Source organism: Pygocentrus nattereri, chromosome 3 (assembly GCF_015220715.1).
Source record: "Pygocentrus nattereri isolate fPygNat1 chromosome 3, fPygNat1.pri, whole genome shotgun sequence".
NCBI classification, from domain to species: domain Eukaryota; kingdom Metazoa; phylum Chordata; class Actinopteri; order Characiformes; family Serrasalmidae; genus Pygocentrus; species Pygocentrus nattereri.
In genome coordinates this window covers 23,249,490-23,321,383 of record NC_051213.1, presented here as the reverse complement: position 1 = coordinate 23,321,383, position 71,894 = coordinate 23,249,490, and the positions used below count along the sequence as shown (strand labels likewise).

At 41.0% G+C, this 71,894-nt stretch overlaps 3 protein-coding genes across 5 annotated transcripts; 2 read left to right on the top strand and 1 right to left on the bottom strand.

Moving 5' to 3' along the window:
• Window positions 1-5,494: 5,494 nt before the first annotated feature.
• Window positions 5,495-8,997, top strand: cited4b (Cbp/p300-interacting transactivator, with Glu/Asp-rich carboxy-terminal domain, 4b). Its single transcript, XM_017708278.2, has 2 exons — window positions 5,495-5,667; window positions 6,506-8,997. The coding sequence occupies exon 2, from the start codon at window positions 6,519-6,521 to the stop codon at window positions 7,242-7,244; it is 726 nt and encodes a 241-aa protein (XP_017563767.2). The 5' UTR covers window positions 5,495-5,667; window positions 6,506-6,518; the 3' UTR covers window positions 7,245-8,997.
• Window positions 8,998-16,994: 7,997 nt separating this feature from the next.
• On the bottom strand, window positions 16,995-29,982 carry LOC108433597 (Scm polycomb group protein homolog 1). Of its 3 annotated transcripts, none has more exons than XM_017708276.2 (16): window positions 29,899-29,982; window positions 28,479-28,526; window positions 28,292-28,369; window positions 27,866-27,936; window positions 27,443-27,677; window positions 26,547-26,635; window positions 25,820-26,066; window positions 22,683-22,936; window positions 22,362-22,520; window positions 22,026-22,152; window positions 21,594-21,794; window positions 20,847-21,014; window positions 20,470-20,598; window positions 20,162-20,296; window positions 19,514-19,656; window positions 16,995-19,351 (listed from the first exon to the last, which is right to left on the bottom strand). In XM_017708276.2, exons 2-16 carry the CDS (start codon window positions 28,501-28,503, stop codon window positions 19,229-19,231), a joined length of 2,184 nt encoding a protein of 727 aa, XP_017563765.1. In that variant the 5' UTR covers window positions 28,504-28,526; window positions 29,899-29,982; the 3' UTR covers window positions 16,995-19,228. The 3 variants fall into 3 exon arrangements, with proteins under 3 accessions (XP_017563765.1, XP_017563764.1, XP_017563766.1); XM_017708275.2 differs by lacking the exon at window positions 29,899-29,982 and adding an exon at window positions 29,147-29,630; XM_017708277.2 differs by lacking the exon at window positions 29,899-29,982 and adding an exon at window positions 29,147-29,630 and having other exon boundaries at window positions 25,820-26,063.
• A 4,166-nt stretch (window positions 29,983-34,148) lies between these two features.
• Window positions 34,149-57,572, top strand: si:ch211-1i11.3 (mitogen-activated protein kinase kinase kinase 5). Its single transcript, XM_017708274.2, has 28 exons — window positions 34,149-36,214; window positions 36,329-36,468; window positions 36,707-36,894; window positions 38,895-39,063; window positions 39,837-39,943; window positions 40,160-40,330; window positions 41,155-41,267; window positions 41,609-41,768; window positions 42,687-42,837; window positions 43,091-43,195; window positions 44,982-45,031; window positions 45,934-46,029; window positions 46,538-46,622; window positions 46,826-46,959; window positions 47,979-48,106; window positions 48,352-48,488; window positions 48,573-48,678; window positions 49,508-49,665; window positions 49,850-50,051; window positions 50,320-50,482; window positions 50,607-50,772; window positions 52,007-52,189; window positions 53,033-53,138; window positions 53,237-53,471; window positions 53,814-53,932; window positions 54,724-54,812; window positions 54,925-55,001; window positions 56,777-57,572. Exons 1-28 carry the CDS (start codon window positions 35,884-35,886, stop codon window positions 56,871-56,873), a joined length of 3,966 nt encoding a protein of 1,321 aa, XP_017563763.2. The 5' UTR covers window positions 34,149-35,883; the 3' UTR covers window positions 56,874-57,572.
• Window positions 57,573-71,894: the final 14,322 nt, after the last annotated feature.

Here is a 71,894-nt window from a genome sequence, read left to right as displayed (position 1 = left end):
GATTATAACAGTGATTGCTCTCCAGAGTTGAGCAGCAGTGGCCACTCTCTGTCTCCACTGAGAAATCCCCATACGCAGCTCGAAAATTCTTCTCCTCCCACTCAGCCCCCCCTCGGCCTTCACTCGAACATCCAGCAGCCTCCACTTCCCTGTCACTGGGCCTTCGCTTTGCTAAGAGGAAGCCTTCAGTGTATTTATAGAAACTCTCATTTGCCTGAACAATAACACCAACCCCCACCCTGACAAAAAAAGAGTAGTGTGTAGGTCAGACTTTCGTTTCACTGCTGTGACAACAAGAAAACCCGATTGACTGTATGTGACTGAGTGATGAGTTACAGTATTACATGGTAAAGTTTACTGTGTGGTTTTAACAGCTAACGTGGAATAGGGTGATTTCTGTATGACATTCGTTTGGGGAAAACGGCCAGTTAAAGCAGAAAGGTGCTTCTGCTGAATCCACTGAGCACGTTTCAGATAATCCCAGACACCAACAATGTGAAAAGATATTATCTGTGTCTAGGCTGCTCATGGTTTTGTTTGTACCATATATATAGCGTCTTAGAAATCAGGGTCGCACCCTGCTCAAGGTAAAATTCACAAACACGCTTCTTATGACTTCACACTGACAGCTGATTTTCCATAACACTTTTCAGACTCATTCACACCCCCACACCTCATGTAAGTGCTAGCTGCATGGTGACCCTGACTAAGTGTGGATGAATATGGGATTGGCTCACAGTGAGGGTCATGGGCACCCAGCAGGCTTCCTGTTTAATCTGCCCTCACTGTAAACACAGGCCGAGCCTTATAGACTGAGCTCGACAACAAAAACACACAGCTTTGCACGAACGGCCTGATTCACATGGGCCGCACAGCTGTGCCTGTCATCTGCACCGTAAGAGGGTAAAGATCATGCAAAATTGGTGCACATGCTGCAGATGAAACACATCAGTTTGATAGAACAAAAACAGGAGGAGCAGGTGTTGAAACATCAAACTTGTGGTGTAGAAATTTGTCCTGATGTCTGTTTATTTGATACTGTGACATGTGCAGCATAGGTTTACAGTGGAACACAGGGAGAACAACATATTAGACTAACAAGAGAACGTGTTTATCCCCACCAGCTGTATTTTTAGACTAATGACTGGGCCACGTAGACTGTATATTCACTCAACTGTTAAGAGACATACAATCTCCTTATATGAAAAAATATTCCTAATGAGTGAAGTGATCTTGGATCATCCACAGCCTACTCTTGTCACATGTGCTTTTAAGCAGTTTTCTAGACTAAAATGAAACTTTTCGAAATGCTATTTCATCTTCCTTAGAGAAAAAGAATGTATGCAAGTGTGCTAATGTTACAGTTAAGGAAATCAAGGTACTGCAAAACATTCAAGCTCTGAAAGGAAACATTACTGGAATTGATGACGTTTGCATGAGGTTTATTAAATTATTTAGTCTTTTATGCAATAAAGAGGGCCTGTGGGCTTTATCTCTGGAAAGGAACACCAAAGAATAACAAAAGGCATCATCAGGCCGCATGTGTGTAAAGTTTCGGCCTGATCATGAGGGGGAGTGAAACTTCGCTGACACTCAGCAGGTGTGCTGCTGTTTCAGTGAAGGGCCAGAACACTCTGTTCCCACAATTATGATAACATTGTTTATGTTCGTACACTGCAAAAAATATATGATGATATACTGGCAAGGCAAATCATTATAAATCTACTCAAATGTTTTTTCTCTCTTAGACTGTTGTAAGAATATTATAATTTACTCGTAAGAATAATATAAATGAACTTGTTTCCAGATTTCTACTGGCAGATAATTTTACTCCTGTCAAGCATTGTTTTTTGAACAATGAACAATCTGCCAATTGAAGAAGACAAAATTAGTTTAAACAAGGCAATAAATACACTCTTTAAAGTAAAAATGCCAGAAAGTTTTTTGTGCAATGCCATAGAAGAACCACTTTTTGTCCCCTAAAGAACCTTTCTATGGATAGAACTTTAGAGAACCACTTTGTAAATGAGATGTGTGAGTGTGAGGAATCTTTTAAAAGTTTAAAGAACATTCACAATTTTTAACCGCTGGTTAAATAATCTTATAACATCACTACACCATTTTAGAGTTTTAGAAATAATGACTAGATTTTGGATTATTTATTTTGCCAAAATGTCTTATTTTGCTATTTATTTCAAAATGCATTAATTCAAAACATTAACAAAGATGGCAGTTTGAAAATATGTTGACTTAGTTGCAATTGCAATTTTGTGTTGCGGTAACATTGGGGTATTTGAATGTAAATGTGTGGCATAACTAAATTAAGCTTGACAATATTTTCTTAGTGTCTACAATGTTTTTTTGTGTTTTGAGTCTACCAAAAGATGACAAAAATTCAAGGGAGAGTTCCTGGAGTTTGAAACAAATGGACATTTTTAGTGATGTGTGGTGTTGGGGGATAGGCGGTAGCATGAGCTCGTTTACACCAGTGAATGTTTGCACTTAACAGAAAGGGAAGAGTTGTGGAGGGGAGGAGGGTGGAGTTACCAGGGTGGTTTCCACTCCTTGGCAGAAGTGCCTTGCTCCTTTACTCCTCAAGCAAGTCCCATAGAGGAAGATTTCAGAGAAACTGGGTCACACAGGATTATAAGAATGACCGATACTCTTTTCAACCTATATGTCAAATGACAATTATTTCAAATTAAATAGACTGTTCAAACTAAATCGTATATTCATAAAAGGACAGTAAATAAAAGCCAATCCTAGTCAGGTTCAAGACGGCTTAACCAATGTGACCGTGGTGCCTCTTCTTTTCTTTCCATGCTCCTCCTGTTTGCTAAAGGCCAGCTGGGTAGAGTGCATGCCAAAGGCATGCTTGCATTCCAAACACAGAAAGGAACACAAATACGGGCCATTACTCCTAGCTCTACCATAAACATGGGCACAGAGGCCAACAGCATTCCAGCGCTCTCCTGCTGAGCCATCCCGCTTCTCAGTAACACACCAGAGCGGGAGACAACAGAGAGCGAGCGAGCAGAAGAGAGGTCATGCAGGAGGTAAATAAACGGAGTAGGTGGACACACCAAAGTAATAAGCTCAGTAAGTGGGGGATGGGAGGGGGGAAGTAGTCCTCCTGTGAATCAAACCAATCAGTGATTGAGTGAAAACACTTACATTTAATGTGCCAATGGATGACAGAGATGGTTTTGAGAACACATCTGTACATCTAGGGCAATTAAAGGCCTTACATGTTTATGAAAGGACCATTCCTATAATCCAGTCATCTACTTAAGGCCTACATCAGGCTTTCCCCCCTTAAAAGCCTCATACATGTGTGTTTGGTTCCTCTGAATTATTTCAGATTTTGCACTAAATCCATATTTGTTTAATAAATGTAAGTAATAAAGCTTTCATAAAACATGTCACCAAGCAAAGGTTAATTCCATGAATTAATTAAAGAATTAATAGAGGAGCAAAAGAAAGAGACAAAAAAATAAAAAATGCAAAGAGAAAGACAGATACAACAGACTGAAATAAAGACAGAAAGGAGAGAGAGAAGAAGGAAAAGACAGACAGACAGAGAGAGAGAAAGAGAAGATAGAGAGAGAGAGAGACAGAAGGAAAAGGACAGATAGAGAGAGAGAGAGACAGAGAGAGAGAGAGAGAGAGAGAGAGAGAGAGACCATCCCTGGCTGCTGTGTGGAGCAGCTCCTGATGGCAGTTGGCCGGCCCCTCCTCCACCCTTTGGTATCTTTGTTAATCAGGTGTGGGGGAGGAAAGCGCCCTGGAAAAGAGCAAGCGCTGCTCTGCCCAACTGCACATAAAGAAAGGGTTAAAGAAGAGCCTACGGCAGAGTAGACAGATACAGCACAAACACATGTGCTATCTCAGTGACTGGAGGCTACAATAGCAGGGTGTGGTAGATGTGCCTGTTTGATTAGACAATCATATGTTGAAATTATTTATAACAATACTCACTGGGCCTGTTCTCCCTTATATGTATGCCTATATTCCTCTAGGGGATTTAAATGGTAACCAAATAAAGACCTTTTATTGTTTAGTTTCCCATGGAGTAGACCTGGTAGTACTGTGAAAGATTAAACACTTGATCTAGCAATGTTGTACTGTGTGTCCTGGGATGATACTGGTTACAACTAAACAGAGATCTACTTGCTGAACACAAACATGGTGTTGTTGCTGTTGTTGGAAAGTATATGACTACATTGGCTTCTGAATATAACTGTTGAGTTCAGCAGAACTGTACAGCCACATTTCTACAAGTTGTTGTGCAAAGCCATCACGCTTTAGCTTGCCTCAGCATGGTTTGAATAAGCGCTAGGGGTTAGCTTGATCTGTTTGATAATAAACCAGTGACTTCTGTTTGAGAATCTACCACATGATAAGATGAGATTACAAAAACCAAGTGGTGACTATGTTGGAACATGATTCTACATCAGGAGACTTGCTGTATAGCATGGCTTTAACCAAGAACTGAACAGACTGTCATGCAAATTAGGGCACAGGCCTGTAGAATACAGATGCTAATTTGTGTGAGACATAATGCACTATGGAGGTGGGCAGCACTCATTTAACTAATGCTGAGCTTAGAGTAAAGACTGAGCCATCAGGCCCACACAGAGGATGTTGATTCCTTGCTGTCCCAAACAGACAGGCTGAGAAACTTGCAAAATACTGCTGTGATGGGGCCATTTCACTATAATATACCAACACACTCAAGAGCACTGGTGGGAAAGTTTATTCACTAATCTGTATTGTCTAAATGATTGCTGGTAGATTCACTTTATTTTATGTTTTACAGTCAAGGTTGGAGTACTAGTTTCAAAGTTGCTGCTGAATTGCACGTGCAGCCGTTGCCTACACAGTTAGTCCTACCACTGCAGCCGGTGGCCCAGAATAGCACCAGCACTCCACCCCCCTTACTCCCCATCCCTTCCCCACATCACACACACACACACACACACACACACACACACACACAGCAGAGCAGTGGGTCACATGGACTTCCACTGAGCTGCCAAATTTCTCTCTCTCTCTCAAACACACACAAATACATACAGTCATACCTGCTAAATGAAAAACAAAAAGGCAGAAATACAAACTGCTAAGCATAGTGATTACATGTTGTAGACTGTCACTCAGCGATAATGCAACAGCAATGTTGGCAAGTTGCCTTTTTGTTCATTTAGTCATGCATATTTACTTTAGCCTTAACATGTTGAAAGTTAGACCACAGTTTCTTTATCTATCTATCCATGGGTCTGTCTGTCTGTATGTCTGTCTGTCTGTCTGTCTACCTACCTATACATATACCAATCTATGATCACCAACTGTTCCTGATCCCCATTGGCGCGTTCTCGGCACATAAACATTAAGATGGGCCAATCATAATCCGCGTTGGTGAGCTCTGGTCCCGCCCCTTCCCCCTCCCCCGCCCTCGGCTTTCTCCTTTATAAAACCCTCCACACTGATCCACTCTACACTCTCTCAGTCAGAAGGTCTCTTAGGGCGCCGCGGATTCAGCATGCAGTTCAGCTTTCTGGAATATAAACTGTAATCTTGCCGAGGCTCGTCCCTGCACTGCTGAAATAAACTGCTTCTGTCCTGCCACGGAGAAGTTGTTGAGTTTGGAGAGCCACGGGACTCAGGGTAAGGAGGATTATGGTTGTGAAATGCTGTGAAGCCCTGAGCTGCTGGCTCCATTGTTCCTCTCATTGCTACTTTCTTATTGTTAAATCCTATCATAACATTAGCGACGGGTGAGGGGCGTAATATGGGTATTTTTTGGGGTGGTAAACCTTTTATTTCGCTGCTCGCAGTTCAGGTCTGCTAACTCTGTTGTTCTCTTTGTTGCCTGGACCCTTATGGACACAGACCATGCCTAAAGCAGAGAGAGACTCTCCGCGTACTAAGACTCGTTATTATAGGCTAGTGTTTTAATCAGTGCTGCTGCGAGCGGTTTGGATTTGCATCACTGATATTTTGATGGGTTGTACTTCACTGGCAGTCATGGGTAGCCAGTTGGATAAGGAGAAAGACACCTTGGCGATCCTGCAGCGGTAAAAGTCAGGGCTAACTGATGAGGAACCTTGCAGATCTTTGTGTTGCCACAAGCAGGCGTCTCAGAGGATTGAGTTTGTTTAACCGCAGCCCTGACTGTTAAGGCAACTGAGCAATATCCGTCTGTCCACACTATAGTCTTGAATCATCCATGTTCACAAGCCTGGCAGGAGTACTGTGTCAACTGTTTTATTTTTGTTTGTTGGTTTATGAGTAGATGCCACACTGTCATATAATTCTAGTGCTTTGTTGTTGTCCTTCTTGTACACGCATGGTCTCTTGAGTACTTGTTATGGTCACTTAATTGTGGTATCGGATGCCGTTTTGGTAGCAATGAGACGTCACCCACTGGCCCATTTCCACTCTTGCTCATTTTCAAAATAACTCCAGCTCTGAAATCTAATGCTATGTACCTTTTTTTTTAAAGAAAGGGAGAAGCCATGGCAGAACACATGATGATGCCCATGAGCCACGGCCAGGCTAACGGTGGACTGCACGGGTACCGGATGGGCATGAACGGCCAGCAACACGCACCCCAGCCTGGCCTTAGAGCCATGCCAAATGGACAAATGATGCATTATGGGCCTCAGGGAGCTATGGAAGCCAGCATGAGGCAGCGGCCCAATATGGTGGGTCCCATGAACGGGCAGATGAATGGCGCACCAATGGGCCACCACCAAATGCAGTCAGCCAACATGATGTACGGTAACCAGGGCCAGCAGCAGCAGCAGCAGCAGCAGCAGCATCATCATCATCACATGCACCAGCAGCAGCAGGGACAGCACCAGCATCCAGGGCAGCAGCAGCAGTACATGGCTGGAAGCCTCACCTCTCAGCAGCTGATGGCCAGCATGCACCTGCAGAAACTCAACACCCAATACCATGGACACCCACTCGGGGCCATGAACGGGAACCACATGGGGAACGGAGGGCAGTTCCGCATGGGTCCCGCTCAGCTGGCCAACATGCAGCACATGGCCGGCCCTGCTCTCGGCCTCAACGGCATGGACACTGACATGATTGATGAGGATTTTCTTACGTCATTGGCCATGGAGTTGGGGCTGGATAGAGTGCAGGAGCTTCCTGAACTGTTTTTGGGACAGAATGAGTTTGATTTTATATCAGACTTTGTCAGCAAACAGCAACCCAGCACTGTCAGTTGCTGAGACAAGGACAGTTTGACACACTGAAAGAGTGGACATGTGGCAAGAGAAGGTGATTACCCTGTTCTTAGTCTTGGAGCACAGAGAAGAATAGCCAGATGTACCTCTGGTTCACTGCTGAAAAGAGGGGTGGCGCTCCAGCCAGACTTGTGTCTCTGTATGAAGATGGAGTGCTAAATAATGCTCCTGGGCCCTCCAGACATGAATGTAATAACATTGCAGAACTATGAGCTTTGGTGCAATGTGAAGCACTCTTGGTCCTTCAAACAGTTTTACATTCACATGCAACTTACCAATGTAGATCACAGAAACAATGTAAAAGCTTTGGTGGGAAAGCTCTGTGTTGGAGTTCTCATAGGGGGGAGTGGGTTTATGAAATGTTTAACTTTAATCTGAGGGTTTGGTCTTAACTTGGGAAATATCCATTTATAATGGGTTTGTCAGTGACAGTTTCCCTGGATCCTTTGGCTTTGTTGTGCTGGTCTACATAAACCAAGCAAACTCATTTAGATATCTTCCAGTATCTACTGTGGAATATGCCATCACAACTGTTCTATTTGAGCTGTAGAACTGCCTTAAATCACAACTTTATTTATTGCTTTCTATTTGTCACCCTTTTGGGGTTAAGGAGGGTTAAAAATGTGACAAGTCTTTTGTTAATAAAGATGGCCGGTTTTAACTGTGGCCTAATTTAACATTCATCTCTGAATTTACTGGACCAACAGAGAATGCTGCTCAAAACAACAAGTGGGTCACAGGTTACCATTTTGCATCATTTTGGTAGAGACCTTCAACGGTGATCTTATCGTTCTTGCCCATAATTTTTTTTTCAGACCAGATTTTAAAAGTGATTGAGAACACAAGTCACCTAGGGTGAAAACAGCTCTCTCATTGTAGTGGGTGATAACAAGCCAACACCAGCAAACTGAGTGGCAGCCACTTCAATATCCAATGATCCTATTCCATGTTAGTCTAATTTTAAAAGCTTAAACCTAAAGGGTTGGCATTGCCAACTTGTCTTTGCTATGGTACGTTGTTCTTCGTGAAATAGGGGTTCATTTGGTGGCTGTCTTCACTCTGCCCAAAACCCAAACAGCTCTCTACAAATGTAAAAATACCTTTTAACTGTTAAACAAATTGTGAGCGTGTTTGCTGGGTGGGGGTGGGGTCAGCGGAAACAGTCCAGGTTAATCTGTGCTTACCTTGACAACGTAGGCTCTTCAAGCCTGCAGGTTTTGCTCCTGAGAACAGAAAGCTTGGGCTCCATTTATGGACACAGCTTGCTTAGACTTCTGAAGGGAGTTGCAATGATGAGCAGTTAACGCTTCATTGTCATTTCCTGTTTCTCAGAGGCGGGAGGAAGGGCAGAGGGAACAGCAGGACAGAAGTAATGTAGATGGCTACCAAGAACATGGTTCTATAAGGAGAACATAAGCTGAAAATGGTGCATCTGAAAACCTCTGTTTCTATTACTCTGCCCTGGACCTGTAGGTCAGGGTCAGCTGAGCTTCAAGATTTAACTGTAGTCCTGTCGTCCTGCACATGTACATACAGTAATTTTACCAATCTATACTTTGCTTTCCTGTCTTGATAATTTTATTTTCTGCTTTGATGGCTAATAGAAGTTGAGCTGACCCTCTTGGCTGCCCAAATGTCAGGGTGGACACAACTGTTTTCTCACCTTATCTCTCGCTTCTGTTTGAAGAAAATGTATTTATTTTAAGCAATAATAAACTATTTTATTTATGGAGCAAAACTTAATGGGTAATGTTTTTATTTGTTGGATGGAAAGCTTTGCAGTGATTTTTTTTTTTTTTTTATTATTATTTTTTTTGTGGTTTTTGTTAACCACTTGAAAATGTAGAAGGTGAAAACTGTTGTTGAGCACACACTTTCATTAATTAGGCTCTGGAGTTCTGCATCAGTCTCTCGAATTGAATGGTGAGGGGTTTTCTAAAAAAACCTACAAAGCTGCATCACCAATTTCAGCACCCTCTGGGGAATTCAGCTGGCTGTTTTGCCTAGCTCTGCAATTTGAAACTCACGGATAGCAGGCACGCAGATTGTCTAGGGTGAAATGTGCAGCAAGGGTGTGTGAGGAGACGACTGCTGGGCTGGGCTTTGTAACGGCTCTTGTGTTTCTACTCAGATCTAAGACTCCCCCCCCCCACAAAAACACACAAATTGTCTGCTAGATAGGAAACGGGTGTCAACGATTACTACCCTTTGCACTAGTCTCAGCACAGTGTAATGCTTAGATAACACAGCATAAACAACTATGAATGCAGTGACTATAATCATCGTCTATCATGGTTCATGCTCCAGAGATGTTGTCTTTGACTGCACAAACTGAAAGGGTTCTATTGCGATCGCTCCTTTTAAATGTGTAATTTTTCCTCACAGGAGCCAGACTAGACGTACGCTAAGCAGGGTGGGACGGGAGATATTTACACTTAACCAGTGTCTGTTTTTCTCTTTCTCCTCTCTTAGGCCACCCACAACAACCACTACACACATGCACAGCTCTTCCTGTGTGTGCTTTCAGTATTCTCAGTCTAAATCAACAAGCTTAAACCCACCACACCACAGAGAATGAGCCCATGACAGGCGTACAGACTAGTGAGAAAATTCACACTAGTGAAACAATTAAAAAAAAAAAAAGTGAAAATACAAATGACTTAATGACACTGAGAAGGACTCTTCTTTTTTGTTGTTGTTCTTTAGGGGTTTCTTCATGGGGTTTACCCAGGAGTTTCAGCAGATTCCAGAGAGACCACCCCTTAAAGGCCACTGTAGTTTTACAGGCAGACAGCAGTCACTTCCTCTCACTGCACTTCCAGGCAGTACAGCTGCTGCTAGTGGCAACATACTAGCTGTGCTCTGTGTCTGGTAAGTGAGGTCAGCCGGCTTTCCCATTCGCCCACTCTTCTCTACGAATAAAGGAAGCTAACCCACTATCATTGCACAAACACAAAATATCCACAGCGTAATGTACATAACAGTTTCATGTAAAAATCCAGCTATAGTAATACACTCACATTACAGTCACATTTAGAAATTGATTAAGCCACTGTATAATCTTGGTAAAATAATATTTGAGTGAAAGTAGAGATCCTCTGTGTACAGTTCTATGCAAAACCTAGAGATCACCCTTGTATTCATTCAAATGGTTACAAATTCAAATTAATACTAGTCAAAGTCAGGTACTAGTCATGTTGTTCATCTCTCAGCAACAGAAAAAAAGCAGAAAGCAGAACATTACATACAAGCATTAACAAATCTATATATTTTTTTTCAGTATTTATTTCTTGTTTATTACATATCCCCCCTGCTGGAGGAGGAGGGGGGGTTGTTTTTTAGCTTTTCAAAGAAATCTGCACGTATATTTTTTTCAGTCTTAGAAGTTGGTTGTATTTCTGCTTCATGTAATCCCCAAAATACTCAATGATCCTGAGGTCGGGACGCTAGGGTGGTCAGTCCATTATTCTGAGAACACCAGCTGGATCTTTGTTTGATTTGCAACTTTTCTTCTTTTTTTGTGCATTTGATTTTTTTCAGTAAGGGCATCTTGACAGCTTCACATCCTTTCTGGCTTATCGTGTTGAGCTCTCATAGCGGAAGTGTAGACAGAAAAACCAGTGGATTTTTCAGATCTGAAGCAACAGTGGAGCTTGATTTTCTCCTCTCTGTCAAAGATAAAAGCTTTAAGTGCTGTTTATCTGATGGTGACAGTTTTGGTGGTCTACCAGGTCTTGAGTCCCATCTTCTCTGCACCTTTTAATAAACTGCTGTTTTTTTTCACATATTTTCCTTTGATTTTCCCGTTTCTAATACCAGTCAATTATCTCATATCTACTCCAATCAGAAATATCTCCTGAAAACAGAATAACTTACTGGTTCTTAGACTGCAAATTAAATAACTGAAAGGTGGTCAATGTACAATTCCCTATTCCAAAAACACTGGGACAGTAGGTGAAATCCATCCATCCACCCTTCCATTTTCTAAGCCGCTTCTCCGTCAGGGTCGCGGGAGGTAAAATTCAAATAAAAACAGAAAACAGAAAAAATGTACTTTGACCTGTATTTGAGTGGAACAGTATAAAGATAAGTAGCTTTTACTTTAGCAAATTATTTTTTTGTTTGTTTTTTGTAAATATACTTTCATTCATACTCTCACACAATTGTTACCTGCAACACATTGCAAAATGTCCTGACAGGAGCCATTTAAGACCAGGAACATTGTAAAATGTTAAAAAAAACTCCTTAAACAGGTGATGCTATTATGCTTGGTTATAAAAGGAGCTTTCAGGAAAGGTCTAATCCTAGATGTTGTGTTTTCCAGGCTGAAGAAGATAAAGGACCATCCAGAAGTTACCAGCATAAGATTCAAAAGTCAGGGTCTGTCATGGCTTGGAGGGGGTATTAGTGGGTAACCTGCACATTTATGTAAGCACCATTAACCCTGAACACATTTCAGAGAAACATATCCTGCCATCTAGACAATGTCATTCCCAGAGACAACCATGCTTATTTCAACACCAAGCCACATTCCGGATGTGTTACAACACCATGGCTGCGTAGTCAGAGAGTGCGGGTGCTACATAACAGTCACAGATGTGACAGTCCTAAATTCACTGAACACCTCACTGGGATATTTGAAGCCTAAACATACTAAATGCAATGTTATGTATTCAGAAGAATTTCCCATTTCTCCTGACTGGGAGGATTTAGGCATATTCTGGTCTCTGTCTTGTTTAGACGCAACAAGAGTTTTTAAATGTAATTCCAATGCCAACACTAAAAGTCGTGTGAGTTGTCCTTAGAGCTTTGCATTGACATAATGGATAAGTGTTTGCTGTAAATGCATGTTTAGGCATGAACTGGGTACATGCATCAACATGCTCTTCCTTTTGGCTGTGTTCAGCACTGGGAAATGATGGTGACTTCTGTGCCCCTTTCTCTGTTCATGCGTAGATATGAGAAATTGATTTAGAATGATCCGCACTTCCTGATCTTTTTGCCTGAGTGCAACAGTGCATCTTTAGTCATACGGATCACTGGCCTGCTGATGGCTGACGTACATGTTCAGGTCCTGATATTGGCAAAACATCCTTTCCATCAGGGCAGTGTAGGTTTTGTGAACTGGTAAAAGTAATAGGAGCAATAACATAATCAATATAAATGAGGGTCACTGTGGGCTTGTAATAAAAATGTATTTTATATCTGGCGTATAATGCGTTGCTCACCAAATGTCTGAGGAGATCTTGCCATGCTTTTGAAATGTGAAATTTCTCATGATTACTTTTTTATTAAGTAGAAAAGAATATCTTCAAAGGTTTGTTCATCATAAAATCTCCTAATACATTCCGTATGCTTTCCAACACTATGTTCATCAAAGCAGTGTGTGAGCGACTGTGTCTGTCTGCCTTGCGATGGACTGGCTACCTGTCCAGGGTTGGTCCTGTCTTCCACCCGATGACCGCTGGGATAGGCTTCAGCACCCGCCACGACCCAGAAGGAGATGCGGCTTTGAAGATTTAAAGCACATATTGAAAATCTTTTACTCCAGGGGCACTTCGAACAAGCTGATGAGCGCCAACATCACAAGGGTGTAGGTATGGCATTATTACCAAGAACTGTCACAAGTACACTACTATCGTTTTCCTCAGAATAATTCTGGTCAGGCATCCGGGAAGTGGGGGTGCTGAGGGGGCTGCAGCACTCCCACGTTTCAGTATTATTGACTTCAACTGCTAAAAGCAGAAACAGAAATATTACAAAAGAGCAGAACTTTAAAATATTTGAGCACAGCAAGGATCCATATGTGCTCTTCTCTAGAGCGGCGTTTGTATTTTGTTATTGTAAGCATCTCCCACTGGATGTGTGTGTGCAGGTTGACTATGAGTCTTCAACAATCTGGTTGGTTGGCGGTCACCTCTTTTGCATAAAGTTCATCCATGACACAGAAGAGAGACAACAGTGTGTCAGTGGTCACTCTGTTGGTCAATTGTGCATATCTGTTTTATGATACGTTCTGTTTCATGTCATCCAAACAATTCAAACAAACAAACAAAAAAACTATCTCTGATACTAAAGGTTTAAGGTTTTTCTTTACTATGTTAAAATAGTCCATATCTTTAAAAACATTCTTTCCCCCATGTTTTTGAAATAAGAGTTTGACGCAATATATAAGCACTGTTTGTTTCAAAAGCCATTCACTTTCCAGTCCATACAGTCCATATATGTGGAAACTAAGCAGCAAAAACAGCCTGTTTTGAAGGGATCATTTTTGTGATGTCACAAACACATTTACACATATCTTCCTATTTAGCCTGCAGCAGTTTAGCCATCCTTTTTATGCTGAAGTTATAAAGAGTGTTTCAGCCCGCATTGTTTTTTACATAAGGGCAGCCAATTAGAACAGAGCTTGGTTATTATTCTTAAAGGTACAGTAACAGCCTGTTTAATGCTAAGGAATGAATAGAGTTTGGAAATTGTCATGTAAAAAGAATTATATTAAATAATTATGATTAAATAATTATACCATAAATATATTATGGTTTTGCTGCAGAAAACTACACAAAGGTTTTGGAGGGAAGATAAGATAGGAGAAAAATGATGGGTATGGATATATGGCTAAAACCATGAAATAGAGTACATCTGCTTTTCAAAGAGAAACATGTATGCCCCAAATAGTAAACGTTATAGCAGAAGGCAAAAATATTCTTTACTTTCAGTGTGACTGCAACAAGAATTCATTAAAAGTGATTTTGGGACATTTCTATTGGTCCATTCATCATGAAATTTTACACAGTGTAAAGGACAGTTGCTGACCTCAAACGATTTAGAAAGATAAAAATCTACAAAAATTAATATGCATGTTTTTTATGGACAACAATGATGTACTAATTTACATTAAAAATGTTTTATTAACCCCACATAACTTGTGGAGAAAGGTGATGACAGAGGCTGCATGTGGGGACATCACTAGCAGTCCCCCTTCACGCATTTATTGCTGCAGGCCTTTGATGTTATAAGGGCAAAGTGTAAATTATTTATTTCCCTGTGTGAAGAATAGCCCTTGGCCTGGCCAGCTAGAACAGGTGGAGGTAGGAGTGTCTGTGTTTGTTGTTGTTTTTGTGTGCGCGTCATTCCACTGTGTCTTTGTGAGGTTGGCTCTAAGCTCCTATGTGGCTTAATCTGACCAGCACATGGCTGCAGAGAGCCAGCTCTGAGTGCGGTCAGCTCTTGGCCTCTGAGCTGTGTTCTCAGAGACATTTACTGTATGTCTTGCACGCAGGAGAAATTCAAGCTAGGTCAGCAGAGAAGCACACACTCCAAATGTCTCCCAAGCACAACTTTGGCAGTCTAAGGCAGAGCAGATTGAATGGGTTTGAGATCACCTGTCGGAGATAACTATCATGCTGACATATGACGTGCAGCTCCATCATCATTTCTGCAACGTCATGGCAACCTCTCTCCAGCATTCACAGGGCCATCTGTGGAAGTTGAGATGAGATATGTATCAGGGCTTGTATGTGTGGAACGGGGCTGTCAGAGCTTATGGAAGAGGCTCTACACAGCAGAAATGAGCCCCATTCCTTTCTGCATGGTGAACCTGCTGACAGTCAGTGCAGGCAGAGTTTTTCTAATAAACAGCTCAAATTGGTTGATTGACACTGTGTCTAGTTGCTCTCTGCTGGACTCCACGGAGCACTGAGTTAATCAGAAATGGAGCTGACAATGGAAATGGTGGTATCATTAAAATAAATACACTTTGGAGTATTGCTGCCAGGTAAAGGCAAAAAAAAAAAAACCTGTTTTTTTCTCTTTCTAATGCAGCAGATATTGACTTAATGTATCTAAATAATGACCAAATACCTCACAATAATTACTTATTGTCTCAAAATAATGACAATTATTACGTTATTGTTACACAATATCTCAATGTAGTAAGCCAATATTTTGAGAAAATAAGTCATTATTGCAACATGTTTCGATAAAATAAGACAAGTATTTTGAGTCAATGTTGGGAGATATTATTTTAACATATGTTAAGTCAGAATTTTTAGAAAAACTCAATACATTTTATTGCTTATTTATTCATTATTTTAATTTAATTTCACACAGTATGTTATTATCCCATGTTTTAAGAATATGTTTTAAGAACTTTACATGTTTAAGAATTTTAATGTTTTAAGAACATATGTCATTATTTTGACATATTAAGGCCTACCTGGCAAAAATTTGCTTCCATACCTTTGAATACAAGTCTGTCTACTCATTGTTTTGATGCTTTTAAAGATTCCAAAATACTATATTGTAAAATCCATCCATCCATCCATCCATCCATCCATCCTCTAAGCCACTTCTCCGTCAGGGTCGCAGGGGGGGGGTGGAGCCTATCCCAGCAGTCTTCTGGCGGAAGGCAGGATACACCCTGGACAGGTCGCCAGTCCATCGCATGGCAGACAGACAGACAGACAGTCACTCACACACTAGGGGCAATGTAGCATGTCCAATTGGCATGACTGCATGCAAACCCACGCAGACACAGTCAGAACATGCAAACTCCACACAGAGAGGATCCTGGTCGCCCGGCCGGGGAATCGAACCCAGGCCCTCCTCAGCGCTACCCACCACGCCACCGTGCCGCCCTATTTAAATACACTACTGGACTACACAAACAGTACAAGAAGAACTGGGACAGTTTTGACTTAGATGTCTGCATGTTACTAGATGATGATATGTATTCAGATGACCCATTGCTCTTGATTATTTTCACTGGAAGATTTTAAATGACTCCCACTAGTCTCGATTTTGGCTCAGGCTTGACTTGAAGTGATAGTCTTCATCATGTGCTAATCACATCCAAAAAAAAAAAAACAAAAACATGACGGTAATACAATATGGCCTTGTACCAATATGGCCAAGATTCAAAGCTGGGATACTGTAAAACATTTCTGGTCAGAGGGCTTTCCCAATACATCCACTACTGAAAGATGAAAGTGAATCATGTGACTTTCATGCACATAAACTACTACAAGGCGCACACAAGCACAAGCTTTGTGGGTTAGGTCAGTTAACTGATCTCTTGGAGGTTCCTTCCTGTTTGCTGCGAGGATGTGGTAAGATTTACAGTATGTTGCATCTCTCTTTGCAGTTTACATGTGCGTATGCCAGCAAGTGAGGGCCATGTGCCCTATCTTGTCAACACCAACACCTATTCACATGAAAAGTCTATCAAAACATCAATCTAGAAATACATATATATTGAAATGTTATCAGGCTAGCATTATGCACTGTAATGATATGTATGGAGGACAGTCTAGCCACATGCAGTTCTTGCAGAGGAAGGTCCAATGATTAAAACAGAATATTTTGTTTTGCAGCTACTGTGAAGCTTTAATGATGTTACACAATGTGTATTTGGTAAAAGACTGTGGAGCCATACAGCTAAGGTGATCATTATGCCTACAGGAGCAAAAAAATTCTCTATTAAGGTATTTACCATGCTGTATTCAAACTGTAGAGAATGAGAGTTAAAACGTGCATGATTACCGCAGCACATTTCTAAACAGGCTCCCACACGCAGGCCCTGAAAGACTATAAAAATAATTTGCTGCCCCCTTGTGTTGATTTGCTGGTAGAAACAGTGTGGGTGACATTTTCGGCAGTAAATTCAATGCACGTTCATCATACTCTGTTCTAATTCTATTCAGTCAGTTTTTCAATGACACACAAAACAAAAAGTTTTACAAGTTTTAGAAGACTTTATATTTTTTGTTTTTACCCTTACTGAGTAGAACACTCTAACAATATAGTATAAAAAATTAAAAAAGTACAAATAACAGACACCATGTAAACATCAAGACAATACAAAAGACACATCAACATAGCAGTAACTGCAAGTTAGGTGTTATGTATAAAGTACAGTATTAAGCATGAAAAAGCGTCTCTGAAGGAGACATCAGTCAGAACCAATCCCAAAGTCCGGTGGGAGAGATCTAGTGTTTAAGTTTATTAAAGAAAATTGATTTTTATAGAAAAAATCCTTGTTGACTGGAGCTGTAAAATACACGATAAAAATAAAGATATGTCTTAAAAATGAAGGCCCAAAAAAGGCCTAGATACTGTCCACACAGATCTGATCCTGCATAACTCGATACCTTGGCAGAAACAAGAACACATATAACTTTCAGGATGGAACAGCATAATGAGAAATGTGCGTGGGACAGCTGACCCTAGCATGGAACCAGGGAGAAGGGCGCTACATGTGGCACCAACACGGACAAGAACAAAGAGGAACAAGTACATATATATGCAAATGTTTGAGCACCCTAGGCCAAATGACATATTTTTTATTTTAGAAATGAAAAGTAAACATAACCTCTGCAGCAAAACATCTTATTTTTCTTCTTTCAATTGTTAAGGCACATTTACTTTATATAATGTGCTCTGCCATGTTCAAAACTTTGGACAACCTGTCAGTTGTAAACTCTCAGAACCTAATTAAGAAGCTTAATACACTTTTTAAACAATGTAATTCCATGACTTCTTCATGACTTTTCCATGACATTAAAAAAAATGTTAATGCCAAACATTTAGCACGCTGGACGCTATATCATCTATACCAAAATACTATGACACTGACATATAAAGTCCTGTTTCAGTAATAATGTTAGCAATATATTTATCAGGTAAGAACCATTTAATTTTGTGCACGTTACCCATGGTATGTTTTTTGCAATCTAGATTCTTCAGTGCACAAAATGTGATGACAAAAAAGTTTTCTAGCACTTACTATATTCCATGACTTTTCCAAGATTTCTGTATGAGCCTTGTATAAACTTATGAGTCCTTCTTGCCAGATGATTGCAGTGCAAATTAATTCTCTGACTCCTCAAACTTTGTTAACACTCAACAACCTTGGGCTCATCTAAACAGCTGGCTGAGGATCTGAAAAGCACTGTCCAACAAATCTTAAAAACTGGCAGTTCAGGGGGGAATGACCTGCATGGAAGAGACATTAGAAGGAAATCTCACCTGTGACTTCATGTCTGAAATATGCAAGACAGCATTTAGAGACGTCATTTTGGAAACGTGAGAAAGAGAGGTGCAGCACTTAATCTAAAGAACACCTTAAAAGCTGTTAAGCATGCGGCTGTGTCTATTTATGCTTTGCTGTTGTGTGTCAGGCAGTGGCCCTGGTAATGCTGCATGGATAGATGGAAGAATGGATTTCAGAAAATTCTAGAAGCAACTGTGACAGTCAGTCAAGGAACTGAAGCTGAAACGAGACTGGCTTCTACAACAGGACAATGATCCAAAACATACCTCAAAATCCACAAAGACCAATTTCAAGAAATACAAGTTGAAGCCTTTGGAATGGTCCTCCTAGTCTCCTGACTTAAACACCATTGAGAATCTGCAGGTAGATCATTAACATGCTTTGCATGCAAGACAGATCAAGATGGCACAAGACTGGAAAAGTTCAGCAAAGAACAGTGGGTAAAATACCTAAAATGGGAACATAAAGACTCCTAGCTACCTAAAAAAGGTGTGTGCAAGCTGTGATATCTGCAAAATGGGGTGCTACTTAGTATTGACTTTTAGTAACTTTTGCACATGCCACAATTACTATTTTTTTACAGTTTTAAAAGTTTTTTTAGATAATGAAATATATGAAAAAACCTGCACATTAATATTTTTAATAATTTGCTTCATAGGTTGCGCTTATTACTTTTCCCTTCAAAATTCAACAAAATATGTAATTTGGTCCGAGGTGCCCAAATATTTGCAACGGCTGTAGGTAACAACAGACGAATGGACACAAATTCAGAAATGATCAGGCTGAAAGCCTGGCGACCACTGCTACAGTATGCTTCAGTATGCTTCATTGGGCATATGTTGCCAGTATGCCATGTGCTTGAAAAGGGTAGATAGGGGGGTTGGGATTTGGGAAATGGCCCTGGAGCCTTTCGAGATCAGCGACCCTGTTTTAGTCTGTCAATATGAAAGGTGAGCTTGAGGGCAGGACCAAGCTTCAGGCCCATGTACTTCATCATCATGTCACTGCGTAGCAAGAGCAGAGCCTTCCCGTCAATCTCCTAAAACATGCCAATGACAATAATTAGAGACCATCACAAAGTCAGAATCCACCATAATCAAACTGTAATGAAGTACACACTGAGAGAGCTCTGGGCTTTTCCTAACTGTTTCACACTTCTCAAATGTCTTTGGGTTAGGTGCAGGATTATCCTTGTACATACATGTTTGCGAAATAGGTCTGCATGTGGGCCAAGCTGAGGGTCTACATCTCTGATGAACTGCATGACATCCTCCACTGTCCACAGGTTTGGGTTCTGGCCACTAGGTCGAGGACTCTCTCTAGTGTTCAGGAAACGCTCTGAACCTGCACAGTGTATGGACAACAGTTAGTCCCAAACACTTATTTGTGCAAAAAAACCATCTACATATTTATGTTTAGTAGCAAAATAAACAAAAAACAACACACTCAACCACAAAACATTTACTGGAAGGAGAGCATCTTCAGTGGAAAGTATTTTATACATTACAAGACGGCATTAAACATACAATATTGTAATTGTATGCAAAAGCCACACTAAAAATATGCAAAATGCATAGCTCTTGTAAGCCTACATAATTGTGTGACATCAAAAGAAACAGAGGAAAGCAACAGTTAATTCATTTTTTATCTATAAACAAAAACAAAGGAAAATAAAAAACACTTTATAAACCTGAGAAATCAGAATGTGACATTAATGCCCAGCTGAGAGAGGCTTGTGTTTCTAAACCAATGGTGGTGGTGTTATAATACGTGAATTATGTGGTTTGAAATTAAAACAAATATTTATGATAATTACTAAAAGTCTGTGCCAGTATGTGTGTATACACACTTGCAGAGCCCAGGCGGTGTAGTTGGCTGGGGGAGCTACTACTCTGAGAGTGAGGGTGCAGTCCCAAATTCTTAGTGGGGGAGAGTGGAGTTTTCTCCAAGTGATCTGCTCCTCCATTCTCCACCAGAAAAGGCTCTGTTTACATACAGAAATACAGCATATATATATATATCTCATGATAAAACAGACATTTTATACAGTATACACTGGATTGAAAAGTGAAGAATAACAGCAGGCATATACATATGCTACTAGAGACTGACAAACCAAGCTTCAGTAGCAATCACACAAACTAATTAGTAGAGTACCTTCAGAGGAGAGGCGGTGGCTTTTTGACATTTTATGGGGCATGTGACTGTTGTTGTATGAGTCCTGAAAAAATCTTTTAGTACCTCGACCCAGTCCTGAACTGAGACACTCTGCAAAACCCCTCCTCTCTGACAAACAGGGGAGAGGCAAACACATATAAATATACAATTATACAAGTGCAACAGCCATCATCCACTATGCTCTATCATCATCAGAAAGCCATCAAATGAGTTCAGTAGAGTGGTTGGGTGGAACATGTGTTAATGGAGTTAGAGTATTAACTTTTTGTACAAGACTGGAGAGTGTTTAAGTGAAGATATTATGTGTGTGTAAAAGTGAATGTTGCAAGTGTATATGAGTGTATATGACAGCAGACCTGTGTAGGTGTGGCTGTCATAGTGTATCCCTCCCAGAGGCACAGGTTGGCTGCCAAACAAAGGGTCACAGTGCAGGTTGTGGCAGAGCTTCTCCAGGAAGCGTAGTACGTACGTCACACTGTTCACTGCTGGCAAAGTCAGTGTGTGTTGCTGCTGGTCAAAGTGGGCTGCAGGGAAAAAGGGGAGAATTTAGGGTCAAACAGCAATGCTATCCAGCACAGGGGTGTCCAGTCTTATCTGCAAAGGGCCAGTGTGGCTGCAGAGTTTCATTGCAAATAAGCAGAAGCACAGAACTGATAAAATGTGCTCTTGCTTTGTTGGAATGAATATCTGCAATTACACAAGTCCTTTATGTATAAGATTACAAACCCCTGTTCTAGTGACTACAGAATTAGACGCTGAATAAAAAATGAAAGGGCACAAGAACCTAGAGACGATGTTTGCAGACGGTTTTGAATTACAATAAATAAATGTAATGTAAATAAATATTATACATAATTACATAAATCAACTGCATAGTTACTTTTGATTTACAATCTGTTTCAACTGGTTTTTATTTTTGCATTTCAGCAGCATGGCAAACAGAAAGACAAAAGATTTACTCTTCTACATACACAAATGTGGTATCACTTGAAGGTTCAGAACCCACATATCTTTAGCATTTCTCCGTTTAGAGCAATATAGGCATACACACAACGGAGGACCTAATATGCTAAGGTGGAGACCAAGTGTATGCACATGCTGACCTGAGATGAGCTCTCCCCCGTGGCCTGCTTTGAGACAGTTGAAAACAGAACTCTGGTTAAGTGCACAGTCCACACAGGCCTGCACACACTGCTGCAGCACTGAGGATGCCCGGCCAGGGCCAAAGTGATCGGGCAGAGCCTGCACCCGCCGTGCGTCCAAGTGAGGACCAACCTTCCCATGCTTATTCAGATAAACACACACTGGAATGCACATAGACAGCCAGCGTTCAGCACCATGTCACCACACACATATAGAACAACTAGAGAGGTGTCTGCTTAAATACTAAGACTCACTAAAGGCAAAGAAATTTAAATGATGATGTGTGACATACTAAAGTAATAAAAGAGTACCAACCCAATATTAATATCAATAAAATTCAAATGATACCCATCCCTAGACTTAATAGGTGAGACTAAAACTGCCTTCAGTACCCGTTGGAGCTTGCAAAGCGGCACTGGGGATGGTGGCATTATCCAGTGGCACAGAGCTGGTGTCTGGCTCTGGAGTGCTGCTAGTGGGAGAGATGGGTACTGGGTCAGGCACCACCCGTGGCTTCCTCTGTTTTATGAAAAGGATCACACACACACACACACACACACACACACACACACACACACACACACACACACATATATATATTTCTGTCAATTTACATTAAACAAGTATTCAATCCCATAATTATACATCCACAACACAAATAATGAAAGACACAGGATGAAGTGACATCATTAAGTGCTGCATTAAAGCCAAAGCTAAAAGTCAAAAACCTTGCTGCCAGGTTTAGGGCCTCTCTTTTTTGGGACCTTCAGGAGCTCTGTCTCATCCTGCTGTAGTCTTTGAGCCCAGCTGGCTGGTAGTCGGCTTCGGGGTCTACCAGGACCTGTCATTGCTCCTTCCAACCACACAGCCCGCTTAGCCCAGCTCAGCTACAGCAGAAACACACACATAAATACAAATACAAAAAGAGATTGCTCAGACATAACAGGCAGATAGTGAGAGAAACAATGAAGATTAAAACTTAAAACATGCAAGCTTTTGTAGGAGGCCACTAAAAGTCTATCCCCTGAATATTCTTGTCTATGGTGTACCTTGTTCCCAGGCTTAGGGCCTCTCTTCTTGGGGATTTTGACTGGTCCCAGTAATTTTCCAGACTGGTCTGCCTGGAGCTCGACAGTCACTGTTGTGCCTTTCTGGTTCCAGAGGCTGGTCAACTTGCTTTTCCTGCGCCCAGGCTTCCGTCCCTTCTGGGCTGGAGGCCTGGCGGGCATGGGGTGCATGCCTGTGCCCTCCACACCACTGTCAGGCAGGGCGCTTAGAGTACCCAGCTGTTTCGGTAACCCCACTGACAAGAGAGATGAAGAGAAGAACTAGAGTGAGACGACTGGAATGATTAGATGTTAGAAATCTCTGCAACCTGATGCAATGTTATTAATGCAATGTTATTAAAGTGATCTTATTCAGATCTGTTAGATGGGTCTTCCTCATTTGGCTGCTGCACAGTGTAAACTCCAGCATACTTCAAAGGCATAGCTTTTTAGAAAAAAGAATATCAAGTTGATACAGACCCCCTTAAATGTGTCCAGTGCTTTAAAAAAAAGGTAAATCAAAAAGCTGGTATGGGCAGGATCTTAGGGTTCAGTAATTTAAACAGTGCTGGCTTTGAAAAATGGATGCATCCTTATTTATATTGTACCTTGACTGCTGAGGCAATAGTGAGACACTTCAGAATCAAACTCAGTAATAAGAAAAACATCACAGTCATGGCCATAACAAACATGTGGTAGACAACAGCACTGCAAGGCTTTTGTTTTCAGGGCCATGGTGACCCATTTTGCTTTGAGCCGGTGAACAAAGACACGAGTTGTGTTACACATTCCTGCTACCAGTGGCTCCTTTAGCTCAGGGTGAATGAGTTTGAGAGAGAGAGAGAGAGAGAGAGAGAGAGAGAGAGAGAGAGAGAGAGAGAGAGAGAAAGAGAGAAAGAGAGACAGAGAGAGAAGAGGAAGAACTATTTACAAAGCAAGGCTACTAGGCCTAAACAAAATAATGTAGAAGAGCTTAATAATGAATACTAAACAGGAAAGAACTGAATAGTGAGCTTTTGTGCAAAATGGATAAAAACCTGGCAAATTCAGAAATACAAGTAACAGCAAAAAGAAAAACACCTAGGTCTAAAACACAGCTTTTTAGAGAGCTCTCTCATCCTGTCTGTTTCAAACAAACGCATGCAGGCACACCTTTCAGAGCAGGAGTTTTACGCACCTGTACAGGCAGCCAGTTCTGCAGTTCACAACAAGCTAAGGAGCACCAGAGAGTTTCACACACAGCCCGGCTCAAGAGCCAAAGAGACACACACACACACACAGAGACTGTCTGCAAGACGGCCTGACCTAAAGCTGGTGTGTATGTGCAAGTGTAAGTGCATGATTGGGGTGTTACAGGCTCTACACACTTCCTTCCTGCCCTTAGTTTCGATGTACTCATTAAAACCTGGCAAAACAAAGCCAGGAGAAGGTGATGTCCTGCATGTTTTTGATTTTGGCCTGTAGTCCTGAGAGAGATTAACACACACCAGCAGTGTGGCAGCTATGTTCCAATGCAGGGACACAAAGCAATAAAAGCATAGCTTTTCCCACAGCTTATAAAATACAGGTTCTTTCAACTTCTTATTTTCTTACTCTACTACCTATCCCTCATAAGGGGCCCCTTCACTCATATGCACAATTTGCATATGTTGCTCATGCTGAGCACACAAGTGTGAAGTTTTGAGGTCTGTGTCATCATCCAGAACACAGACAATACACAGAGCAGTGTCTGATTAACCACTAGTCAGTTTTATCACTGGAGGATTTACTACACAATCCAGCATAATTATTAAACTCAGCATAATTATTTAAATCTGACCACAGCTTAACAACAAAAGAGCTAACTTGTTATAGCTCTAACATGTTTAGCAGTGAGCAATGTCTGTTTATTTGAGCTTGACCTGTTTCTGTCTTCATTTGGAAGCTAAGTATTGAGAGTTAGAAAGCAAGATAGTTAGTTAACCAACCAATCTGCCCACTTTAGGCTGTACTTTAAAAAGGACAATGAAATAGTTAATCACAGTATTTATGTGTCAGTTAATTGTAAGCTAAAATTTCACGATTGTGACAGGATTCCAAAATACATCACTGGAAAAGACAAACAACATTTTCTCTGAAGACTTAAAAAACATAAAGCACTGTGATAGAAAATGCGTATTAAGCTGTTTCTGTTCCAAGCTGCTTTAATTGAACCTACACTACTGCACTGTTGGATTTGTCTCTTCCATATAATAAAATCAGCACACAGCTTACCACAACTAGGTCCACAGCTTTCCAGATTTGTGTGAGGTCCTAGTCTCACTGTTAACTTTACATGAGCCTATTAAAGTCTCTCCCCTCCTTTCTTCCTCGCTCCTTGATGAAACTTGATGGCCCCATGGCCTCTCTTTCACCCTCTCATCCACAGTCCCACCCTTAGAGTTGTGCCACTCCTTTTCTTTCTCTTTTCCTCCCTCCTCTTACATGACTGTAACCCTCTGACTCACTTTCTTTCGTTCCCTTCACTCTCTCAGTGTCTGGGAAGCCCCTGGGAACAGGTGCCAATGCGAGGCCACTGTTGGGTGCTTAGCGTTAAATAAGGGCTTCAGTGCCAGCTGGACAAGTGCCAAGAGCTTGTAAAGCAAACACGCCTGCAAAAATCACTCTCTTTCACTTCTTCTGTGACTCTACTCACTGGAAACTCAGACACACGTGTTCCTGATCCTGTATCCCTTTTACTCATCTTTCATATTTACTAAAGTTTACTCCTGTAACTGGGTCAGTTTTTTTACAGCATCCATCTCCGGCTAAATATTTTTACCTTGTGTTAACTCATCCAATCAAATTAACATTTGGCTCTTGTGCCTGACCAGTAAACCACTACTACATACAAAAAACTAATTTCTTTAGTAATTATTACTTTATAGACACATCTTCCAGTAGCAGAAAATAATCTGCCTTGCTGTTGTTTACTCACAAGGCCCAATCAACCTTATACTTTGACATCAACCAGCTTTACTTCAACATCGTGTATTTTTACCGCCACTTTTGTTTGGTTGCCCATTTCAGCATTATGCAGCTCTGTGTCCAAATGCCAACAAAACCACCTTGAGATCTTATGGTGGGAATTTACATAAAAACAGACCAGAGGAGACAGACACCTTTAGTGCCAGGCGGCTGCAGATTGTCTCCAGTAAGTGCGCACCAGCCCACAGGAAAGATATCTCTCGAGTCATAGCGGCAGTAGTAGTCGAACGCGCCCCTCCAGCCGTCAAAGGTGACCAGCACCTCTACGCCTCGGAGCGCCCCTACGGTGGCAGGGCAGATGAAGTGTGGGTTCTTCCTGTCTACTGCCTCCAGCTTCATACCCACCTGGAAACAATTCTGCTCTGGAGAGGGAGGCTCCTGCTGAGTAATCAGAGAGAGAGAGAGAGAGAGAGAGAGAGTGAGAGAGAGAATGAGAAAATCATCATACGAAAGAAATTGTGGATTAGTCAATCAGAATTTAACTGGTAAATAAGCAATTTGTTTAAGTGGTAAATGACTCATTGGACTCAAGCTTGCTTTTTGAATAAAAATACATCAATAGTACATGAAGGCTGTTACACTGCACTGATAGACATACCAATATCAGTATCAGCCCTGACAACTTACACTGATTTCACATTTTAATATTTATTTAGCACATTTTATCAGAATGGTACCACTGAATATAGTTATTTTAAACAAACACAAACAAGACAAAGCAAAAAATGCCTGGCTAAAAAGTAAAATATACTGATTATGCATATAACTGGTAAGTGAAAATGGTGAAATAGAGAAATTATATATAGGAGAAAGAATAAGAATGTCAGAAATGTGTGAATGTTTGGAATCACAGACAAGTACCTTGTGAAAGATGCGTGATGGTGCCATCTCAGCACCGTTGAGTGTTTTCAGGAGGAACATAGGCCAAGATGATGCATTCAGTCTGAACCCTACAGAACATTCACAGTCAGAAATCAACTTAATAAATCTGTCAAAGGAAACAGTTCATCTCTCAGGTGCTGAAGTTTAAAAGGTGCCAATATACTGAAATACTAACACAAGTTCAGTACTATATAATAATTGTATGCAACTTCTGACTGACTGAATCAAATTGCCATATGCTGCAAGATATGGACAAAATTATATATTACAATTACATTGTTTCATGGCACTGTGCGTTGTAATACATTAATAACACATTCAGCTTGCTTTATGAATGTTACTGTTATATATTTTCACATTTTTGTAGGATTTTTTACACAATGCAGTCTTCTGCAATACCGGTACTCTGTTAATGACCGGTACTGTGAGTCCCTATATTACCCCATGCAACAAGAACACAAAATAATAATCATGTTCGCTTGGTCAGCAGTGACATCTAGGGGACAGTAAAGGTTTTACTAAAGACTTTGTAAACAGACAAAAACAAAAAACTATTCCTACCATTACCAGCATCCACAAAATTCCAGCAAAAGCAGAGATACAGTGATACAGTGCCACAGTGAAGTCTGAATGGCCTTATTCCAGTATTTCTTAAATGTGACTGCCAGTAATAACAGCATGGGTGCACCACATTCATTGGATAAAACTGTGCTCAATAATGTGTGTCAAACAGATTTTGAATAGCAGGAACCTCACAAGCAATGTAAACATAATTATTTGCTGGTTAATAAACAAATACTTTAAGAAAAAAAATCTAAAACGCTAACTTGGAACTCTTTGATATAACTGTGTGCAACTATGAGTGTAGTCCTCACCCAGGGGCGGCTGCAACATGCCTCCACTCTTCTCGCAGCTGCCGATGGGCTGGATCTCAGCAGAGTCCACCAGGCGCCAGAAGTCGTTCTTGTTGTCGCTGCCATCCAGGCGCAGCCGGAGGCGTGAGCCAGTCATCCCCACCACTGTGGCAATGCAGGTGGACGTGGTGTTCCTGGGGTCCTGGGCCTCCAGCTTCATTCCTGCCTTGAACTCATTTACTGGGGGTGTAGTGCTCTGCGGAGCATTAACGTGCAGCATCAGTAGCCTTACAGATCTACAACAGTACTAAAATCACTTTCAACTGATGATGAGAAATCCTCTTACAAGACCTATGATTATATGGATGTTCAAGATACATTGAGGATGCTACTCAGCTTAGCTGCTGAACTAACCATGTTTCTAACCAACAGAAGAAAACTCACCTGTTTAAAGCAATTTGCAGGGGCAGCTAAAGCACCTGTCTCTTTCAGATACTTCTCCCAACTGAAGTGCCCTGAGGAGAAACAGGAACAAAAATATTTTAACCCTGTAGGCCTATCTATGCGCTAAAGGGCAGTAATATACATGCATGGGTACTATTTTTGTCCTTCAGCTGACAGCCTGCTTGTGAAGACAGCACTCTATAGCTCGCACATGGCTAATACTGTTTAAAATAGAAAATCTGAGGGTCTGAACCAAATGAGAATCAGCTTTCACTCTCTTGCAGTAATTCTGAAACCAAGCATGCTTTCAGATGCCCTTCGTAAGTCTTCTCACTGGGTACATTGAAGTTCTCTGTGCTAATTTTGAAAACCAGATAACGCTGATGGAGTCACAATTCAAATATGAACTTGTGGTGGTATACGTGCCTTGATACTGTGATGGAACTCGTGAGGGTCGCCCACTGCGAGGGTGCTTGATCTGCTTGGCATCTTTCCACTCAATAGCTGAAGGAAGGTAGAAGGACATCACATACTGTATTGTGAAAATGAAAAGGCTTTGGGAAAATAAACAGCATACACAGTAGAAGTTGCATGCAGCTCTAAACGCATTTACCTTTCTGTGGCACAGGTTTTCTCATGATCCTGCAATATTTTGATCTTTCTGTTAAATAAATAAAAAAAAAACTTTGACACAGCAGCAGAATTCAAGCAGCTACACATCTTTTCACATTATGATACAAGCAGCTAGGGCAATGTACATGTACTGGCCTTCTTCTATATTTTTTCTGTTGCCCAGAAGGGTGGTAAGGGTGGTAAGGGAGGTAAGGGAACGCAGAGACACCAACCCAAAAAACAAGGGAGCAAAAAAAAAAAAAAAATGCTGTCAGACCGTTAGCCATGATCTAGAAACATCTTCCTCTTTACTTTCCTCAACCACACTGCGATGTGACCACAAACGTCGTAGACGGTCAGACGTTGGGCAAGACGAGGTCAGTGAAGTGAAATGGAAGGGTTACCGTTTCTCACCAGGGCTTAGGTGCGCACTTAGAGAAGTAAAAAGGCCACTTCAGATAACGCAGTTCCTGTACCACCATGCTCACTTTCACTAGCCGAAGCAATTCAAACATGAAAAATACGCACCTAAAATAACGTCTACGGTTACAACGTGTGCCGCGTAGCTGTACGATACAGTCCTGAGTATTTCAGTATCCGTTAGTCCGACAAGTATGTGAATACCCTAATCCCAGAAAAACAGTAATAACGTACACAACGACGAGTTACCTTAGTTCTGCATTAGTGTATTGAAAAACGGTTCCTTCTGTTGGACTGTCGTTTTCTTCTTTCTTTCAAAAGAAGAGCGCCTTTTTGCGCCAAGAGGATGGCGTGCAAAAGCAGGCGACCGGTCCCTCCTCCTTCTTCTGCCCTCCTCGCAAAATGACAGCAGCAGCAACGTTATTTTCCTGGGACAAACAGCGAGTTCGCTAGCTAACTAACAGTACCACACACCCGGGGAGAGAACTGGGAGAACTGATAAAGCTGCCAAAAAAGGCTTTTCTAGCAACACACAACGAGATCCTCGACAACGACACATTACATAAAAACCGACCACAAAGCCAGCATTTGGACAGAACAAGGACCAAAGCGAAAAACGGCAATAAATAAACCAGCTCTGTCAGAGCGGCCAGCTAACATGAACATCACCGTCGTCTATCGTCTCACAGTTGTTTTCAAGACTCGCTGTGCGTATCTAGCTAAAGTGACCCAACTTGGAGCATTAATAGTGAAGCGTGGTGACAGAAATAATCAGTAGAGTTCACTGCTGATGTGAGTGTGTCAGTGAGTCTTCTGGTCCACGGGATGCTAGGCTAGTCAGGCTAACAACAACAGCAGCGTCTATCAGCTTATCTTAGCAACGTGGAGCCACTTCACTCAGTTTACTTTCCAAGCGTTTACTAAAGCCATGTTCATAACAGAGCACCTGTTGTAAAATAACGATATGGTCGGGGCGTATGCGTGTAAACATGGCCGGTTACCTTGTTCGGAAAGGTTTGTGTTAATTTCTCTAACGTGATGCTAGTCCGCCATGTTTTGTAGTGCGCTTGTAACGTTAGTCTGCTTGTTTTTTAGTGAGGGGAGGGAGAGAGTGGAGCTCTGCTCTAGACGGAGGGACCCTAACTTACACACAGTACCACAGCAGGAACTCTGCTTTTCCAAAAAGTTGGGCAGGAGTACTATGTGAAACTATAACATTTCTATAGTGCTGTATAATATTACCATAGCAGTGTGTTTTATGTGTAACTCACATTATTCCTGTAGTAGTCTGTAATGCTTCTGTAGTATCTTGTAGTGAAGCAACTGTCTGAATTTATTCTAAGATTCTTATAGTAATTCCTTTTTCTTAACGGTCCAGAGCCCAAGCGAGACCTTGTGTGCTGCAAATTAGAAAAATATCAGACCATGAAAACTAAACCCACTGACTGTCACTTTCCTGCTGCGTTCTTCTTCTTCTTCTTTCGGCTGCTCCCTTTAGGGGTCGCCACAGTGGATCATCTGCCTCCATCTTGCCCTATCTACTGCCTTCTCTACTTTCACACCAAGCATCTCCATGTCCACCTTCACTACATCCATAAACCTTCTCTGAGGTCTACCTCTTCTCCTTCTACCCGGCAGCTCCATCTCCAACATTCTTTGCCCAATATATCCACTATTCCTCCTCAACACATGTCCAAACCATCTCAACCTGGCCTCTCTGGCTTTATCTCCAAACTGCTCCACCTTCACTGTCCCTCTGATCTGCTCATTTCTAATCTTGTCCATCCTTGTCACTCCCAACGAAAATCTCAGCATCTTCATCTCCACCACCTCCAGCTCAGCCTCCTGTCTTTTAGACAGAGCCACAGTCTCCAAACCGTACATCATAGCAGGACACACTACTGTCTTGTAAACCTTCCCTTTCACTCTTGCTGCTATCCTTCTGTCACACATCAGCCCTGACACCCGTCTCTACCCACTCCATCCTGCCTGCACCCTCTTCTTCACCTCTTTTCTACACTGTCCATTGCTCTGGATGGTTGACCCAAGATATTTGAAGTCATCCACCTTTACGACATCTACTCCTTGTATCTTCACCTTTACACCTGCCTCCCTCTCATTCACACACATGTATTCCGTCTTGTCTCTACTGACCTTCATTCCTCTCCTCTCCAGTGCAAACCTCCTCCTCTCCAGATTCTCTTCCACCTGCTCTCTACTCTCACCACAAATTACAATGTCATCTGCAAACATCATGGTCCATGGAGCCTCCTGCCTGACCTCATCTGTCAACCTATCCATCACCATTGCAAACAAGAAGGGGCTCAAAGCTGATCCCTGATGTAACCCTACCTTCACCTTGAAACCATTTGTCACTCCAACTGCACACCTCACCACTGTCTCACTATCCTCATACATGTCCTGCACCACCCAAACATACTTTTCAGCTACACCCGACTTCCTCATACAGTACCACAGTTCTTCTCTTGATCCACAAAGACACAATGTAGCTCCTTCTGACCTTCTCTGTACTTCTCTACCAACACCCTCAACGCAAAAATTGCATCTGTGGTACTCTTTCTGGGCATGAAACCAAACTGCTGCTCACTGATTTGAACCTCTTGCCTTAGCCTTGCTTCAACAACTCTTTCCCATACCTTCTTGGTGTGGCTCATCAACTTTATACATCTGTAGTTACTGCACCCTTGTTCTTAAAAATGGGGACCAGTATACTACTTCTCCACTCATCAGGCATCCTCTCACTCTAAAGCATTCTGAATGTCCCAGTATATTCTGAAAAAAAGCAAGCTAGCCCTTACTAACTAATCCCATACATCCCACGTGTGATTGATCACATGTGGTAACACATTATGCTGTGAAATTGCACGTGATCATTGTTTTCACATGTGATCAAAAGTACACCTGTGCTATGTACATTTTATGTTATCATAACATGAAATCCAATTGAACAAATGACACTATGAAATTGCACTGTGAAAGCCATATGTTGTTATTTATGCATCTTATCTTTTATTATTCAGATTTTTTGTTACTAGATCGGTTAACAATCACACTGTGAGTAAAGTTAATTATATACATTTTCTCTATTTTAAATAATGTTACAGCTGACCCCAGAGTCTATTTAAAATCAGCAAGATAGCATTGGCAAAACGGACTGACAGACGAGTGAGTAAAAACATAACCTGGTGGTTACATATAATATTCCCAAATTAATTTCCGCACTTTTCTACATTCACAGAATTCAAAACATGTCAGGAAGAACAGTCTATCTATATAGTTTCATTATTTCTCTGTGATTGTTCTATTGCCCTGTCACCCACTATTTTTACTTGTGATGGAGCAAATTGCCTGTTCCACAGTTGCTTACATTGGGTTAAGTTAGTTAAGTTCAGGTGCAAAAGACAGCAAAGGTTCTTGCCACTAATTTTCACTGAGGACTAACTTTATGACTCTGATTGGGCTACTCAAGATAATGCACAGAGGTGGTCTGATTGGTATTACAGTAAAAAGATTTCAAACACTACTCATTTGGCATTGAGCAATTGATTAAAAAAGGAAGTATCAGTTACAAAAGCTGTTTTGTGCATGTGCGCTAAAACCTATACTTTAAAGTGACTGACAGTGATTGTCACAGCTAGATTTCTCTATATGCTTCTGCACAGTCCTTCTTTTGCTTAATATCTGTATCAAAAAAATACTATTGAAACATGTAATGCAAATTCATATTTACACACAACTACATGCAGGTGATAAATGGTAAAAAAAAAAATTAGCATAACTAATTGAGCACAGTGTTAGTAAGGTTTTAGGCCACAGAACAGCATCAATGCAGCTTAGCATATATTCTGTAGATCTCTGGAACTGTCCTGGGGGACTTGAACACCAGTCGTCTAAAAATATTCCCTCCATTGATGTTTTGATGATGCTGGTGGAGAGCACTGTCTAACACGTTGGTCCAAAATGTCGCATTGGTGTTCAGCTGGGTTGAGATATGATGACTGCAAATGGAATCACATATGATGTACATGAGTTTCAAACTCATCAAACTCTTTAATGATCTCTGTGGTAGGGGGTGTTGTCATCCTGAAATACAAACAGCTGCAATAGAAACCTTCTACTGATTTGCAGTAACCCAAACCAGTTCTCATAGTTGTGTATATAACTATTAAAACATCATATCTCCAAAATGGTAACTTTACACGAGACAAAAAACCTTCCTAGGTTTCAATGAATGTTAATTTAATTGGATTTTTTTTCCAAGTAATCCATTTCTATCTCTGTTTCTGATCATAATAATAACTAGAAATGTGCCTTTCTTGAAGGTAACGCAGGATAGTTGTGCAGCGGATACTATGGAAGTCGATACAAAGAATGAGAGATGATAAAACTACATATGGATGAGTGTGGATTGCTGTTGGGTTAAGAAGTAATAGTTTGAGTGGTGGCGAAAATGAATTGGAGTCTGAATTCGTGTTTTGGGGCCTGCCCTGAAGTAGTGTATGTGAAACGGTGTCGTTCGGGCAAGCAGAAATACTGTAGATTATCATGCAATTTTTCACCCAATTCATTGTCAGTGTAAACTCAGCGCTACCTTAAAAGAGGTTCAACCTTAAAATTCAATGCTACCTAAGTGCAGTTCCATCTTAAGTTCTGTGCCTCCTTAAAAAAGTTCCACCTTAAAATCTGTGCCACCTTAAATTTTGTACTATTTATATTGAAGTCCCACCTTAAATTCTGTGCCTCCTTTAATTTTGTGCTATGTTAACTGAAATTCCCCCTTACATTTTGTGCTACCTTAAAGAGAGTTCCATCCTAAATTCTGTGCCACCTTAAAAGAAGTTCCACTGTAAGATCTGTGCCACCTTAATTTTATTGCTATGTTAATTAAAGTTCCACCTTAAATTCTGTGCATACTTTAATTTCGTGCTATGTGAACTGAAATTCCACCTTAAGTTCTGTGCCTCCTTAAAAAGGTTCCACCTTAAACACTGTGCCACCTTAAATTTAGTGCAATGTTATTTCAACTTCCACCTTAAGTTCTCTGCAACCTCACAAGAAGTTCCATTTTAAAATCTGAGCCACCTAAAATGTATTAAAATGTATATATATGTTTATATTTATAATATATATAATATAAATGTATCATTTATACAATTAATTGAATTAATTAAATTTGCTGTGTTAATTGTTAACTTTCACCTTAAAGTTAATGATATGTTAACAGCCGTTCCACCTTAAACATAGCACCATGTTAATTGAAGTTCCACTAAAAATATTTTATTATGCTAGTTCCACCTTAAATTGAAGTCCCACCTTAAAATACAGTGCTATCTTGGTGCAGTTCCACCTTAAAAGCAGTTAAACCTTAACAGAACTGCTGAGCATTAGGCTGGGAGTTGGTGAGACATTGAGCTCCTTGCTTGGTTTGGAGGTGTTGTGTGAGAGAACCAGGCATTGTGACATCATGTCTGGCAGCCTGCCAACAGCCTCCCCATTCATTTTCAATGGGACAAAAATTCCCACATTTTGGGCCGCTGTTCAGAATCCGTGCATCCATCCGATCAAAAAGCTGTATACAAGCAGCATCACACAACCGGGCCGGACAATCTGGAGTTGGAACGGCGTTGATATCTCGAAAACTGCGGGACTAGTTAAAAAATCTGGCAGAAAAATAAAGAAGAAGAAAATATAAATCGGATAACATTATAGTAGCGCATTGCTTTGCAACAGCGTCATCTGACAGCGTTACTGTAGCACTATAGATCTCTATCTCTAGTTAGCAAGTACCTTTATGAGTCCGGCGGGAGATTTTCACATCTTCACATGAAGTAAAGGGCAGCAGACATTTTCAACTCGTGAAAAAATAAACAAAAACAAATAGAGGTAGGTTTTTTTTCTGACAGTGACTATGGAAGAGAACAGAACTAGTCCATCTCCACAGTTCTGTCAGGAAACCACACCAAGGATGACATTTACACAGCAGGTAAAAGTGGCCCAAATCCGATCTTTTTCCTCATATGTGACATCTGTGTGGAAGTGTGAACAGAAAAAAAACGCACTGAGGCATTTTCAATTCCGATCTGATCTTTCATACCTGGTACTGAAATCGGATCCGTATCCGATCTGCGGAGATGTGACTCAGTCTGAGCAGCCAGATCGGAATTCATCTGACTTTTACGTCAGTTCAACTCGACATTCGCCATCATCTTGCGCTGCTGAGACTCAGAAACATTTATGCTGATGTTTCTGTACCAAAAAAATGGAAGAGACTCATCGCAGCCGCTCCGGGTTTAAAACGGGTTCGAAAGAAACGGCCGGAGGAGCCCGATAACAGTTTAAAGAGGACACGAACCAAAGACGTGGCCGAATAACGCGCCCTTTTTACGGCAAACTCGAACACACTGTGTTCCTGTCAGTCACTGGAACTTCAGTCGCTCCTGTGATCCTGACGAAGATGAAACTGAAGCGCCGGGAGCGACTGGCGTTCTCTGGCCGTCCTGACTGTTCACCTCCGGACGAGCACGACGGTTTGGGAGCGTGATCTGTTCAGACTGACGTCACATGCAGATCACATTTAAAAGATAGTGTGAACAGCCAAAGAAAAAAATAGGATTTGGGCCACTTTAACCTGCCGTGTAAACGTAGCTTTAGAGGACTGTTGGCTCAGCCCGTAGCGAAAGTTGGCGTGACCGTGGCGCAGCCAATGGGATAGAGAGCACACGCCCACTTGCTCGCACCTGGGAAATTCCTCAAGATGAGTTTCACCATAGTCTTAGACAGAAGCGTAGAGCAGGACTTCCCCTCAGCTCCAAGTCATTGACAGAAAGCAAAAGAAAAAGAGGAGGAGCTTCTGTTTCACCACACTTCCCACAAAAGGGGTTTGTTTCCTACACAATCTCCACAGAGGAAGTTTCTCCGCTTACATTCGCCACGGAGAAAGTTTCTAACCAGCAACGCGGGAAACGATGTATACGACGGAGCGCAGGCGCATGAGCCTGCACGAGGTCAAACGGAAAGACCCCGTGCGAGTTTTGGCTGGAAGTTTATGGCAGGACCCTCTGGCCATCGAGCTGAGCGCAACGAGTAAATGCTCGGTTTCCCCGCGGAGCCGCAGCCGTGCCCTGTCAGTGGTGTACATCGCCGTGGAGGACGCCTCGGTGACGCAGGCTGAGGAGAGCCTGTCCCTGCGCTGCCTGAGGGAAGCCTGCGCAGATTCCCATGCCCTGCTCCACGCACTCCCCTTCGCTTGCTTGGCGCTAGGCTCCACGGACACGCTGGATAGTTTCTACAATGCAGGCAAGTGTAGGCGTGCTGGAGCTTTCCGAGGACATTTGCACCCGGTAAAGCTTTTTAAACAGCGGGCTGTTCAGATATAACCTGCTGTGTTTGTGTTCTCCTTGCGTGTTCTAGATGTTGCCGTTGTTGAGATGAGTGACACTTTCCGTCAGCCTTCACTCTTCTATCATCTCGGTGTGAGGGAGAGTTTCAGCATGACAAATAATATTATACTGTACTGCAATAAGCAAGAGAATGATCTTCAGGCACTTAAGGTGGGTGGTGTGGATTTTTCCTTGTACTCTGCAAGAAGTTTTAGAGCTTAGATGTTGTAGTTACTGAAAAAGGAACACACACATCTCAGAATCCTCAAAGTGTCTGTAGTCTCTAGTGTTGAAAACTTGCTAAACGTTTCTTGATATAACTGACAAAACATTGGATTCCTGTAGGAACAAGCTGCATAATTCAATCTGGTCAATCTGATACAATGATTAGTTGATTATGTCCCAACAGGAGCAGTGTGGAAGCTATACTTTCATCCCATATGTGGTGTCACCTCAAGGAAAAGTGTTTGCTTGTGATGCAAATCTGATGCGGGGGATCAAGGAACTCTTGCAACCCACCTTTACCATTGAATCCTTACTGACCCCTTTAGTGGACTGCCTGGTCAAACTGTTGGAGAATGTGCATATTCATGCAAGGTCAGTAGTTGTTAATGTGCACTGAGTCCTTTGTGTGCTTTCGTGTGACTGGTGCTAAAACATCTGTGGATGTCAATATGTAAACATTTCTATCCACTGTTCTTTCACTTTAGTGGGAAATCTTCTTACTTAACCAAAGGTTTCCAACTACACACTGGACTATAGAACTTCAAACTAGTTTGCATCATAAAGCAAAGCTTTAAAAGGAATTAGATTGAACCATAAACAGAAGCTTTCTTTCTCACTGTACAGGGGTGCTTGAAAGTTTGTGAACCCTTTAGAATTTTCTATATTTCTGCATAAATATGACCTAAACATCATCAGATTTCCTAAAGAAGTCCTAAAAGTAGATAAAGAGAACCCAGTTAAACAAATGACACAAAATATTATACTTTGTCATTTGTTTATTGAAGAAAATGATCCAATATATTTGTGAGTGGCAAAAGTATGTGAACCTGTAGGATTAGCAGTTGATTTGAAGGTGAAATTAGAGTCAGGTGTTTTCAATCAATGGGAAGATAATCAGGTCTGAGTGGGCACCCTGTTTTATTTAAAGAACAGGGATCTATCAAAGTCTGCTCTTCACAACACATGTTTATGGAAGTGTATCATGGCCTGAACAAAGGAGATTTCTGAGGACCTCAGAAAAAGGATTGTTGATGCTCATCAGGCTGGAAAAGGTTACAAAACCATCTCTAAAGAGTTTGGACTCCACCAATCCACAGTCAGACAGATTGTGTACAAATGGCAGAAATTCAAGACCATTCTTTCCCTCCCCAGGAGTGGTCGACCAACAAAAATCACTCCAAGAGAAAGGTGTGTAATAGTCGGCAAGGTCAAAAAGGACTCCAGGATAACTTCTAAGCAACTGAAGGCCTCACTCACATTGGCTAATGTTAATGTTCATGAGACAACATCAGGAGAACACTGAACAACAATGGGTTGCATGGCAGGGTTTCAAGGAGAAGGCCACTGCTCTCCAAAAAGAACATTGCTGCTTGTCTGCAGTTTGCTAAAGATCACGTGGACAAGCCAGAAGGCTATTAGAAGAATGTTTTGTGGACGGATCAGACCAAAATATAGCTTTTTGGTTTAAATGAAAAGCGTTATGTTTGGAGAAAGGAAAACACTGCATTCCTGCACAAGAACCTTATCCCATCTGTGAAACATGGTGGTGGTAGTATCATGGTTTGGGCCTGTTTTGCTGTATCTGGGCCAGGACGGCTTGCCATCATTGATGGAACAATGAATTCTGAATTATATCAGAGAATTCTAAAGGAAAATGTCAGGACATCTGTCCATGAACTGAATCTCAAGAGAAGGTGGGTCATGCAGCAAGACAACGACCCTAAGCACACAAGTCGTTCTACCAAAGAATGATTAAAGAAGAATAAAGTTAATGTTTTGGAATGGCCAAGTCAAAGTCCTGACCTTAATCCCATCGAAATGTTGTGGAAGGACCTGAAGCGAGCAGTTAATCTGAGGAAACCCACCAACATCCCAGCGTTGAAGCTGTTCTGTATGGAGGACAGAACAGCTGGGTTAAAATTCCTCCAAGCTTGTGGACTGATCAACAGTTACTGGAAACATTTAGTTGCAGTTATTGCTGCACAGGAGATCACACCAGATACTGAAAGCAAAGGTTCACATACTTTTGCCACTCACAAATATGTAATATTGGATCATTTTCCTCAATAAACAAATGACCAAGTATAATATTTTGTGTCATTTGTTTAACTGGGCTCTCTTTATCTACTTTTAGGACTTGTATGAAAATCTGATGATGTTTAGGTCATATTTATGCAGAAATATAGAAAATTCTAAAGGGTTCACAAACTTTCAAGCACCACTGTATGTTGTATGCAGAGTACAGTAACCTTTTTTTTAAAAGCAGGGCTGGCTATATCATGGACAGAATCATGCTCACAGTTTTTGTAGTTTACATTTATTCATTTCTGAATGTGCATAATTGAGAGAGAAACTGAACTCTTTCTCCGCAGCGAGTACTTCCATGAGTCCATCCGGCGGGAGATCCGTATGGCGCGGGAGCGTTTCAGTGGGGAGTCCCTAAGTCAGGAGTTAGGTCGCATCCAGAAAAGATTGGACACTTTGGAGCTCCTCAGCCCAGACATCGTTATGAGTCTCCTGCTGTCCTATCGTGACATCCAGGTGAGGATTTAAAATATGTCCAAGATTAATATAAAATATGTCTGAGTAATATTATGATATTATATTTTTGCCATATCAACCACCCTGTTTAATGTGACAAAATATAATATCATTATATTTATCTGGATACTGGACATTTCATAATCACAATATTTATTTTTTGATGTTTGATGATAAGTTGGAACAGACAAAAAAGAACTGATAGCACCATATTAAAAAAAAAAACAATGTCAGGCTCTATGAATGCAATTGGTTTATTCAGTGTTTCACATGTCCAGTTAATCAGGCCTAATTATGCTGTCTTAGTAATGAAACATGCAGTTGTTAAGTGATCTTTAAGTTCTAATGATATCCACAATATACTCAGAAAATATTGTGACGTGACACATCATCATCATGATAAATATTGTGGGTATTGCCCACTCCTGGCTAATGATGAAAAGTTCACCCACAGCACTGTTAATTTCATTGCTTCTTTCTCGTGGCCTCTTTCACTATAATAACTCTGTTTAGATTTTTGCCACAAATGCGAGTGTCATGTTTTGATGTAATGAATGTGTGTTGTATACATATTCTCAATATGGGTTAGACATGCCTGTCTAACTGGACCTGTTGCTATGATTCAGGAAAAAAAATGATCCATGAATTGATGTAAAAAAATAAATCCTATTCCTTTATCTTGTTCTCAAAGTTTCAACAAATCTGTCACTATGACCTCTGCTTGTAAAACATGTAAATAATTAAATGTAATTTAATCCTTTGCTTCACCACAGGATTACGAATCCATAATTAATCTGGTGGAAACCCTGAATAACCTGCCTATGTGCATGGTGACAGCACAGACAAACATCAAATTTCAGTACATATTTGCCCTGAACAGGTAAACTTTCTTATTGACTGATTAAACAAGCAAGTTACAATCATGGCTAGAATTACAGGCTGCATTTATTGCAATACATTGTCTCTTTATAGTCTTGTTGCTTTACAATGTAATGTTATTTCTAAAGCCTAATCCATTTTTATTGTATTTTCCTAAATGTGGTTATTATAAAAATTGTGATCCTCCATCTTGTCTACTGTCTACTTATTTTTCCAGGAGGAATCGACCCGGTGACCGTGCGAAAGCCTTATCAGTCATTCTGCCCATAGTTGAGTCAGGAGAGCAGGTGGCATCAGACGTGTACTGCCTTTGTGGACGCATTTACAAGGACATGTTCTTGAGTTCTGGCTTCTTAGACACACATAGCTGTGACCAGGCCTGCTATTGGTGAGACACGATATACATACACTCTGTCGCTCTGTCATCTCTATTCATTTGTACAGCACTATTGAATCATTTCCTCTTACAACATTCATGATGACGTCTTTTGGATGCCAAGCAAAGTTAAGCAACGATGCAAACTCCATTCTTTAAATTGTAAATATTATGTTCATCCTTAAAATGTAAGAGTCAAGTGAAGTCATAACAAACATTGTCCAGAGTACGCAAACAAAGAACAATCATATGGATGATCTAGTGGGTGTGTTGTTTTACAGGGCTGACAGGCACAGCCAGTGTCGCAGTCTTTGTGCTTATTGTTTGTATTCCTCTAAAATGAGTCCTTGTTTTGCCTGTAAGATTTGAGCCCCTATGTATGCTTCATAGTATAAACTAAAGGTTCTGTTACAGTACTTTTACAGTCCTCAATAGTAGGCCATTCATGGCATCTAGTTAGAAAGGATCTTCCCTATGGTACTAGGAATTTTGCTTCTGAGGTTCGTAATATTAAATGGTAGCCCTTTTTTGAGAACATGAAAACTGCTTCTGATAAAAGATCTGCAAAACCCTAAAATATTATAAGGAACTGAGTTGGTTGTCAGGAACAGGTACATATATCTTTAGGTTGGTTTCCCAGACAGGGATTAGTCCACCATTCCTTAACTTTGCACATGATGAGTAACTGGTCTAATTTGAATAGTATACTGTGTTGGGGCATGTTTAGTTCCTGTTGGAAAGAAGTTTTCTGTAATGCTTCTTGGTTAAAAGTCCCACCCCATGTAGAGCCATGCTTTCAGCTTGGTCTTGACTTGTATCAATGTATTTTTTCACAGGTACGGTAAAGCGTTTGAGATGGAGCCTTCACTACACTCTGGTATCAACAATGTGGTCCTCCTCATGGCTGCCGGCCATGAATTTGACACCTCTATTGAGCTGCGCAAGATTGGTATGTTTGTGTTATTCATACCCTATACATCTATTGTCTGCCCTATATATTTAAGAAAACAGTAACAGTTGTGGGTGAGTTGAGTCTGTCCCCCTTCATTTGTCCACTTTGTAAGATCATATTTTCAACCTTTTACACTCATTGCCTTCTCTTGCAATTCACAGAACTTGGACATTATGGCAGATTTTCTGTTTTTTTGTTAATGCAGGGCTGGTACTGTGAGTCAATAGTATCAGAGTTCTCAAGTGAAACTCTGTAAGCTGTAATTAACCTACTTTATCCATTTTCATTATAAGCTATCTGACACACATTTTATTGTCTTTGTTTTTCCTGGGGGCCAGGCGTCACACTCAGTAGTCTGCTTGGCAGGAAGGGCAGCCTGGAGAAGATGCAGGATTACTGGGATGTAGGCTTCTATCTCGGGGCTGGGATCCTGGCCAATGAGCACAAGAAGGTCATAGAGGCCTCTGAGAAACTCTACCGACTGAATGCACCAATGTGGTAAGTGTCCCTAATTATGTCCACTTAATATTCATCATGCACGTTTCTAGTACATAATAATATCTGTTTGGACATTGCAACTTTTGATGAGTAAGGACCATAGAAACAAGTGCAGATTGAGATGGCTGAAACGTTAAAACCACTACACTTGTGATTAATGAAACGGTCATGACAACAAAATAAACATTGATTTGATCCGCAGTTGATGAATCATCTTGGTTGGTTGGAAACAAGCCGACATGTGCAAGTCCCTCATTTACTTATTATTTGCGAACGGCACACATGAATTCACCATCATACACATGTAATTCACAGTAAACATGCCTTATTTGTTGCAGCAGTGAGCAAATAAAAGGAAAGTATCCAGCAGGCTCTACACTGTCCGCAAGCAAAATGAATCTGCTCACTTTTCACATGCAGAAGCATAATGAAGTTTGCAACGTTTTATTCTTACATGTTGACAGCATTCCAAATTAATCAGCTCCCATTTTTATTATAAGGTTACCCATGATTTTGATCACTTAACCGGGAGTCCAAACAGTGTAAAGCATTTTCCTTCAAGTGAGTTAAACGTTGTCCAGTAACATTTATGGTAGCAATAGTTAGAAAAAATACAGTGACTGGCATTATGCATCTCAGAGGAAGCACATGTTACCTTTCACCCTCCTAGCCTGGTCTGGTGGTGGGACAGAACTAGCTAGTGGGTGAGGAATTGGAAACTAAATTTTGGAGAAAAAATTGTTTAAAACAAAAAAACATTTTTTTACGTAGTTATGCGTTTACAAAAGAATGAAGAAATTCACTGTTTAGTAAAGAGCAGTCATCATTTATTTATTTTTTTAAAGGTTTGTTTCTGTCTCTTTTACTTGGCCTTGACTTGTTTAAGTGATTTGTTGCTTTGTGTGGAATTTATTTCAGGTATCTGAGTTCTGTCGTGGAAACATACATAATGTATAAGCAGTTTGCTAAACGCTTGGAGATGAAGCACCCCAAACAGGAGGAAGTGGATTTCTGGATGGAGCTGTTGGTGCAAGCATGCAAACCTACTGTTTCCACATCCCACTGCCCTGTAAGTGTTCTGTTTAACAGTGTAGGAATTTTAGGATGTTTAGGATGTGAAATTATAGCATTGGCATAGAGCAGTGATCACCAACCTGTGCCCTGTAGATCTGTTCTCCTAAAAATGTTTATGCAAAGTGCCTTTGCTGAGTGATTTTTGGAGTTTTAGGTTGCTCTCGCGAAGGAAGGTTGGTGACCATAAGCACAGTGCTTTGAGTGTTAGGGACTACAGATAGTAGTTTGAATAACATCTGTGATTGCAGGTCCTGATCTTGGAGCCCACTAAAGTGTTCCAGCCCAGCGTAGTGAAGGTTAATGGGGAGGATGAAAGCCGCACTGTACAGCTGAGACATGTTACTCCACTAAAGGTACACATCAGTGTTCTGCCTTGCTCATGCCTGCTCTGCTGTCTGCCTTTGGTCTACACATACTGTAGATAATGGCCAAAGCCTATGAGCTGTAGTGTCTAGATGAATAGCACTGATGTGACCGCAGGACAGTGTTCTAAGGCAGTGCTGAATTATTAATGTGGTTCTTATGTATTAAATGAAAGGGAGGTGAGTTTCTCAGAGTCCGTGTGTAATGCTTGTCTGTTCATAGCGGTTACCACAGTTGGGGTCTGGTTTCCTGGTGGTGTAATTTGACACAACAGTGTGAAGTTTACACACGAGATGCTGTACCAGCACTGAGGGTGAAGAGATTGTTTGTTTAACTTGTATATATTTGCTTTGGGTCTTACTATTTGGGCAGTCATGGGCTAGAGGTTAGGGAACCGGCCCTGTGACCAGAAGGTCAACAGATCTCCAGAGCCGACAGTCCATGACTGAGGTGTCCTTGAGCAAGACATCTAACCCCCAACTGCTCCCCAGGTGCTGTGGATAGGGCAATTGTGCTCACTAGTGTGTATGTGGTGTTTCACTGCATGGATTGGATAAATGTGGAGGTGAAATTTTCACGAATAAGGGTCACTTAATTAATCTTAATCTAAGCAAGTGCAAGACTTTAGTGTTCAGGGGTGGGCGATACAAATCAAATCAAATCAAATTTATTTATATAGCGCTTTTTACAACTGATGTTGTCACAAAGCAGCTTTACAAAAATGGGAATCACAGCACAGAGAATCAGACAGAACACTGAACATAATATACAGAATATACAGAACCCCCGTGAGCGCTGAGGCAAGGAAAAACTCCCTCAGAGCTGGAGGAGGAAGAAACCTCGGGAGGACCAAGACTCACATCTAAAGGGGGGACCATCCTACCACTGGTCAGACAACTTATAAGTTAAACATTGAAAAGTCAATTTTACATCCACGCAGTTCTAATGTATTCAGGTGTGTATAATCAACAGTGGAAACAATTAGAGTTCATATAGATTTGGATGTGATCTGTAGTGGAGAAGCTGCGTTCCAGAAACTTCCATCAGTCTGGTCAATCAGGGGGACAGGGGGACTTGAGGGTGGGACATCCATCAGTATTGGGCCGGACCGGTGGACAGTCAGTAACTCGGAGGAAGGAAAGATTTAGGAATTAGTTTAGACCGGATTTATGAAGAACAGAAAATGTAAAAAATTATCAGAGTGTGACTAATGACTCCGGCAGGTCTGAATATGACAGCCAGATAAATACAGCCAGATACAGATAAATACAATACATCACCATACTTTAAGACATTTTCATGATACATATCACAATATTTATTCTTTTCTGACGTTTGAAAACACAAATAAGTACCATTTTTAGTCTTTTTTTTTTTAAGATGGCCTTTAAAAAACACAGGGAAAAAAACTACCATGTTTTTATTGAACATTTATAGAATGCGATTGCGCAGCGTATTTTGTCAAAAATATTCTAGCCTTTATCATAGTGCACCATAGTGTTTTAGTGATGGTTTCACTAGACAGATAAAATGGACATGTATGCATGTTTTGTGTGTTCATTTATCCATGGTCATGTTTCAAAATGCATTATAGATCACTTTCAGTATATAGGGTTTTTTTGTGTTATATACATTGTTGGGAGTGGGCTTTACACATCCAAGAAATGTCAGTGCCATGTGTTAGTGAGACCTTTTATTAGAGATATTTTTAGAGAATAAAATGTGTTTTCCGTTATAAGTATTTTGGAATAAAACATTTTGTCTTGTCTCACCAAGAAAGGCCTCCATGAGTGGACCTTCCCTGCTTCAGCGATTCGTGGAGTGAGGTAGGTAGTGGATCACACTGACAGAGTCTCTCTCTCTCTCTCTCTCTCTCTCTCTCTCTCTCTCTCTCTCTCTCTCTCTCTCTCTCTCTCTCTCTCTCTCTCTCTCTCTCTCTCTCTCTCTCTCTCTCTCTCTCTCTCTCTCTCTCTCTCTCTGACATATTTTAGGCTTCCCCCTTTGGGACATGGATTGGGTCACGACTGCCTCTATGGCTTCAGCTTTTTTGGCTGCACATTGAAGTTACTGCTGTGTACTGTGCACTTTACCCTTGTTTTTGTCCCCATGGTTGGGTACCACTTGTTTTCCAAGCATATGTTTGCATCACAAATCACTTGCTGGATTTGGCAGCATGCTGTCACAGATCACACTAGCACTTCAGTAGAATAGGGCAAAGTTACAGCTCTCTCGTTAGTTTGTGCTCATTCATACACTGTCTTGTTATATTTCCTTATATCATTACTTAGAAAAGAAATTTGAATGTTTCACTGCAGCATGCCACCACATATAAAGATGGAGCTGATAGAGGATAGTGCATCCACAGCACTTCAATGAACAATGGCTGCATAGTCCCACTTAGTTGACCTTTTTAACCTGTGTCTTTTTTTTGCCATTGATGGAAATATTTTATCAGAAATTTGTATGTAACATTTGAAAAGTACACTTTTTACTTCTCACAAAGCAGACGACATCCACATGACATTTTAAAGGTAAATATTATGTAAAAATGGAAAACCCTTAGGTAAACCCTTGGGTAGAAGTGTGTACAAACTGGCTTAAGAGTGGATGATGGGTGGCAAATCAGTGGAAATATAGACACCTTGTGGTAAAGTAGACAATTGTGTCGCATGTCATGCAGATGTAGTGTTACATGCAGTTTTAACGTATGTATACTGAACTGTTTCAGTATCTCTAAATTTGATGAGCGGAGCTGCTTCCTGTATGTTCTGTACAACTCGGATGATTTCCAGCTGTGCTTTCCCAGTGACCTACACTGTAAAGGGTGAGTGATGGACACTTAACATGCACTCAGCCAGCCAAAGAAAACAAGGATCTGGAAATGTTGGTCATTTTTTGTGCTGTAGCCATTTTCTTGGGATTACTTTCTTTTTTCATTTTGAAACGACTACATTGAACATGATTTCAGCCAGTATTGCTCTTTACAGACTGCTAGCTTTTGTGTTGAGAGATGCTGTTTTCTCAGGAACTTTTCTTTGACATGTTTTCATTATTCATTAAGCTAACATTTGTGAATGTCCGTTATGACACACTGAGAAAACCTTTTTAAATTCAACTTTATTCTTTTGAGATTTAAACAGTAGCAATAAAAAATATTGTTGTAGAAATGAATTTGACTCATGGTTTATTAGATAATGGTAAGTTAGTGCAGCTTTGGGCGCACCCACAAGTCAATATGAATTTATATTTTGTTATTGTTCTTGTTTGTTTTGTTTTCTTATTTTCTCCTCACCACTTACACTACTCATGTGAATGCTACACTGTGCCCTTAGATTCTGTGAGCTGGTGAACATTCTGATAGGTCAGGGTGATGCTTCAGTAGATGACCTCAGCCCTGTCAGTGGAGGGGTGTTAGAGGTGAGCATATTCTTCATATCCCACATTTCCACATTACTGCTAGACCATAGAATAAGATTTTAATACATTTGATCATTGTGTTGGAGTAACTTGTTCTCATTACCTGGCAAACACAGAAAAGCAACAAACTACAGTTTTATGGGTGGAGAATCTGCTGCCACTGGCATCTATAATGTAATATGTTTTCTTTCTAATTCTCTTAGTACATGTATGAGAAAGGGGAGAATGGAGAGAAGGTGGTGCTTGGGAGAGGAACATATGGAGTGGTGTATGCTGGGCGAGACCTGAGCAATCAAGTGCGCATTGCCATCAAGGAAATCCCAGAGAAGGACAGCACGTATGGACACATTTAGCTGTTTAGCTTTGGTTTGCGGGCTGTTTTTCTTCTGTTGGCACAGTGCTTCCCAGCTCTAGTCCTGGAACCCCTGTGACAAAAATGCAAATTTCAGCTTGCAGGAAAATTAGATTTTTAATTATATCATAACATTGCATTAACAACCAGGGATTTTTTTTTCCTGTGCTGGGTTTAACACTACACATCTTGATTCTACACTACACATCTTGAATCTATGCACAGATTGGAAAAAAAAAAAAAAAAACGAGCAAACTTTCATTTTTTTACAGTTGCCTGTTAGCCCCTTAGCAGTCTGCTGAGTTGGACTATTTTAGCACACAGATGATTCTTAATTGATGGAGTTGATGTCACTCTGAACTCTCTTTTCACCAGTTAAGATGATCTTAACACTGAGATACTTTTGTTCTAAACACATGCTACACTACAGCTATTCCTGTAAGTTCCAGACTAACCTCATCAAACATCACCAAGTGTACAAAGGAACATGGCATTGCTAAGCATAAACAAAACAACTATCTTTCTATTTTGGCTTTGGTTAGAGTTTATATTCATAAGAATTTCTATGAAACAAGCAGATGTTGTAACATCAGTCATATTAGCTTTTTTTCAGCCCCCTGCTTAGTTGAATTAGTTGACTCAAAGCAGTGCAGGCAGAGGGGGAAAAACTGTAATAATATACCAAGTTGAACCATGACTGATTAGTTTGTGGTCACCAGAATTTTTTCCAGTTGTGTTTCCTACTTTCTGTTGATCTGGAAAAAATTTTGACCTTACTGAACATATTCAGAGTTCCTAAGGGCATGATAGTATTTGCCCTTAAGATGTCTGTTTGTTTTAACGTTTTCCACTCAGTGGCTGAGACCTCTCCAACAGACCTCTGTCAAAAAGAATGCCATAAGAGCCTTGAAACATGCAACATGAGTAATTCGTAAGTTTGCTTCCTTAATGTTATTGCGCAAAGTTTTGTCTCACACATTTGTCTTTGTCTTGTTGAATGGTAGGTATTCCCAGCCGCTCCATGAGGAGATAGCCTTACACAAGAGGCTGAAGCACCGTAACATTGTCCAGTACCTGGGCTCGGTCAGTGAGGGTGGCTTCATTAAAATTTTCATGGAGGAGGTGCCAGGAGGTACATTGCTCCTTCTCTCTCTGACTCCACCCAATTAATTCAGCTGTACAAACTTTGAGGCTTGGAAGTTGCTCATTCAGCATGATTGTTTTTATGATCTGGAATCTTTGATCTTTTATGGTTGGAGAGAGTTGTTTTCGGATGGATGCTCTTTATAATACAGGCAGTACTTGTAAAGGATCACTTGATATGATCTACATACAGACACAGGAAAATCAAGCCACTTTCCTTTATTCTCTCCACAGGAAGCCTGTCTTCTCTCTTAAGGTCAAAGTGGGGTCCTCTTAAAGATAATGAACCTACCATTGTCTTCTACACCAAGCAGATCCTGGAAGGACTGAAATACCTCCATGATAATCAGATAGTTCACAGAGATATCAAGGTATAGTTCTATCAGTGCATCCAGCTGTACTGTATCTACATGAACATTTTGGTCATGTTTCCTCTTATGGCTTTTTCTCTTCAGGGTGACAATGTCCTCATTAACACGTACAGTGGTGTACTCAAGATATCTGACTTCGGAACATCTAAAAGACTAGCTGGAATCAACCCATGTACAGAGACCTTTACAGGTGAACTTTGCCAATAATTCACTTTCTTAGCACTTTCTGTATGCCTATTTCACGCTTGCTGTTTTTGTGTGTGTACATGTCTGACAAGGAGTCAGTACTGTTATCGTTTCTCTTGGACAAAATTGGGCACATTCACACTTCATTTGACATCGATCTGGGCCCTTACTTACCATGCATTTCAAAGTAAGAGCACTGATCTAAGGTCAAGTTTCATTGGTTTATGTAATTCTATTTAACATCAGTTAAAAGCTCTAAGCTGACTCCAGATCAGCATTTTTACTGTGAGGAATGATGAATATGGAATTATGGGCTTTGATCTGTCAAGACATGTCATGTATGTGTAGCCAAATTCAATACATAGGATCTGTCTCTCTGTCTTTCTGTCTCTGTCTTTTGTGTCTTTTGTCTCCTTTTTACATACACAGACAAAGACACATTGCAAAAGAGATCAATATAAACATTGACATTGAGTGGTGTGTGGTACATGCAAGAACATTAACAACATATACAAAAAACATTGGTGTGTGTGTGTGTGTGTGTGTGTGTGTGTGTGTGTGTGTGTGTGTGTGTGTGTGTGTGTGTGTTTTTGATTCATACTTGTTGAATCACATATTTGTTGAGAAATCAAATCTGTTCTGTTGCCCATTCTGAGAGGCTGGGGTTGAGCTGACATGTTGGAAGGAAGTCTTAACTTTATCCTTTCTTCCTGAAATCTAAACTCTACACTTTATCTAAAGAGATTCTGTATTAAATGACTGCTTTTTATTATGTGTGTGCATAATAAAACCTCTTAAACCATAACCACATATTTTATCACCAATGTGTGCAGGTACTCTGCAGTACATGGCTCCAGAGATTATAGACCAGGGCCCAAGGGGCTATGGAAAGCCGGCTGATATTTGGTCCTTGGGCTGTACCATTATAGAGATGGCCACAGGAAAACCCCCCTTTCATGAGCTGGGCAGCCCACAGGCCGCTATGTTTAAGGTACTGGATTTAATGCTGTCTCGTGCTGTTACCGTTTTAGGATTTAAACTCCACAGTCCTACAAAAGCAGTTTTGTCGTGGCATGCATACATTACTTTGCTGGAGGTTTACATATCGTAGACAAGTTGTGATCTGGTGACAGAAATGATCACCTGAGTATTAAGCCAGCATACATATATTGCAGGTGGGCATGTTTAAGATTCACCCCAGTGTGCCGGAGTCCATGTCAGGGGAGGCCAAAACCTTCATAATGTGTTGTTTTGAGCCTAACCCAGACAAGAGGGCCACAGCCTCAGAGCTGCTGAAGAATCCCATCCTTAGGGGCAGTCCCAGGAAGAGAGGCAAACAACTGCCAGACTCAGCTGAGAATGAGGCCAGCTCATCCGGTGGGCCAAAAAGCTTTTTAGCACTACAAAGTTGACACTGTTTTCTGTATGAGTTAATTAAGCTTCCTTTTGTATGGAGATTCTGTCGCTATGTTTATAGTGTAAATAACTAAATACTGAGGTAATTAATTACGATACCTCTGAAATATCCCTCTTTTGCAATTATTTGTTGTATTTGTGTGCAACATGATAATCTAGGTACTGGAGTATTATCAAGGATGATTATGTAAGTATAAGAATATGTACCAAGTTTGGTATGTGGTTGTAGGTGAGTACCACAGGAGCTTGTCTGTGCCTTTAGTCGCACACATGGACAACATGGATGCTGATAGGACTGACCTGTCCAGCTCCCTTGATCTAAGGAAATCTGTGGTCCATGTTAGAGAAAATGAAATCTCAGAGAGTCCTCCCGGCACCAACAGCTTCCTGGCGTGAGTTAGAGGACCACAGCACATTTTGTCTTCATATATCCACCCTGAATGCATTGCACAGCAGTGAATGTAACTGGAGTGGGGTGTCTGTCTGTGTCTGTGTGCTGGTGTGTGGGTGTGCCAGAGTGCCAGATGAGCCTCAGGGAGACTTGTCAAGTCCAGCAGTTTCGGGGGAGAACATGGGCCTGTTCTTGCTGAGGAAGGACAGTGAGAGGAGAAACACACTTCACAAAGTGCTTACTGATTACATCAGCCATGTAGTGGGCAACATTCAGGAGTCACTGCCACAGGTATGCAGTGCCAAGATGCAATTATAAAACAGTTGTCAATGAATCTCATTTTTTTATTTCTATAGCCTAAATGATGATTTTTGCTACTGTACTGTGCTGTTGTTTTTCAGGCTGTTTATTTCATATACACAAAATACCTTTGTGAAGCTGGCCCCCCATGTGGTCAGAAACAGAATAAAAATACCACTATTAGTTTGTGCTGTAGGAATTGTTGTTTGTGCTGGTACCATTTTTGAGAAATTAAGCATTATATTTTATTATGATGACAATCAGCCCCCCATCAATGTCTAAAACACACAGAAATAGTCTCATTTGTTCTACTTTCATGCTCGTTTTTGCTATTTTGAATTCTCTAGTTATAATGCCATAATGTTTAAAAAATTGACTCCATTCAGACAGATGACACTATTGTTATCAGGGCTTCTCAGGAGGTAAATGATGTCATTGCTTAATGCAAAAACCGTTTATGCAATAACTTGGGAATTAAAACAGCACAAATGTTTATTTTAACGGGAAAAACCAGCTCAAACGCAGCACAAACAAGACTATGGTGCGATTTAGCTGCTGATGGGAGGGGGGCTGAGTGATATCACATGTGAAACCTTACTGCTTAAAATCTTTAGAATTAAAGTAGCACAGATGTTTATTTTTAGCAGCATAAACAAATGAAACCATTTTGGCACCATTTGGACATTTTTGGGGGGTAGAGTGATTTCACTCTTTGAAACATAATGGCTTTTATTTATTTTACGTGGGAATTAAAATTTCTTTTAACAGCACAAACCAGCACATACAAATGGGGACTATGTGACATCACAGGTAATAATATATGTTTACTTTCTCAAAAATGGTGCTAGCACAAACAATGATTTGTATGGCACAAATGCAGCACAAATAAATAGAAGTGTTTTTATTCCATGTCTGACCACATGGGGGTCCAGCTTCACAGAGGTATGTGAAATTCGTGACCAGTTTGTGACTGCAAACATGCATCCTACATTTTTTTTTTCCTTCTCCAAGCCAGTAAAGGTGTCTTAATTTGTAATTTCTCCAGGTGCATGGAAGAATGCAGAACTCTAATTGACATTTTGTGGATCGATTCAGAATCTTTGAAGAGAGAATCGCCTTAATTTATTTATTTATTTTTTATCACAAAACAGCTGTTAGCCAGCATTTGTCTGTTTTGTGCTATTCTGTTGTTGAAACGTTTCAACTGTTTCTTCCCATACCACAGACTGACGAGCCAACCATTACCTCAGAGCACATCAAGCAACTGATTGGCTGCCTGCGAGAGAACATCCGCTCCCCAGATAGGAAACGGTTCACCAACAGGCTTCTGAAGATCCGCTCCAGCCTGCAAAGTGATGCAGTGCCTCCCTGTAGCCTGCAGGTGGCACTCTTCAGCTTCCAAGATGCTGTATGTGGTGACTTTGATATAATGAGCACAGTCGACCAGATGTACATACATAACAGAGCATAACACAAAAAAGCCTTAATATGGATGGACTATGTGCTCACAGTGCATATGAAATTAACGTTCAGTTTAGCTGTTCATGCAAACATGGGACTTAATTTAGTAAATATTAGCAAGCAAAGACAATGCCCTAGCCGTCACTAGATTAGCTTCGGGAGGAATTTTGAGAGTCCGTCTGGACCAGAAGTCTCAAATTTTATCCTCAAAGGGCCGGTGTGGCTACCCCATTATATTTGACGCAAGCATAAGTACACCTGATTCTACTCATTTATGTTTAGTTGGTCACCATCTTGGAACAATTTACCATGTATGCTCCTGCTTTACTGGATGAAAAGCTTGCAAACACACTGGCCGTATGCAGCTATGATTAGACACCCTTGATCTACATTGTTATGCTATTGCCATTATTAAAGTAAGTCTCCCAGCACCTTTTTGAGATGCTACCACTATTGTAGTGTTCATATCTGGTATAAACATCAGTCTTGGTTGGTCTGATCACTGGTGGACTGTAAACAACTATACCATTTCCATGTAGCTTGAATGTGTCTCCTAAGATTTTGTGACTACAGGAAGGGTGCCATGCACATTTACTTTTCAATTTCTTGCTGCATTTGTTGTCAGTCATTGCACATTTAGCCTTGTAGTCCAGTTTTGCACATAATACCTCTGGTTTTCTCAGTGAGAATGCATCATGAAATCTTTCGTACATCTGTCTCTGTGTCAGCAGAAGGTTTTTGTTTAATTGCTTCATAATTTATAATGAGTGCATTGCTATGATCTCTGTAGGTCAAGAAGGTGCTGCGACAGCGGCAAGTGAAGCCTCACTGGATGTTTGCTCTGGATAACCTGCTCAGACAGGCTGTGCAAGATGCGATTACTGTGCTCCTGCCAGGTATACTCTTCCTGCAGTCTCCATGCTGACTTAGTGGCCAGTCCATGATTCACTAGCCACTTCCATTCACCCTCAGACCCCTTTGTTGTGTTTCCCAGAGCTAAAGCTACAGCTGCAGTCATCTTTTGAAATGGAGGAGGGCTCTACTGAATCAGAAGAGACCAAAAAGAGTAGTCAGGAACCAGAAGAGTCCCACACTGAATATAAGGGAACATCTCAGGATCTGAAACAGCATGCTGTGCAGGCTGCCAGTCCCAGTCTGTTCAATGGCTTTCTCAGCACCTGCACCCCTCTTGCCCAAGAATTTAGCCAGTTATGCCAGGAAACACAGAGGTACCCTGAACCCAGCTTAGTGATTTTGTTTAGCAAATACAAGGGTTTGAACACAAGTAAAATGCTTACTGAAGTTAATATAAATATAAATTTTGTTAAGCATGCACATATATGCACATATATACATTAATTACACGCAGTACGCAACTAGTGGAGGAAGTTGAATATAACAGTTAATAATAACCTTTTTAAAGTACTTGGAGTGTTCAAGTTTACTAAATCCTATAAGTTAATCTGAGCACTCTTTGAGTATTCCAAGTTCTTCATAAATGACCAGAAGGGCTGTGACTGAATAAAGTGCAAACATCTGAAGGGAGCCTTGCTATGTTTTTACTTTTCCAGGTTGCTGGCTCAGCTAAATGAAAAAGAGAAAGAGTACCAGGAGCTTCTGAGGAGCTCTATGCAAAATAAACAAGAGGAGATAGATGCCCTTAAGCTCAAGACTGCATCTGAGAGCAGTGGTAACTTTTTTTTCTCTTTTCTAGGTTGTGTATTTTTCCTCTACTACAATCTTCATCATTTCATTTAGTGGTTGTATTTTGATTGTGCTTGATTGTAAAAGATTTAGATTTTTGTTATATTACTGTGTTAATATTTCAGTTATCTATGTGTCAATGAAAGCTTTTACCTGAGCCTCCTGAAAGGCGAGGCAGAGGTGTGGTGCTTACACCCTCACTTAGATCACCCTCACTTGCTGATGCATGTCTACAGCACTTACTTGTACAACTGTAGGATTTCTCCATAATCATTTGTCAGTCACACCTAGCCCAGGTCCAAGCCAAACCTTTAGGGTTTGTGTTTTATACCCCTAGTATTCAGTCATTGAAATAGACATGTTTTACTGTTAGGCATAACACATGAAAGTAGGATCATTTTCTTTTATTTTAATTTGGAAGACTGACTCTTTGGATGTTTAAGGTTTCATCGTCTGCCTGTGAAGACACCCATAATCAGTGAGGCTTCTTATAGATAAACATTACATACTTATGAGCATGTTTGATTAGGATTTGAATGAAAGCTCTTTCAAGACCACAATCTTGTAAGGCAGCACATTCAAAGCATCACCTTTTCCTCCCTCTGTCTTGCTTTGTACGCTCATCACTACAAAGTTTTGAATTGATGCTATGGAGAATGGAGACTTTTTTGTGTAGGTTTCAAATGAGCTTCTCATTAGACGGAGCAGAGGAAGGCCACACCTATTAGTTGAGACGGTGTCAGCATGTCATGTCATGTCATCTCATCCACTCCACAGATAATAAACCTGTGTGCCAGAACACTCAGACGCTGGCCATGGTGCACTGGCTGAGGGCTGTACCAGTGGATGAGGACACCATAAGCACAGTGAGTGCAGCTGTCTTACATTTCACTCAGCACTTGCATACAGAGAGGTTTGCAGGGCTTGCAAACCTCATCATTACTGTGTGAAGGTGACTGCATGTGTCTTATCCTACAGCTCCTGACTCACGGGTTCACCTTAGACAGCCTACTCCATATGGCCTGCAAGGATGATCTAAGATACTGCAGCATCAAGTAAGCATGTGTTCATACTGGCAGCCATATTTTGCTTATAAAACAAACAGATATGACCACACACATCAGTTGATTTCTGCATAATTCAGTCACAGATGTACAACTCAATTTCCCAAAAAGTTGGTTGCTGTGCAAAACATAAATAAAACAGAATGTAATGATGTGCAAATCATTTAAACCCTATGTTTAATTGAAAATAGTGTAAAGACAGCATGTCAAATGTTGAAACTGAGATTTTTTTTTTATTTATGTATTTTTAAAAAATATATGCCTGAATGCTTTTGAATGTGATACTAGCAACATGTTTCAAAAAAGTTGGGACAGGTTCATGTTTACCACTGTGTTGTATCCCCTCTTCTTTTATCAACACACTGTGTTTGGAAAGTGAGGAGACCCGTTGCTGTAGTTTTGAAAATGAAATGTTTTACCATTCTTGCTTGATTATCGGATTTCAGGTTTAACAATTTGGGGTCTCCTTTGTTGAATTTTTTGCTTCATAATGCACCAGTTATTTTCACTGGGTAACAGGTCTGGACTGCAGACAGGCCAGTTTAGCACCCAAAAACCTTTACTGTAGAGCCATGCTGTTGTAATACGTACGAAATGTGGTTTGTCATTGTCTTGCTAAAATGAGCAAGGCTTTCTTCTTTGCATGGTTGAGTTTTACAAGTCAGTTACTGACCTGTTGCCAATTAATTTAATTATTTGTGAGATGTTCCGCCAGGTGTTTTTGTTTTGGTTTTTAACATTACACAACTTTTTTGAAACATGATGCTGGCAAGAAATTCAAAATGGACATATATTTTTCAAAAAACAATAAAATTTCTCGCTTTCAGCATGTTGCCTTTGTACTGCGTGTAATTTAAATATAAGATTTAAATGATTTCCACTTCATTGCATTCTGTTTTTATTCGTATTTTTCACAGTGTCCCAACATTTTGGAAACAGTAAGGTAACTAAAAAAGTAAATAAAAGTAAAGTTAATGTGAAATGTTGCATTGTAGAGATGCCAACTCTACTTTACAGTGGTGGTGATAAGAAGCAGAAATTCTGATGCCTGTTAAACAACTGTAGTCATTTTGCCTTTGCCTTCCAGAATGACCATTGAACTTGTATGGAGTTTTCTAAGTAAAGAGGATAATGGTAAAATAGTGGTATATCTGACAAAAAAAACCTTTGGGTACTGTTTTTCCCTTTAAAAAAAAAAAAGTGTCAAACTAATCTTCTATGAAGAATCTTCTATGACTTTTGGACATCTGGTTCCTATCAACTCTACTGTGAACAGATCTGATAACTTTCTTAAGAATGGTCTGTTTCACATCAGGCCTCTCTGAGTGACCATCATCATAACTATAGAATTTTAAGAAATTTCTGTTTGATATGTCAAGTTAAAAAGACATTTTGTCATTCACAGGATAATCTTTGAGCATTATATGGCTTGGTAACCAGCCGACTCTTTCATGAACTACGTTGCTTGGCAGAAGAACTGTTTATTGCAAATGCTATTACTAGTCATTATTAGTAAATCAAATAATTTGTTGAACATGAGTGTAAATAATTTAATTGCATTCTAATATTTTTGGCCAAAAATTGCGTGACTCTCTTTTTTTTTTTTTTTTTTTTTTTGTCCAGAGAGCTTATCACTGCTTTACAAAAGTGCTCTGGGTTGTGGGTTACAGTGGTTTTACCACAGTAGGTTTTGTGACCCCTTACTTAAGTCACTGTATAAAGACAAATTATAAACTGTTTTTAAGAGCCTAAAATTGTTTTCGCAGAGGTGGGATGGTGTGTCGTATATGGAGAGCCATCTCAAAAAAGAGGACGACTCAGCTGAGTTCAGTGTCAGAGGAAAGTGAAGTAACTATACTGTAACAGCACCAGGACACAGCGATGGTCATATGAGCTCAGTGAGCTTACAACATTTGTGCCTTTTGGCTGGCGCATTTATGTATTTAATTTCATTTGGGATGACAGTAAGACCAACACTGTGACTTTTCTAAGAAGATAATATTCTCTATGTATATTTAAATACTGTATGTTAATTTATTAACTGATGTTATATGCTTTGTACTGCTAACAGGTACAGTGGTCATTTCCGAAGTTCGTTCATACTCATGTCATGATGTATGTAGTCTGTAATTGGTATTTGTGTTGAGCTTCAGTCAGGAAATGAAGTGGGCTAATTTGCAAGAGCATAAGCTTCTCCTAATATCACAAATGCAGGACCATTTAAAAAATGCAATTGGTGTTTGTCCCCCTGTCTGTTTACTGGGGGGTGGGGGGTTTCTGGATTTGGAGTAAGATATCAAATTAGATTTTACATTTGAAGAACAGTGTGTTTTTTGATTAATTAACTTTGTTCTAAATATTTAAATACAGCGTAAAATGTAAATATTTAATATTTGTTAATGATATTTGTAAAGTAAAAAGTGGAACGATCACAAAACAAGAAGTGCAAAGTCCTGCTGTAAAAAGGACAGACATGAGTGAACAGTGCTGCATTGCTCTAGAGACACATTATAAATTCATTATGGTCTTTATACAACTTTAATAAAGATATATTTTAATATGCCTGCTTGACTCTTTTTAGGTTTTTAGTCATCACAAGGTCCTATGTTTGAAAATACATTTATAGTCAAATATATGAATTATTACAAAAGAATGAGCCATTAACAGATTTAAATAATTGAAGTATATTGTCATAGAACTCAACAAGGAAATAGTCTTCAAAATGAATCGGGAGCAAACAAAAGTATTCCAAAGAGCTGATGTACTCATTATTCTGATCTGATGTCGTTATGCTTTACTGCAGTTCACCAAAACACTTTGGATGGATGTGAAACACTATTATGGCACTTACGGAAAGAAGGGAAATATCCTGAAATGCTTAAGGCAGAACACTACAGGTAGAAATGATGTTCTGAATCCGATTCTTAAAACTAATTTTTCTCAGAATCAGTTTTACTCTACAACATTAGTTTCTACAATACCAGCTTTCATGACAGTTTACATATTTATTCCTAACTCAATCCTCATTTTTAATAGTTTTGATGGATCTCCAAATATATTACTCATAGCTGGGGTTATTCTAAACTACAACATATAAAGCTGTTTTATTAAACAAAACATCATGATGTCAATAGTCTGAACAACAAAACAGACATGATATTTCTAACATCCTCCAAAGGGTTTTTGGTTTTTCTAAATATGCAAATTGATACGTATGTAATTAGACAATGTTTCATTTGCATATCAAAAGTTTATTCAGAACTTCCTATAAAAACCTTGTAAAAATGTTCATAATATTAATAAATAATAATATATAATTAACTAGCAAAGATTCACTGTGGTTTTCACCTGTACTGTCACCTGACATTCATTGTTATTAACGTGTAGTGTCTTGCCATAAGAATTGAATATTACAATAAAACTTGACATGTCAAATAAAAGGACTGCAGAATGAAAAATATTTATAACAATTATAGTCTTAGAAACAGAATTGTGTGTCTGTGTTAGTGTTCACATGTCTGTATGGAAGAAGTGATGCTGAACATTCCTGCCATGCTTCATGTTTTCATGATGTTGATATCACCATAGCAGCAGCAGCAGCAGCAGCTGTTTGGTCTCCCTATCCCATACACTCTCTCTCTCTCTCTCTCTCTCTCTCTCTCTCTCTCTCTCTCTCTCTCTCTCTCTCTCTCTCTCTCTCTCTCTCTCTCTCTGTCTCTCTGTCTGTCTCTCTGTCTCTCTCTGTCTCTCTCTCTGTCTCTCTCTGTCTCTCTCTGTGTCTCTCTGTCTCTCTCTGTCTCTCTCTCTCTCTCTCTCTCTCTCTCTCTCTCTCTCTCTCTCTCTCTCTCTCTCTCTCTCTCTCTCTCTCTCTGTGTCTCTCTGTCTGTCTCTCTGTCTCTCTCTCTCTCTCTCTCTCTGTGTCTCTCTGTCTGTCTCTCTCTCTCTCTCTCTCTCTCTCTCTCTCTCTCTCTCTCTCTCTCTCTGTGTCTCTCTGTCTGTCTCTCTCTCTCTCTCTCTCTCTCTCTCTCTCTCTCTCTCTCTCTCTGTCTCTGTCTCTGTCTCTCTCTCTCTCTCTCTCTCTGTCTCTCTCTGTGTCTGTCTCTCTCTGTGTCTCTCTCTCTCTGTGTCTCTCTCTCTCTCTCTCTCTCTCTCTCTCTCTCTCTCTCTCTGTGTCTCTCTCTCTCTGTGTCTCTCTGTCTCTCTCTCTCTCTGTGTCTCTCTGTCTCTCTCTCTCTCTCTCTGTGTCTCTCTGTCTGTCTCTCTCTCTCTCTCTCTCTCTCTCTCTCTCTCTCTCTCTCTCTCTCTCTCTCTCTCTGTCTCTGTCTCTCTCTGTGTCTCTCTGTCTCTCTCTGTGTCTCTCTCTCTCTCTCTCTCTCTCTCTCTCTCTCTCTCTCTCTCTCTCTCTCTCTCTCTCTCTCTCTCTCTCTCTCTCTCTCTGTGTCTCTCTCTCTCTGTGTCTCTCTGTCTCTCTCTCTCTCTGTGTCTCTCTGTCTGTCTCTCTGTCTGTCTGTCTGTCTCTCTCTCTCTCTCTCTCTCTCTCTCTCTCTCTCTCTCTCTCTCTCTCTCTCTCTCTCTCTCTCTCTCTCTGCCTCTGCCTCTGCCTCTGCCTCTGCCTGATTTTCTATTTGTGTGCCATTAGTGTTTAGTATTATTATAAAACACTCTGGGTTCATATGTGGGATGGCAGCTAAAATTTCCATTAGTTCATTGTGGTACTCAGTCATTCTTGCCTCAGTTCCTGTTGGGACATGATGTAGTTGTGAGAGTGGGTATGTCCATTCTTGTCTGTTCACTGAAGGAAACAGCAGAGATGTTAAGAAAAGGTCTGTTACGCTGTTAAGAAATGGCTTCTCCAGCTCCTGGATGATGTGCGTTACATACAGCTCCTATGCACTTGTTTACCTCTTAGTCTGTGCATTATTGATTTTACTGTGTTTTACCGTGAATCTACCAGTGGAGGGCGTGTGGTAACACATTATACTTATGAAAGGCCACGGTTTGTGTAGATACAGCCTGTTGACACTGTGGCAGTCATTTTGCGCAATGTTCTTCTTTTTACTTGTTATTACGTCCACAGTCAGAAGAAGTGTATCCCCTGTATGTGTTCATGTTCTCTGTATGAATTGAGGTAGGCGAGAAAGCAGTTTGTTTTTAAATCAAAGCTGGCCCATGTGTCCTTGTCTCAGTCCAGTGGGCTAAGGAATGCAGTCTCTGTATCTGGCTGGCCTGCATTCTTGCTGTTCTCTCACTGACTCTGAGCTCTGTTCAGTAGCGTCATCGCTCAGCTGACAGTATGTAGGAAGGTGTTGCAAAACCTCAGGAGAGGGGGGGAAGTTTGGGATGGGATAGACTAGCTCAGTCATGTGACAGAAATGAGACATAATGGTTGTGTACCTGCTGGAATGTGTTTGCTGGGTTTGGCCGCTGAGTCAGCTCTCTGCTTTCAGGCCACCTGCAGAGACGCCCAGTGCATGATAAGTTTGGCACGGCATTTCAGCTTAGGCATATTAGGTTATTTTAAAATATAACATAACAAAATGACCTGATTTATCTACTGGAACAGATCTATGCTGAGAACAAAGTTGTTTCTCTTAGTCTGGAACCTTAGAGATTCTGGTTGTCCATTCTGATACCACATAGGCCAGTGTTCTAGGCATTAACATGAGTAGAGGGTACAGACACTCTCAGAGGATTTGAATCAAGCTTTGCTGATCATTTATCCTGACCTTAATTCTCTTTTGTTTGTCCAGTAATCCAAAGATCGCATACAATTACACATGCAGTGCCATGAAAGTATTCTTGATTTTCTCTGTTACTGCATATTTGTCACATTGAATGCTTTTAACAAACTAATGTCAGACAAGGAGAACCTTTTAAAACACAAAGGGCATTTTTCATTATTATTTTATTTCTTTAAGGAGATATGATATCCCACCCATGCAAAAAAGTTGCCCCCTTAAAATGAATTGCCTTTTTTTTATATTCTTTACCATTAATAACTGCGACCACCATTGACTAAAATTCAACGTCAGCCTTTCACATTTTTTTGAGGCATTTGATCCCACTCTTCATTATAAAACCGCTTCAATTCAGACACATTGGTAGGTTTTTGAGCATGAACTGCTGTTCATTTTTCCAAATCGGAGACGAGCTTTGATGTTTCATTTGTTTATCAGTGTTTTTTTGCTTTGATGCACTTCCATGAATGCCACTTTTGACCAGACCCTTTCTCATATTTTGGTCACTGATTCAGCTGAGGCTAGGCTAGAGAAACATGCAATTCCTTGTATGTTCTCCTGGAACCTTTGGAGACTTTCTGGATGACTTGAAATTTTGGCAGGCCAGCCAGTCCTGGGAAGATTCACCAATGTTCCTAGGGCTATGAATATTTGTATGTATGTATGTATGTATGTATGTATGTATGTATGTATGTGTGTGTATATATGCCCGAACCACCTCAGCTGGCTCCTCTCGACGTGAAGAAGCAGCGGCTCTACTCCGAGTCCCTCCCGGATGACTGAACTTCTCACCCTATCTCTAAGGGAGAGTCCAGACACCCTGCGGAGGAAACTCATTTCGGCCGCTTGTATTCGCGATCTTATTCTTTCGGTCATTACCCAAAGCTCATGACCATAGGTGAGGGTGGGAACGTAGATCGACCGGTAAATCGAGAGCCTTGCCTTGTGGCTCAGCTCTTTCTTTACCACAACAGACCGGTAAAGAGCCCGCATCACTGCTGACCCAGCACCAATCCGCCTGTCAATCTCCCGCTCCCTTGTACCATCACTCGTGAACAAGACCCTGAGATACTTGAACTCCTCCACTTGAGGCAAGAGCCTATCCCCGACCCAGAGAGGGCTCTCCACCCTTTTCCGCCTGAGAACCATGGTCTCGGATTTAGAGGTACTGATTCTCATCCCACCCGCTTCACACTCGGCTGCAAACCAATCTAGCAAAAGCTGAAGTTCGCGGCCTGATGTCCCCAATAGGACCACATCATCTGCAAACAGCAGCGATGTGACCCTGAGGTCACCAAACCGGACACCCTCCATCCCTTGACTGCGCCTAGAAATTCTATCCATAAAAATTATGAATAGAATCGGTGACAAAGGGCAGCCATGACGGAGTCCAACTCTCACTGGGAATGAGTCTGACTTACTGTCGGCTATGCGAAGCAAAATCCAGCTTTGTTTGTACAGGGCCTGAATGGCTCGTAGCAAAGAGCCATGTACCCCGTACTCCCGAAGCACCTCCCACAGAATACCCCGGGGAACACAGTCGAATGCCTTCTCCAGATCCACAAAGCACATGTGGACTGGTTGGGCAAACTCCCATGAACCCTCCAGAATCCTGGAGAGGGTGAAAAGTTGGTCCAGTGTTCCACGACCAGGGCGGAACCCGCACTGTTCCTCCTGGATCCGAGGTTCGACTATAAGCCGGACTCTCTTCTCCAGTACCCCTGCATAGACCTTGCCAGGGAGGCTGAGGAGTGTGATTCCCCTGTAGTTTTTTAAAAAGAGGCACCACCACCCCAGTCTGCCAATCCAGTGGCACCGCCCCCGATGTCCACGCAATGTTGAAAAGGCGTGTCAGCCAAGACAGCCCCACAACATCCAGAGCCTTGAGGAACTCAGGGCGGATCTCATCCACCCCTGGAGCCTTGCCACCAAGGAACTTCTTAACTACCTTAGCGACTTCGGCCTCAGTAATGGACAAGCCTATTCCCATGTCCCCAGACTCCTCACTGGAGAACGTGTCGGTGGGATTGAGAAGGTCCTCAAAGTATTCCTTACACCGCCCAATGACGTCTTCAGTCGAAGTCAGCAGCACACCATCTCCACTATATACAGTGCTAGTGGCATACTGCTTTCCCCTTCTGAGTCGCCTGACGGTTTGCCAGAATCTTTTCGGAGCCGACTTAAAGTCACTTTCCAAGGCCTCACCAAACTCCTCCCATACACGGGTTTTTGCCTTGGTGACAACTGAAGCCGCAGATCGCTTGGCCTGTCGATACCTGCCAGCTGCCTCTGGTGTCCCACAGGCCAACCATGCCCGGTAGGACTCCTTCTTCAGCTTGACGGCATCTCTCACCTGGGGTGTCCACCACCGGGTTCGAGGATTACCGCCCCGACAAGCACCAACTACCTTACGGCCACAGCTACAGTCAGCCGCTTCAGCAATGGAGGAACGGAACATGGCCCATTCTGAGTCAATGTCCCCCACCTCCCCCGATATCTGGTCAAAGTTCTGACGGAGGTGTGAGTTGAAGATCAATCTGACAGGTTCTTCTGCTAGACGTTCCCAGCAAACCCTCACTATATGTTTGGGCTTGCCTGGTCTGACCGGCATCTTCCCCCACCACCTGATCCAACTCACCACCAGGTGGTGATCAGTTGACAGCTAAGCTCCTCTCTTTACCCGAGTGTCCAAAACACATGGCCGCAAGTCCGATGACACGACTACAAAGTCAATCATTGAACTGCGGCCTAGGGTGTCCTGGTGCCATGTGCACTTATGGACATCCTTGTGTTCAAACATGGTGTTCGTGATGGACAAACTGTGGTTTGCGAAAAGTCCAAAAACTGAACACCACTCGGGTTCAGATCAGAGAGGCCATTCCTCCCAATCACACCCCTCCAGGTCTCACTGTCATTGCCCACGTGAGCGTTGAAGTCCCCCAGTAGGACAATAGAGTCTCCAGGAGGAGCACTTTCAAGCACCCTTCCAAAGGACTCTAAGAAGGCTGGGTACTCTGAACTGCTGTTCAGTGCATAAGCACAAACAACAGTCAGGACCCGTTCCCCAACCCGAAGGCGTAGGGAAGCTACCCTCTCGTCCACCGGAGAAAACCCCAACATACAGGCACCGAGTCGAGGGGCTATGAGAAAGCCCACACCTGCCCGCCGCCTCTCACCATGGGCAACTCCAGAAAAGAATAAAGTCTAGCCCCTCTCAAGGAGATTGGACCCAGAGCCCAAGCTGTGTGTTGAGGTGAGCCCGACTATATCTAGCCGGTATTTCTCAACCTCACACACCAACTCAGGCTCCTTCCCCGCCAGTGAGGTAACGTTCCAAGTTCCAAAAGCCAGTTTCAGCAACCGAGGATCAGAACGCCAAGGCCCACGCCTTCGGACACTGCCCGATCCACAACGCACCGAACCCCTACTACTGCCCCTCCCATTGGTGGTGGGTCGATGGGAGGGGGGACTCATGTAACTCCTTCGGGCATGGCCCGGCCGGGCACCATGAGTAAATGCCCGGCCACCAGACGCTCGCTGGCGAGCCCCTCCCCCAGGCATGGCTCCAGGGTGGCTCCAACCCTGTTCCGGGCAGGGTACACAAGTCCCGTTTTTGTGTCTTCATAGGGGTTATTATGGATCACACTTTGTCTGACCTGTCACCTAGGACCAGTTTGCATAATTAGTGCATTAGTGCAACAATAAACAAAGAATATCAAGATGGGGAAAATACTTTTGCACAGCACTGTAATGTGAAACCTTCAAAAGCAGCTAATGATGTGAAAATCACTCATTTCATTTTATGCCTGTGAGTGAATTGTGTGGTTATTTTGCAAAGTTGACTTTGTTTGAGCTTGTATATACATACAGGGAGGCTGTCTGAAAGATGATGGAGAAACTGGGTGTGGCCTGTTTAAGGGTGTTTTGTTTGTACTGATATATTGGTACTCTAAATTCACTTTGGCCTAGATAAAAATGCATCTAAATTGAACAGTCTTTTTGTTCCCATGCTTCTTCCCATCATCTAACGGATCCTCTCCATCTGGTCAATGCTCACAAAGGTGATCCAATTTACACAGAATTGTCTGAGGGTTTAGATCTCACAGAATGAATGTTCTTTGTGGTGTGCTATACTAAGTGAAAGAGCGCAGGGAAAATAGGAGTCTTAGGGCTTTATTGATTTTGTCTGCCTGAAAAAATGGCAATTTAAAGACTGTGCATATTTAATAGCTACCAGACCATTTCTTGCTGTGGAAGTTTGGCACTGGTCCACATGGGCTTTCCAGTAACAGTGTTGCTAACTGCTGAAGGTGGAAGACCTAATGGATGCTTTGATAAGTAAACAAACATTGTTCTCACTGGCATATTTCTGTTGCAGCTTGCCTTTGTGGCACTTCTGCAAGTCTTCTTTCTCCTTGTGTACGTTGGAGGTATATCTAATCCATTAATTGAGTAATAATGCGGCTTTCTGTGTAAGGGGCTCTGCAGGAAGGGGATTTTTCTCATCTGTGGGTCCAAATGCATGAAGATTAGCTCTTCTTTGATGCATCATAGGCACAGAATGGCCTGTCACAGTGGGTAAGAGAGGTTATAACTGTTGCTTTTATTTTCCAGCTGTTGTCAGCCACAGTCACACTGTACATAAGCAGTTATTCTTTAACATGTCTGACTCCGCTCACATCTCCCCTCTCTCTGCTCACACCCACATATCAAATACCCCTGGGCCGATTCCTAGTCCCATTCTTGACAGAATCTATAGCAACACAAGTCCAATAACTGCTAGAGGACACATAACCCAAAACACGCCAAAACATTTCTTGAACACGCTACAATATACTTGCAAATTATGTAGTTGCTGTACCACAGAGCAGGTATTATTTGGGTGGTGGATCATTCTCACCACTGCAGTGATACTGATGTGTTGGTGGTGTGTTAGAGTGTGTTGCGCTGGTACCAGTGGATAAGGATGCTGACAGAACTGTCAGTTGGACTCTTTAGATCGGAAAGTCTTGCCAGATATGAGAGTAGACAGTTGGAAAAAAATATCTTAATCTAGATAAATTGCATTATGATAACCTACACCACAATAAGCTTTTCCACAGATGTTGTGGGTATCGGACAGAGAAGGACACTAACAAAGGGCATGTTTCATTTAAAATAGGTTTAGATTAAGCTCCTAAGATTTTGTCCTGTTGTCAGGAGATTGGCAGTTTGCGCCCTGAGAGGGCATAATTGTCTTTGCTTAATTAGTCCAAAATCTAGTGCTGCAAAGCAGGGAGACCAGAGAGAGTTGTAACTTGGGGTTAAAGAAATAAAACAGGTTCTTTTATAGCATCACTTCAATGCTCTCTTTTTGGCACGTTTTAGTCTAATATTTATCTTTTATTTGTTCCTGGAGTAGACATTATCATTATCATTAACTTTCCACAGATTTATGTTTCTTTCCTCACAGTATTGTCAGATTTACATATACTTTACATTAAAGACTTTGTGTGAAACAGTGACATGTTTATGGAACTCAATCCCATTTTGGGGCTACAGAGGAAAAAAATCACATCTGGATTATAGCTGGATTAGTGGAGGTTTAATGTTCTAACTGATACAGTATAAATCAGTTTCTCTGGTTCACTCGAACGGTCAATGAAAATTTGACATCATCCTACATCATCTGCAGCTTTCTCTCTTTAACTCACCCACAAACATACAGTGTTGCATTTAGAATGTTTTGGTGTAGACTAATAGATTCAATATCAGTGTTGTTCCTGCTCTGAGTTTAAGAAAAACAAATAAATTGAAAAATGTCCTTTACAAAAGTCCCTCAATATCCATTTTAAAGTCCTGCTGTTGCTATTTAGGTTGCAACAAATGAGCTATTTGTATTTGATATAAACTTGCCCTCTATTGCTATTTGTCAGACAAACATTGGTATCTTATATAAAAGACTGTTATACTGATGACAGTCGACCAACAACAGTGACATTAATTCAGGAAAGAAGAAGTGACAGGTGGATGATGAGAGTAAGTTGAAGAAGCTCTTACTGCATGGTTTAGGCTTATTGCACTCCACAGCTCCATGAAGAACTCCACTATGTGTGTAATGTAATGAATAGTGGATGGCGGTTTGCACTGCCATCATCCGCTCAGAGACTTTCTTGATATTTTGCTTGTGTTAAATATGAAGGGGAATGCACAATGTTGAAATGGCAGCTATTGCTTAAGATTTGCCACTATATGAATGATATATGTGCTATAAATGCTAGTTGTGTATATTGTATGCTAGATTTTACTACAAAATGGGAATCTGTGTGGCTTAAAGCAGCTGACCACTGCATTTGCTGTCTGAGGTTTGAGGAACTTGCTGTGTCAGCAAGCATGCTATTAAGTGCATGTATGACCATGCTTTCATGACTTAGAGGGTCTTAGCATTGCCTGTTAGAGAGAGAGAGAGAGGGGGAGAGAAAGTGATGAAGCAGAACCAATACTTGACCTTTTCACCTGGGATTATCTTAACCTGCTGAGCCTGTGTGTGTGTGTCCTGCTGCCACTCCTCCATCCATCCAATGTCAAATAAAAGCAGCCTTTCTTAACTCTGTAACACCCACCATTCACATGTAATTCCAGTGTCTGCTACAAGTGCTCAACTTCTCACATGCACTGACACCTGCAGCCACATGGTTATTACCATAGAGGAACTGTTGGCTGAAAAGAGTATTTCTTATTTCTGATTGTAACAATGTTTATTACACCTAATGTTGAACTGAAGTATGAATATTGTAGGGGTGTTGAGTAGCCCCATAATGTCCAGAGGTTGCTAGAGGGAGCCTTCATTTGTTCTTTCTCTCTCTTTCTCTGTCCTCCGTTTATCATGGTAATGAATGAGGTTAGAAGGGGAGGATCTTAAGCTGGAGGAGCAGAGGGTGGGGGCCTGAACACAGGACGCTAGCACAGCCCAAAACGCCCCTGTGCTGGGCCTCAAGCACATCAATAGAAGAGAGAAAATGTGTGTAAGTGTGAAAGAGAGAGAAGGAGAAAGAGAGGGAAAGTAGAATTGAACAAAATATACCACTTGTATATTGTGGATTAGGACCCAATTTTTTATGGTTACTGATGTGTAGTCAGTTTAACAATGAAAGTGAAGGTATGACTGGGATTGTCATTTGCTGAAACAATATGCATGATTTTGCACATTTCTTAATCAGTATAACTGTATTGTAAATTGAGGGAACATTATATTGTAATGGATGAGTGGACTTTGTACCATTCCCTCAGCTATATGTGTTTAGTGGAGAAGTTCTATAGCCCTTTAGCATTGTTGCCATGTTGTTTCTTGAAAAACAATGACTTGTTTTATAAAGCAAAGTCTGTTATTTTATTATGTAAACTAAGGTTTCACATGATCCTCTATTTTGCTGTCGAAATGAACTAAGTAGCACAATTTCATTCAATTCCAGAGCATTATATTGTAGTTGGTGTTTATTTGTTTGTGAACTACTATTGAAGATTAACTGAACATCCCAAATTTGAAATTCTGCTTCACAGCTATGAATGAATAGACCTGAAGAATCACATCCTTGCAGTGTTCCATTAATAAATACAACTGCATTGTATGCTCCTTCACACTGAACTAGATTCTCCTTGTTGACTGAGATAGCGAGAGAGCAATGTAAGGACATTCTGGAATTCTTGCCATTGTGTTTTCATTAAGGGGCCTTGGATGACCCTGGTCAGTCTGAAAAGCTGACCCTTAGACTCAGAGACAATAGGCAGGCTTCGTGAGCTAGACTATGGTGAACCTTTAGCACTTTAGCACTTCTCTTCAAACTTTGAGCCCTTTCATAAGTCACTGCACAAATAAGGTTGGAATGTGTTTGACTTGCAAGCAAATTTTGTCATGATAGATGACAAACCTTTGTTTTTTTTACTCATAGACACATTGACATGATCTGTGAACATGCAGAAACTTCTCGAGAGATCTCCAGAGATCCACCATTGCCATATTAGAATCCAAATACCATTCAAAACAGCCTAAACGTCTGAATGTTTCTAGTAAAATGACAACACGTTTTCAGCCTCAGTCAATGACAGTCTTTAGCCAGGGGTGTTTTCAGGACTCTTGCCTGCTTTCCTCCTTTTTTTGAATGCTGTGTGCTGTCCAATGAATCACTAGTGGCCGCTCCACTGCTGATGTGATTACATCAGTGCCCTATTGTGTGTGTGTGTTTGCTCCCAGCTCAGCTCCCTGTTCCTCAGTGTTCAGCTTCAGGCTTGTACATCCACTTAGAAAAGTCTGCTGAGTACCCAAAAATGAATATCTTTGTTTGTGAACGTGCACATACGTCAGGGTGTGCATGCATACATGTGTGTTTCCTCTGTGTGTTTGAGAGAGAGAGAGTGAGAGTGAGAGAAAGAGTGAGTATGCTTCAAGAGGAGTGCCACAGCTGCCGCTTGTAAATGAAGCCTCTTTCTCTCACTGTCAAACAGAGGGGTACTCTTTTCCTGTGCCCCTGCGTTTGGATGGACACTTAATGGACTCCTCCGACTCTTTCTCCTTACCCTTGTCTTCTTATCCACACTTGTACGCCATTTCTGTGACACCAGCACCACCACCCGATGGGGTTCTTCTCATTCTTGTGTATATTATTGTACACCATGCTGAGCAAAAGTCAGAGACCACCCTTATAAGATATATTATTAGAGATAAGATACATTATTAGAAATAACACTTGGATAAGGAAGGAGAAAGTCAAAATAAAAGTGTGGGGGGGGGTGAGCTTTCAAAGCTAGAGTTAAAAAAAAAATGCTAAAAATATACAGAGAAAATCTGACTCACAATGGAAGCTCCACTTTTGCTTCAGATCTAAAAAATCCACAGGTGTTTCCATTCATCCTCTCACTTTGGGAGAACAACTCAACACTACGGGTCTGAAAGGAACTGTATGTATATGCTTAATGAACTCCCTCCTGTGTCATTATCTTATATAAATGTTTCATGGAAGCTATTCTGTATTGCACTCTGCTTTAGTTTAGCTGTGTGATGTTTATTTCTTCTCATGGTATTTAAAAATGCTACATAGTGCCAGGCAGTGACAAACACAGCAGCTCCAAAACCAAAAATCTTACACTTCCAGAAAGATACTGCATGAAAGTAATTATGGATGGCAATGTGATCTTGTTTATTATGTTATTATATATTAACCCTCTAAGTAAAAGATGTAGTGAGGAATATAATAAACCACTTTATCATCATCCACCACCCGCATTTATCATCATACACACGTACTTTCCTGCAAACAAACATCTAAGTGTGTTTACACATTCGTTTTTCAGCTCTGTAGCTTGTAAACTAGTCTTTCCATGAGGCGTTGTCATTAAGATGTACCACCTTGACACAATACGTATTAGTCTTAGATATGGTTATTGTTCACTAAAACAAAAAAAATCTGATGTTGTTCTACACACTTAAAAAGATGGTCCTTTAAAGGGTTATTTAATAACAACAGTGATTCTATATAGAACCATGTATTCTATGTAGAACTGTTTCATGTTTAAGTGGTTCTTTGTATAGTGAAATACTTCTTTAGATTAACGTGTTATATATTGGTTCTATATAGAACCTTTTTGAAAATGCCTCTAAATAGCACCAAAAGGCAACCTTCAATTATTATAAACTTGACAATAGCAGAACCCTTTTTGGAGCTATACAGAACCATTCTCAAATAGGTGCTATACATAGAACCTTTACCTTTACTAAAGGACCCATGAAAAACTTTTTTTTTTTTTAAGCGTGTACTTTTCCATTTGTAGCACTGCAGTTTATGGATTGATGCTACGATCTGTTAGATAGCGGTCATGTTAAAGTTTAATCTCCAGATAATTACATGTCATGTTCAACAATTAATGAATGGAGCTAAATTTAGATTATTTTCATCTAGTGAAAATTTAATCAGTTGTACGACCATTCTGTCTCTGTGTTCCAGTTTCCTGCAGTTTGTATTAACTTACATTAGACTCCTGTTTTACATTAACCTTATTTGTCTTTTTTCCCCCAATGTAACAACCCAAGACTGTATTGAGTGTGTATTATCTGCCTTTTGGTCCTAACGCATCCATTTAGTTTGAGTGGTCTTCTCCAGGTCTGTTGTTTAGGGCTCTCTGTGCCTGCCCCCAGCCCCCAAGTCCCCCTTCTCTGTGTCCAGTTGCAGTGACAGGTGGTTCTTGGGGGTTTGTGCTAGCGTGGGGCCAACAGCTGCACAAAGGAGCCCCACTGGGTCTTTTTTTGGGGAGACGAGGTGTCCCCTCTCAAGCGTGCCGTTTGCCACCCCACCCCCATCTTGTTGCATCCATGTCCACTCTCAAGCAGATGCTAGCTGGGCTCTACAGGTGGCAAGCAGCTTCATGATTCAGTTTGATTTTGTAGAACCTTTTTTAATTCAACCTATTGTTCTATTTCTTAGAGCAAATCTGGTTATGTTGGAAAAACATTACTAACAGTACAGCCGATCTACTGAATATTTAGCAATAAAACTTTGTGTGGTCTACATTTGTGAGGGAACCTTAGTTGTATATATCTCTCTCATATATATAAATGAATAATAATAATAATAAATAAAAAAAATTATATATATATATATATATATATATATATATATATATATATATATATATATATATATATATATATATATAATGTATGTATATATAAATAGAAACTCCAGCAGCACTGCTGTGTCTGATCCACTTGTACCAGCACAACACACACTAACACACCACCACCACCACGTCAATGTTACTGCAGTGCTGAGGATGATCCATGATCCACCACCCAAACAGTACCTGCTCTGTGAGGGTCCTTGGGAGTCCTGACCATTGAAGGACAGGGTAAAAGGGGGCTAACAATGTACGCAGAGAATCAGATGGACTACAGTCTGTAATTGTAGAACTACAAATAAGTAAACACAAAAGGACCTGCAGTGGTTCCCAGCACCCCGTACTCGGCAAATTCTTGTTTGTTTTAACAAATCTGACGCACCACAGAGCCCGTCTTGACTTTCAGGGGTCCTGACTAAAATGCCCAGGCCGCAGAGACGCCACTGCAATCAGCTGAGAGCACAAACAGTTTGAATGTTGGACTCACTGGTAGAGTCCA

Coding starts and splice junctions, on each gene's coding strand:
- cited4b (XM_017708278.2), top strand. CDS start 6,519: ATGGCAGAACACATGATGATGCCCATGAGCCACGGCCAGGCTAACGGT.
- LOC108433597 (XM_017708276.2), bottom strand. CDS start 28,503: ATGAGAAAACCTGTGCCACAGAAAG. Junction 27,937..28,291: donor AGTTCCATCACAGTATCAAG/GCACGTATACCA, acceptor GTTTCTCCTCAG/GGCACTTCAGTTGGGAGAAG. Junction 21,015..21,593: donor CGGGGGAGAGCTCATCTCAG/GTCAGCATGTGC, acceptor TTTTCCCTGCAG/CCCACTTTGACCAGCAGCAA.
- si:ch211-1i11.3 (XM_017708274.2), top strand. CDS start 35,884: ATGTATACGACGGAGCGCAGGCGCATGAGCCTGCACGAGGTCAAACGG. Junction 48,489..48,572: donor TAGTTCACAGAGATATCAAG/GTATAGTTCTAT, acceptor TTTTCTCTTCAG/GGTGACAATGTCCTCATTAA. Junction 52,190..53,032: donor TCTTCAGCTTCCAAGATGCT/GTATGTGGTGAC, acceptor TGATCTCTGTAG/GTCAAGAAGGTGCTGCGACA.